This window comes from Emys orbicularis, chromosome 7, assembly GCF_028017835.1.
Source record: "Emys orbicularis isolate rEmyOrb1 chromosome 7, rEmyOrb1.hap1, whole genome shotgun sequence".
Taxonomy (NCBI): domain Eukaryota; kingdom Metazoa; phylum Chordata; order Testudines; family Emydidae; genus Emys; species Emys orbicularis.
The window spans coordinates 31588668-31660756 of record NC_088689.1 but is presented as its reverse complement, the minus strand read 5'-3'; the positions used below and the strand labels follow the sequence as shown (position 1 = coordinate 31660756).

The 72089-nt window shown below is 40.3% G+C and overlaps 2 protein-coding genes across 2 annotated transcripts in view; both read right to left on the bottom strand.

Moving 5' to 3' along the window:
* Nucleotides 1–17611, bottom strand: part of BTAF1 (B-TFIID TATA-box binding protein associated factor 1) — a 109271-nt gene extending 91660 nt beyond the window's left edge. Inside the window, exons 1-4 of the mRNA XM_065407237.1 lie at nucleotides 17307–17611; nucleotides 6036–6159; nucleotides 4953–5067; nucleotides 3983–4129 (exon numbers count right to left, since the gene is read on the bottom strand). Of these exons, the coding sequence (XP_065263309.1) occupies nucleotides 3983–4129; nucleotides 4953–5067; nucleotides 6036–6159; nucleotides 17307–17320 (400 nt within the window). The 5' untranslated portion in view covers nucleotides 17321–17611. The remainder of the gene's footprint in view (nucleotides 1–3982; nucleotides 4130–4952; nucleotides 5068–6035; nucleotides 6160–17306) is intronic.
* Nucleotides 17612–39717: 22106 nt separating this feature from the next.
* Nucleotides 39718–71203, bottom strand: LOC135881119 (uncharacterized). Its single transcript, XM_065407633.1, has 12 exons — nucleotides 71022–71203; nucleotides 70074–70150; nucleotides 53383–53458; nucleotides 51604–51735; nucleotides 50549–50672; nucleotides 48444–48500; nucleotides 48289–48351; nucleotides 47749–47824; nucleotides 46432–46533; nucleotides 43959–44879; nucleotides 42793–42903; nucleotides 39718–40468 (listed from the first exon to the last, which is right to left on the bottom strand). The coding sequence occupies exons 2-12, from the start codon at nucleotides 70100–70102 to the stop codon at nucleotides 40153–40155; spliced, it is 2007 nt and encodes a 668-aa protein (XP_065263705.1). The 5' UTR covers nucleotides 70103–70150; nucleotides 71022–71203; the 3' UTR covers nucleotides 39718–40152.
* Nucleotides 71204–72089: the final 886 nt, after the last annotated feature.

The following is a 72089-nucleotide window of genomic DNA, read 5'->3' as shown; positions in this document are numbered from 1 at the left end:
AATTCTGGTATTTCATAACTTTTGAGAGCTTGACTTCTCAGGCGTAATAATGTTCTTTTAACATATAAAATACTATGTAATGTTCATACAGCTTGAAAAGAAAGAGTGCACTTATCAGAAAATTGGTTTGTCATTTTAATTTAATATAGCACATGCTGCAAAAGATGACTTTGGACATAATCTTACCAAGATGAAAGCAGCTATAGGTTCTGGCGTAACATTCCCTGAATAGCTGAAGAATGGGATTTACATAGGAAAGGAAAGAAACTCATCACCCTGCAACTAGGAGAAAGCAGGAGATTTTAAATTTTGCCTTTATGAAGAATTCTGTAAAAACCTGCCATGACAAGTTGGGGTGGTCAGATTTCCTTTTCTTATTTTTATATAGAGCTAGCGGTTCACTTTTCAGGAGTAATATTTCCTCTGACACAATCTAATCCGATACTGCCTGCTTAGATATTTAGGGCCTGAATTTCTAAACTCAGAACAATTTTGCAGAAAGTTAGTGCACACATTTACCACTACTGTGCATGCAAATAAGTTTGTGTACACAAATATATACACTTCATTTGTTCATCCAACTGTGGTAACTCTGCATATTTATTGGGCATGCAGGTGCACACACCTGGGTGTCTACAGTTTTGAAACAGTTATACATCCTTACTTACCAAATTAGAAGACTTTATTTCATAAAGGGTATTTTGTTTACTAACAGGAATTCAAGGAGACTAAAAGGTCATTTGCTACTCCAGATAGCAAATTGCAAAAGCAGCAAAAATATTGATTTCACATTCTAATTGATTTCTGGAAGTAAACAAAAGTGCCTTTTGTATAAAGATTTAAGCTTAAGATAGAAGCAATTACTCTGTTGAGTACTACACTTAATGTACTTAATGTTAATGTAACAAGGACCAACAACATTACGTGACACCCATCAGGCAGCACCCATAAAGGAAACTTGACTCTGAGAAAATAAATTGTGTGATTTCTGGTTCTGAGGAACATTAGTATGCAGAATAACTTGTTTTGCAATTGAAATGTATTAGCTAAAGCAGTAAAAGTTTTACAACATACACACTTAAAACCAAAAATATAGATGCTATGTAACTGATAAATTCTGAGAACCTGTTAAGTAGAGACAGAAAGCAATTTACCAGAAGTTTCCAAACTTTGGTGACTAAAGTTAGGCATCTACAATCTACTATGTCATCTAACTTTAGACACCCAAAAGTTTGGAAAGTTTTACCACAATTCCTTTTGCTGGTACCAAATATTACAAGTAAGAATGTTAATAAATAAATAAATAAATGAAACCTTTATAAATCTCCTGCACCCTATTTTCTAATACTTATGTGAAACTGTAGTTAATGTAGAAGGGTCACCGTTGCCCAATGCTGATCAATAAGGTATGAACTTCAAAGCCTAATTAATACCATTTAACTAACATCACAAACTATAAAAATTCATTTTTCCTATAGATCTCACCCACGTAGAGTGCACAGGTTCATTGCCTTTCTACCAATGAGCACTCCACCCTCCCTCCATCTAATCCAGTATCTTTGCCTATCTTCCTAACACCTATTTGTGGATGTCCAGTCCTCTCAAATTCACAAAGGCCAAAGCTGAGCTCTTCATGTCCTCTAACATAGTAGTTCTCAACGCCAGCCCACCGCTTGTTCAGGGAAAGCCCCTGGCAGGCCGGGCCGGTTTGTTTACCTGCCGTGTCTGCAGGTTTGGTCAATCGCGGCTCCCACTGGCCGCAGTTCGCCGCTCCAGGCCAATGGGGGCTGCAGGAAGCAGTGCGGGCCGAGGGATGTGCTGGCCGCCCTTCCTGCAGCGGCAAACTGCGGCCAGTGGGAGCCGCGATCGGCCGAACCTGCGGACACGGCAGGTAAACAAACCGGCCTGGCCCGCCAGGGGTTTTCCCTGAACAAGTGGCGGACCGGCTTTGAGAACCACTGCTCTAACACACCCCAACTGTTTCTTTCTTTCACTGTGGACAACACCATGCTCCCAGGCATCCAGTGCGATAACCTGGATAAAAATCTTTGACTCAGCCACATCTATAGACCCGAATATTCAGGCCATGTCTAAATTTCATCCCTTCTTCCTATACAATCTCTCTAAAGTCTGACTTTTCCTCTTGTTCCACATAGCTAGGACTCTGTTTAAGCCCTCAACATTTGCATCTTTATTATCCTCCATTCTGGCATTGATTACTAAAACCTTGCTCCTCTCAAGTCCATTCAAAATGCTGCTGCCAATATCACCTTCCTGGCTCATTGCTCTGATGACATTAGTCCTCTTAGGGCATGTTTACACAGCAACTAGACACTTGCAGCTGGCCCATGCCAGCTAATTTGGGCTCATGTGGCTTGGGCTGCAGGGCTGTTTCATTGCTGTGTAGACTTCCGGGCTCAGGTTGGAGCCCAGCCTCTAGGACCCTGCAAGGTCGGAAAGCCCAGGAGTTTACACAGCAATTAAGCAGTCCTGCAAGCCCAACTTGGCTGGCACAGTGCTAGCGGTGGGTTTTTCTTTGCTGTGTAGAAATACCCTTAGAGTCCCTCCATTAGTTCTGTCCTTTGTTTTCAAAGGTAAAGACAAAAGTCTGTTTTAATGAGAAAGTATTCACAACATTGCCTTTCCCTGCCTAGCTGATCTAGTAATGTATCATGACACCAACTCCCAGCTTCACTCTGTCAACTCCCAGCTTTTTTTGTGCACCAGTCAGCTTCCTTCCTTAAGCATCATGTATTCTCATGCCATCCCTAATACTCAAGAAAAACTCGCTAATATAATGTGCAGCCACTACCCTATCCTCCTTCAAATCCCTCCTCAAGACTCACCTCTTTTATGATGCCTACCAAACCCAAGATGCAGACCATGGTCAGGCAAGTGATGAGTAGTGACTGGCCTCTTTCCCCTTACTCTTATTAACTTCCCCATTCCTCATCCTACTACTACCTCCAATTTAAAGAAAAAAGTCACATGAACCTAGCAAAGCAGAACTGTTTCTTCAATGTATTCATTTTCTCAGACGTTAAATCGCTATCTCCTAATTTGTCTGTTTTGTGCCATTTAGACTGAAGCTGTCTGGGGCAAGGATTGTCTCTTATCTGCATAACAACTAGCACAGTAGGGCCTCAATCCCAATTGGTGCCTTTGGATACTACCATAATATGTTTACTACCACCACCAGTCTCTGGATCATGAAAGTCCACGGAGCACTTGCTGGACAGCTGGCTAGTCATATGGTGCTGGCTCCTCTCAGTTATTTCCTGCTCCTATTCTTCACTAACAAAACTAAAACAGAGCTTTCCTGATATTGTTTTTCCATGTAATCAAATGCTGCGGTTGTCATAGGAATATTACATGAGAGGTCTGCAAGACCTCATTCACAAGTTCTGTTAAAATGCAGTCCACCCTATGAAAACATTTGAGAACCCCCAAACTGTGCTATCCAACATTAAGGTTGAGCTGTCCAAATCATGATTTTATAAAAAGGCAGGAAAAGCAAGTACTTACAACACATACAGGAAATGCAAAGAGATATTACAATAGATTTAGGCTAAAAATAGAAAGCCTGTACATGCACAATGTGGCTGAATTATTGTTGCTGTAGAAACCTTAGTTTTTTCTTCTCCTGTCAGTCATTTTCCCTTTGAACTCAACTGCAAAACCTTATTTCATTTTTTCCCCTGCATTTATCATAGCTCTGCTGGGACAATGACTAAAATCAATCCCACTACTTTAGTGCAGAAACTATTTTTCCAAGCAGAGCCGTGTAGTAATAATTCATTCCTCTACCCTAGAGAGAGAATTCAAACCAAAAGACAGTTATGATTTAGCAAGTTCCCCACACCTATTTCCTAGCAGTATGGAAGATCCTCGATTGTCACAACCTACAATATGGTGTGTACACACACACACACACACTGGGAAATCCATCTATATACAGATATAAATCAAACAGAACACATACCTGATTTGTCATCTTGGACCTCAAACTCTGCACCAGCAGATCCAAGAAGAGATGCTCCATGTTTTAACAGTCGACAGATATCAAATCTATCAAAACGCAGACGATCACTGGCACATGAATCGTCCATAGGATTTTCTGAATCAGATTCTAGATAGAAATTAAAAATACAACTTAAGGAAACAGTCAATACCAATGCTCTTTCATTTGAGAAGCAGGGGGAAAGGTGGGAAAGAAGGAAGAGTTTCTCAGAAAACTAAGAAATGCATGCATTTTAATTTGCGAGTTTAAAGGCCTCATGGAGGGAAGAATCTACATACCACAATCCATCTGAGTCAATAAAAATATCTGTCTAGATATGTTGCCTTGATGAAGATGCTTATGCTTGATTTTCAGATCTTACGTAGCTGTGCATTTACATGCCTACTTTGTACACAAACTGATTTGCAGGCTCACGGGACTGATAATCTGTGAGCATATCAGGATTTATGTACTTCAAACATAAATGTGGACCTACCCAAGGTCTAAAAGGTAGACCAATTATTTGCTTCCCTAATTGAAATATACAAAATCTTGCTCATTTACAGCCTAATGTGCTTTATTAGGAAGTCTATGTACCCAAATCAAAATTAGTACAGCCTATTTTCTTCACTTTTACAAAAGCACAAGCGTTTTGTGTGTACATACCTAAAAGACAGAAGGGAGAACTGACTTGTCCAATAATTTTATTTAGCATTCAGGTAACAGAACCAGGATAATACAGCAACATACACTGGGCCACCAAACATCAGTAGGATCAAATGGCTTCACTAGCTCCAAAATTAGAGACACAGTACATACAGACCTTGTTCTTAGTAGTTTTAGCCTTACAGGCCTTTTATAGAAAAATAACTGGAGATGTTCAGGAAATATCTGGGCAAAGCAACATAATAATATCACATGACTCAACTGTACATAGTTCACTTAAAAGCACCTTGTTTTGGTCTTGGAGTTGGCTTCCACTCGGGTACATTTTTCACTATTGCTTCAACAGCCTGGCCAGCAGCAATGCGAGTATCCCAATTTGTACTCCTTAAGTATATTAACACCTTTAAAGAAAGATTTGAAAATGAATTGTTATCTAAACCTTTAAATAAATTTTAATTTCATGAGTACAGCAGCCATCCAGTGCTCTGGGTGCTGTACAAGAACATTTTAAATGCAATGGGTCAAAAGGCTCCATTTAAAAGACAGCTGGGACATGGAAGAACCAGTGAATACACATTGCTTTATTATCAATAGCATTCATGCTGCTCAACAAGAAACACCATTAATAATCTGATACAACAAACTCAAACACAAAGTTTTGTGTCCTATCATTCTAATTCAACTTACTTCTTTTTAAAATCTAGACTATTTTCTCAGAGCACTCTCTTTTGGTAAAAGTGGCATAATATTCATGACTCTGGCCACTCTGATGATAGCATCAATTGTGGTATAAATACCTATTCAATAAGAACAGAGATGAGATCATTCTGTTGCCACTACTGTCTGACAAATATTACTTTTGGTGGTTCTGTTTTGTTTTTAAAGTGGATTTGGCCAGATTAAAATCTAGAAGTAATGAAAATCTCAATTTCATTTCCAGTCCTTTAAAATCATCTAGTTGCCACCCTGCTACTAATCACTTTTAATCCTGCAACACGTAGCTCAACAAAGTTTTGAACTAATGAGGCAACAGCGGGAAACTGAAAAGAGTTAAATTTCTCTTTCCAGATTACAGCACATGTTGAACAAATTAGGAATTAATCATATCTAGAATACATAGTGAAACCAGTCTGAAGTGACCGTCCCAAAGGCTGATAAATTAGCTGTTTAATGGAAGTGGTCTTCTAATTAAGAGTGAAGCAGAATAGTATTCAATATATTTAGGGGATTCTTTTAGGTGGTCTCCTAAAAACAGGAGACTGCCAAATAAGGATTCCTTGTAGTATCAAAAAAACAAATCTAGTTTTATTCTCATTTCAATTCTCTATTTGCCAAGGCTTTGATGTTACATTAAGAAACAAATGCTTACTTTAGATAAGAGATTATTCAGTTCATGGGGATGGAGTTTCACCACCTCCCCAAGTTGCTGTGCAGCTGCTTTTCTTGTTACCGGTGTGGTACCAGTGTCCAGTAAAATGAAGAGACGATCAAGCCTACACAGATGAAAAAAATGCTGAATGCTTATACTTGCAGAATTTGATTGGCTAACACCATTAACATAATCCCATCAAACCGCAAAACTGACAATTTGTGGGGAGTTGGTTGCTTGGGAACTGACAAGATATAGACCAATAGATCGGCAATTATGGTTTTTAGTAATAAAAGTTTACTCATTCTGAAAGAATTTCTAATTGAGAATAAACCAGAACATTGATCAAATCCAAAATGGAGTAAAAAATGTTTCATTACAAAAGTTACAGTTTATCCACTTCTTTTTATAAACCTGCAGAGAATTAAAAGGGAATTCACAAAGTTATAGTCATGATCAACTAGTTGCTCATCTCAGAGCAGGATGGAAATTCTCTATTTCAGGATAGAAATACCTTTGAACTTCAGTAACACTTTATATCCCAACAGTGATATGGAGAAGTGCTATTACACAAGTGCATTTGGACAAGACTCCAATAGAAATAACCCTAATATTCTACATTAAAATTTTTGCTTGAAATGCAGATTTATAATCCATTATGTCAAGTTCTGCCTTTCTTTTGGATGCCAGTTTTGTCATCATTCTCATTCTTCCCCTAGCTGAGTAGCCAGATGTGTAAGCATCAAACCAATAGAATCTTTGAGGTACTTTTGTCAAACAAAGGAGTAACAGCACAACAAGTACTGTAAAACATGAGGTCTTCTGAATAATACTTTACCTCACTGTTAGCTGAGGCATCATGATGGCAACATTTAAGGCAAAAAGATTGGACTTTGTAAGAATAAGTAGTTTCTTTATGAAACTTTCCTACAGTATTTTTTTAAGAATGGAAGTGTCTGTGATTTACTAATAAAAATTATTTCTAATTGTGGAGCACATCAATGGCTCTCTTTGCCAAGGGATGTGATAAACACTCCATCACCACTTAGAGTCTTTAAATCAAGATTATAAGCCTTTCTAAAAAGATATACTTTAGTTCATCTAGACATTGAGTATAATTCAGGAATTATTGGGTGAAAAATCAATGGTCTGTACTACAGAGGTGATATGCAGACTAGATAATAAATAGTTCCTTCTGCCCTTAAAAAAAAAAAAAAAAAAAACCCACTATGAGTAAATCACTAAAAATACTCGTCATAAATTACAATAAAATATGAAGCTCGCCTACATTAGCTTGTCAAGATGAGGATCCAAAACATCTCCAATCTTCCACATCCTCAAAAAGGATGTCATTTAACCCTATCTGTCCCTCCAGCTACCAGCCTGTAGTAAGAGGAGGCCCTGAGATATAAATCTTGGTATCAGAGGCCTGGTATGAGGCCTAAGGCCTGAACTAAAGTAATGGTCAAGACTTTGCTAACATAAAGCAAAGTTAAGCTGTGAGCCAGAGGCAGGCCCTGCTCACAGAAGCTGGCAAGGAAAGGGCTGATGCTGCAAAAAGACATACCTAAAAGGTACTGGACACCAGATATCAGAACATTCGCATACTTGTACATTCCACACACAACAAGGAACAGGCCGACCCATCCCAATGACAGGGGCAAAAGGGTAAAATGATGGATAGAGTTATTCTGATCGAACCAACATGTACAAGGTGAGAGGCGGCACCTTACTACGTAGAGGGGTTGTACCTTGCTGCGTAGAGGGGTTGCACCTCAATATGTCAGGAGTGATGTGTAACTGTTTGTATCTGTGTATAAGAATGCATCCCTGAGTGGATATCTTTGTCCAGCCACGGGGGCAGTGGAAAGTCCCGCCACTGAGCCGGGTCCTTGCCAAGAGGCACTTTCTCGTAGTATGCCCTGAGTTAGGCTAAGAAACCTACAGGGAACTGCAATTGTGTCCAAGGTCGCAATAAACATAGTCGACGTGACTTTGCATCTTACTAGACTCTGTGGTTATTGGGGGTTCTCTTCGGGTCTGCTGTGTCAGCTATTTGCACAGAGCTGGGGCAGCACACAAAGGGAACACACGCACACAGCCGAGTGATATCAACATAGGAGAAAGCAGAGCACCACACCGGTAGCATCTGACACCACCAGCCTTTCTCCAAAAACTCAAAGAATGTTTAGCCTGATCACACCACTTCCTCTTCCAGGAAAAAACAAGAATTCGTCATATCACTACACAAGAAACCACTATCATGGCCCATCCCCCAAAATTCTAAAGCCCAATTCCAATCCTGACTAGGGAGAGTCTACTGCCTCTATGTAACACCTATACCTGTACATCCAGAACTAAACCCCTGATCTCACAGCTTCAAGAACACAAGTCTTTCACTGGGAAGGTCTAAGACAGGGGTAGGCAACCCGTGCCAAAGGCGGCATGCAAGCTGATTTTCAGTGGCACTCACACTGCCTGGGTCCTGGTCACCGGTCCGGGGGGCTCTGCATTTTAATTTAATTTTAAATGAAGCTTCTTAAACATTTTAAAAACCTCATTTACTTTACATACAACAATAGTTTAGTTATATATTATAGACTTATAGAAAGAGACCTTCTAAAAACATTAAAATGTATTACTGGCAAGCGAAACCTTAAATTAGAGTGAATAAATGAAGACTCGGCACACCACTTCTGAAAGGTTGCCGACCCGTGGTCTAGGAGAATAATATTTTTTTCCAAGCTGCAAAACTTTAACAAAGGGGGAACATTCTCTCTCTTCCCCCTCCAAACCCATTATCCTCCTCCCAATTAAGTCAATGGCGCCCTCCTGGGGGAGCAGCTCCCTTGCCAGCCCCCCTTGCCCGCCCGGTGCCCGTACTCACCAGCTCCAGGAACTGGAAGCTGGCCACCCACCCTCTGCCTCCAGGCTTGTGCCAGCATTACAGCTGCAAGCCTGGGAGGGAGGAGGAATGCAGCTCAGCTGAGGAGCCAGGACAAGAGAGGGGACTCAGCTCCTTACCTGGCCTGCGGCGGCCGGCAAAACATGCTGGCAAGGGGCGGGGATGCTACCCCCCTACAGGGCAGGGCGAGGAGCCGGCCGGGGTCCCCCCCCCAGCCGATAAACTTTACGTGGCCACTCGCGCAGCCCTGCGCCGCTCTCCGCTGCCAGGGTCCGGAGCCCCGCGCCTCTAGCTCCAGTGGCTCCTTCCCTGCAGGGCGGTGGGACGTGCCGCATGTGCCCGGGGCCCTGAGGGGGGGGCGGGGCCACGGCGCAGCCAGGGCCTGCTAATTCCCCCGGCACCTGCAAAACGGCTTTTTTTTTTTTGCTCCCCCCGCCCCGCGTCCCGATATTTCCGGTCAGTGATCTGGTCACCCTACCTCAGCTACAGAGAAGCAACCTCCTATCTATAACAGCACCATAAATGTACAATAGGACTCTCCCCTAAAACAGCTCACAGTTTAAATGCACAGGTACAACGCAGAAACAAGATCACCACTTGTGATTATAGCTGAAATTCTCAACCGAACAGGAGGATATTGTGTTTTTCTCAGAAAAGAAGCCTTGAGTATGAGCAGGCAACAGAGATAAAGGGAGTGCTTGGGAACTAAACTTAAGTGTCACACAGATAGAAATAATAGCAAAGATATTTCTGAACTGCTTTGAAAAAATAGAATATTACATTCTAAAGTGAATTTTATATATATAAATATAAAAAAAAATAATGGAACTGGCCTCCCTCTACAGATATCTTAATTTTAATGTAATCACAGTCCATCTGCCAAATTCACCCACAATTTAATCATTTCCTTCATTTGACATCCCTAAGCAATTGTTTGTGCAACTGTAGTGGCTGCTACCTTCTTCCCCAAAGACATCTGCATTTCAATGGTAGAGGAACAGTCATGATCCCTTTATGTGTTTGCACTTACATTGTTTATATCACAGTAAAGCATTTAACTTTTTAAGTCAAGTCCTTGTTCACTTCCCTGAACTTGTCAGGTATCTCCATTTGTTCTGCAACCGCTGATTTAAGGCTTATTTAAAAGTATCAATAAGAAAGGAGGATGTTCAAGTGTTAATAAAATAAAGGTTTTGTACGTTCTGCTTCCCCCCCCCCCCCCCCCTAAATACATTCTGAGGAAAGAAGCCCACAATCTTTAAAGTCCTTTGTTTTTGGAACTGTATGCGTCCCCTTCTGTGCTTCTTTGTTGCTTTTTGGAGTAGATGGCAACTTAAGAAGCTTCTAAAATGGTATAATTTTAGAGAAAAGTGTAGTCACACAAGGGTATCAAGCAAAAACCAAAGGAATCCACAGGCCTCCCGCAAAAAATAAAATGCAGGATATGTGGCTCAGCACATGTAGCAAGTAATAAATATATTTTAGAGTAAGTGTTTAGCAGTTGCCTTTTAAAAACTTAAAATATTGAGGGACAAATACATCCACTATGCATGCTGCCTAGAAATAACCGATTGCAGTGCCTATATTTAATGTTACACGGCTGTTATTCATGTCTTAAAAACCACTGCTGAAATTTAGTATGCTTTTTTTCTTCCTCTAAGTTTCACCCAAATAAATTGAGCCATTTTCAAGTATAGAAGGAGTGGGGAGAAAGCATTTTTTTTTTTTTTAAACTGACTAAAAAGCAGGAAGGGGATAGAAACTTAAGTTTGGCAGGAATAGTCCTGAGGCCATAAATGTGCCTTTCATGTCCTGGTGAAAATTTGATATGGACAAGTTAAAGAGTTTTAAGAAGTCCTATTTAACATATGTACATCAGATTATATTAGATGATAAAAAACAAACGATGGTCCAATGTACCAGTGTCAGCAAAAGAAAGTTTTCACAAAATTGATGTCTGCACATTCAATGTAATCCTGAGACATGTACATGAAACTGCTTGGAATTTCATTTTTCATAGGTTGGGAGATTGTGGAATATAAATGACTATTTGTACAGAGAGAAATAGAAATGTATGGAATAAGGCAAGCCTCCTCACTTCACTGCTTACACATTGTGTCATAACAGAACATATTCTGTTGCTGTCTATCAAACAGTTTAACACAACTATGTCAGGCACAAAGTCATCAATTTTATGTAATGAAACAGGGATCATGTGTTAAAAAAAAAAAAAAGGATAACAATTAAAGACTGCTGTAATGCATAAGCACAGGCAGCCTCACTTTTTACTATTCCACTGTACAACCTTAACTTTATTTAAAATATTTGTATAACTATAACTTGTATATTGCAGACATGTATATACAAAGTGTATCCCCAAGCTAGCATGATGCTTTGCAATCAAATAAGTAGGCAAGGTCCCTGCCTCAAGAAGCTTATTTTAGGACCTGAGCCAGCTCCCATTTAAGTGACTATAATTTGTCCCCTTGCCTTAATGAGAGATGAAACAGGCCCTTACAGTCAAGTCCTGCAAAGACATACTCACAAGAAGTTTTACTGGCCTCTAAAAAGAAGTTATTGTATGGGAAAGAGCTGCAGAATTAAGCCCTAAATTTGAAAGGAAAGAAAGAGACAGACATGAAGAGAGGGACTTTTGGAGGGTGAGAAGAAGTCAAAAGTAAACAGGAAGGGATTATTACTTCAGATACACATCTCACAATGGAAAGCAGAAGGTATAAAGAGTTTAGTGTATTTCTTGTCCAACACACAAAACATCTACTGAAGAGAAATGTAAGTTACTGTAAGAAATGTAAGGCTTTGTAGTAGTGTTTTGAGGGATATATAAGAAGAGTAGTTGCCTGGCTCATAACTCTGGCAATCTGAAACCTCTTCAGCGTTAATAAGCAATGTCCAGTTCTAAAACAAATAAAGCGATTCCTTTACATGCAAAACACACTCACACACCCCCAAAATGCTACCATCTATTACAATATACAATGTAGCTGACAAAGAAAAACTGATCCTTCTTAGAACTATAAATGCAATGCAAATTTCATCATTTACATACACTTTCTATCTCAGAACGCATCTTCAGAACTAACTGAAGCATATATATGACCAATTAAGTTGCAAAAATGACACAGAAAAGCAACAAAATGGCACAATAGTCATTAGACCAGGGCTTCAAAAATGTATTAACACCTAGTAGCCAGATACCGATACAAAAGATATACCAGCAAGATCTATGGGCAACACCCTGGTGAGAATCCCAGCTCCAGCTGCTGGAATTCCTATCAGGGTTCTAGCCTTGGATCCTGTTCAGGAGTTTCATCTTTCATATCAGTCTTTGACTAAGAGGTGTCTGAGAAGTTTCACATCTCCTTGCTGCTATATTGGGGGGAGGGGGTGAAGGGAGGTACTTCCACTGCTCTATCCTTTTACCAACTGCCTGAGGCTAGTGCCATGCAGTAGTGTTCTTCCACAACTTTAGCAGTCTCCGTTAGTAAGATTTTAGTACTAGAGTGCCTGCCTATACTGCTGTTTAACGTTCCCAAGCAGCAACAGTAGTAGAGTGGAACTGACAAGACTCAGGTCAGTTTCATTGTTATTTTAAAGCTTGGGGTATTGATGAAACTAATAAGAATCACATCAATATAACTTTCACCAATACTCACAGGCTCTTAAATGGCAATCAACCTGACCCCAGTCTGTCAATTCCACTCTACTACTGTTGCTGCTTGGGAAAGTGAAGAGCAGCAGCAATGAAACGACATGCAGACTTGGAAAGTCAGCAGTGCATACATTCACTGTTTGGAAGGTTCTCTGCAACCACACAGGCTAAAAAAAAAAAAAAAAAAAAATTGTAAAGTAAATTTATGTTCTGCCAGAACTGATAATCCCATCAACACAATGTTTCTACAAGCATATGGATTTTTCAGGCCTTTACTGGAGGTTTTGGGTTACCTTGAGAGGGACAGATAGAGATAGATTGTTAATGATATATTAAGTTTGAAATTTTAGATGTTTATGAGCTCACAACAAGGTTACCTATTCTTAGGAACTCTTATATGACACAGCCTCACACCTTATAAAGGCTTGCCAGGACCAGCATATGAACCATTCTCAGGGACTTTACTATCAGGATCCTTCGTAACTATTCAGAATATGGGTCCTGCACTATGGTCCCAATTTGGGGGGGTGCAACTGAAGGAAGCTATACTGAAAACCCAGAAACTGGTGTCTTATTTACTGACCAGGTATAGCACAGACAGCAGCAGCTTATGCTTCTCCACGCTTGCTTATTAAAGTGCTTCATATTTTCCCCAGTGAGGTAAGAAAGTATTTCAAATGAACACAACTAGAAAGCTAATCAATTTCATGAAGTGAGTTAAAGGTAGGGGCAGGTATTATACCTGTAACAAAGTCATTCTGCTACTTTCTTTGATTTTACTATCACATTTTCCTATTTTAAAGATGTTGCTTCTCCCCTCCCAGTGTAGTGCAGATTTCCCCATTATTCTGGGGGGTAATTGACTGACTAAGCAGAAGAAACAATGATATATAAAGTGTTTTTGAATATACAAAAGAAAATGAAAAATAGGTTCCCTCTAAACTCTTTTAATTATAGTGGCTCTTTCGTGGGATTTTTTGTGAAAATAGCTTAATTTAACTTTTTAGTTAAATATCTTAATTAACTTTTTAGCTGGCAGTGTCCCCTTTCAATCTTGATGCCAACACATACTTTAGACATTGCTGAAATCCAGCAACAATTCTGAATAGTGTCCTTTTTGCAGTGATAGTGGTTTGTGATGTGCAAATGTTCACTAGGCAACCTATAATCACGAAGAGCACCAAAACCATCATCACATCATAATGAGTGTCACTATAACAGGGGCCAGATTTGAGCAAATGACTTTAAGGTGAAAGGGTTTGCTATATCCCATTATTAGTCCCCATCTTGAGCCACCTAATTCCACAAGTTCATAATTCCTTTCTCAAGCAGGGGTTCCTACCATGCTCACATTTGTGTACAAGCCTAATGAGAGAGAAGAGGATGAACAAATTTCTTGCCATCGCACTGGTTGTTTCTACCAAGAAACAATTCTATTACCCAGATACATTGCCCTGTACAGCTAATAGGGAAGGAGAAGTTGGAGAGAAGAGAATTCCCATCAAATTATCCCTGTTCAAGGCTTATTCTTGGAGATTGGAGAAGGGGGCACTGTAGCAATATGTGTCTGTCTCCTGAGAGGAAGGCTACCCTGCCTAAACACCCATTTGTATTTATTCTTGGGGATGACATCCATTGGGTAGCCCCTACTTGTCTGTGTATTATTGCAGGAGATATGGCACAATCTGTGTTTTACTATCTAGCAAGGCCTTTTGTTATGGGGCTTCTGCTACTTTGTTTTAAATAAACAAATAAATAAATAAACCAAGACAATGAAATAGCCAGCAGACTCTAAAAATAAGATTCTGCCACAAGCAAAATTTTTAGAAGACAGTAGAGAGTCTGGTGACACACACCACCCCTCATCCACTAGCATGGACTAATATCCCCAAAGCCGTTTCCTTTATTCCATAAGTGCTAGCCATGTTTTAATTTATTTTATGTTTTTTTAACAAAGCAAATGCATCTTAGCTATAGCAGCATTATAAGACCCTATTCTGGTTTTGACAAAAAATGTTTACAGATTCTCAGATTTTCACCATCTGTCCAGAGTTTAGTTCTGACAAGCCAAGATTTTAGGAAGGTTTTTCCATTCAACCACCATTCAAAGCTAATCTTCACATGTATGGCAAGGTACTTGACAATCTTTTGTTTTTGAGGTATAGGAAAATATAAAAGCAGATCAGCTGCAAACACAGGAATAGGATTTCATTTGTGAAATAAGGTTCTAAGACTAAGTTAGCCAGAAACTTCCCTAAGGCTAATATCGTGTATTATCCTAGTCAGCTAGACTTGTTTCTCCCGCCCCCTCTATTTATAGTTAAAATTGAACATTAATCTTGATTCTTTAATACATATGTAAAAACATACTTTTAACCACAACTATCCACAGGGAGAGTTCAGATCTCCAAGATAAATGAAGCTTGTAAAGACCATAACACTAAGCAACCAAACCTAATTTAATCAACACCAACGATTTATATATTCATGCAAGTTTGAAAGGAAAGCATGCTGAAACTTCTGGGTTCAGAAGTGAGAACTCTTGGAAACATGGTTTTCTATTGTCAGGTGTAATACAGACTGCTACAATGCTCCTGTTCTTATATTTAACTTCAAGGAAAGGTCACTTGTCAGAACAAGAGTTACTGTATATGATCTGTGTTGTGTGATGTTTCTGCTGTATCTATTGTAAGAATCTGCTGAGGCCAAACTTATACAGTATCACTTTTGCATGTAGACTGAAACATTGGAGACAACAGGGACAGCCAAACCGTTACAAGTGTTTCAAAATATGCAGTTCCTTTACACTACTTGGCTCTTGAAGTGATTCCTTACTAACTTTCCTGGGACTGTCTCTCACAAATATTCCACTAATTTCTGTGGAATTAATGTCTTTTTACAGCATACAATGGATAAAACTTTGTATGGTATTGTTCAACTAGTCACAGTTTTGGAAATACACCTCTACCCCAATATAACACGATCCGATATAAAACGAATTTGGATATAACGCAGTAAAGCAGCGCTCGGGGGAGGGGGGGCGGTGCTGCGCACTCCGGCGGATCAAAGCAAGTTCGATATAACGCGGTTTCACCTATAACCCAGTAAGATTTTTTGGCTCCCGAGGACAGCATTATATCGGGGTAGAGGTGTAACTGCCTAGCTTTCCATTGGAACAAGTGTGTCTCACAAATGAAACTACATGACATATTATATATATATATAAATCTGTTCTAAGTTAACACTGAAATTACAAAATATGCCTTGTCTACACAGGGAACACATTCGACTAGAAGCATTTGAAGTTTGGAACAGAAGCAAATCCTCATTGTAGACAAGGCTTTAAAATATGTATCAACTGTTCAGCTAATTCTTAATATTCCAGTGATCTGCAACATTGCAAATAAAGTAATTAGAGAATTTTTGAGTAACAGAAGAATTTACAGTGACTGCCCCAAAAATAAAGGGATTATAACATTGCTGTGTTGGAAATGACATTTAGCATCTAATGGCAGAATTTAACTGCAGAAAGGTTGGTTGTTAAAATAATCTCCTAGTGCTTTAAATTCATATGGCCAATTTAGGACAAAAACCCAATACAAAACCATTGTTTTGAAGGGAACAGTAGAGAACATAATCAAAAAAATTGTCATGAGACACTGTCAACCTCAAAGCTTCTCATGTCAAATCAATTGGCCTCACTGGTGTTATCCATATTACAGGCTTGAATTCATGTTTCACAACAGCTTTCAGTGATGAATGAAATTCACATATTCTAATAGATCAGATGATGTATTGACAAAGATATGAACCTCCCTCGCTACCTACTTAATGTACATCTTTGGATTAGGATCCACTTTTGTTACAGAAGTTTTAAAATGTAGAGGGGTACCACCTATGCAGATTATCCCCAAATCTCATCACCACTGTCACAACATCTAGGTAATGGTTAGATGGGGCAGGGGGGAGCACCCCATTGTGAAGTTTTTCCTATGTTCAAAGGATGATTGAGATTTATAGTCAATTTTATAATATACAAATATTTTATTAAAAGTTGTATCCTTAAACACTAGCACACCCTGATTCACGCATGTTTAAATTGATACCACCCAGGAGCTAGAGAGCCAGGATTCCCTAATCCTTCTCTGTGTGTAAGTCTATGATTTTATTATTAGCATACTAGGAGGCAGACAAAGCAAAGTGGTTCCTGTCACCTCCGGAGGCCAGCATCATCGCTGCCAGTACACTGGTGGGCTACTTTGATGTGGCAGGATTCCACCAACCTTCGGCATGAACATTTAAGGGTGGCATGTACATCCTTTGACAGGGTGTATAAGATGTTGGATGGGGAAAAAACCCTTATCGCAGGAAGGAGGGATCGGGGTTCATACACTCTTTCATGAGCTACGGGCTTCTGTCTGCCCCTGGGGCTGCAGTTACCCCAGCCGATGGGCATGCAGTGGACTGAGCCCGCGCTCAGGGCCATGTAGCAGCACCAGAAGCACACACGGGAGGCCGCAAGTGGCGCATGCTGATGGGCCGGGATAATACCCCGGTGGGGCCTCAAGAGGTTAATGAGGCTATTAGGAAGCGGGAGCGAGTCACCTCTTCAGCCCCACACAGCAGAGGCTGCCTTGGGGGCTCTGGCCCATGGGCTGCCGCCCACTTCCCCCACCCCCTCCGGGCTTATACCGACCTGGAGACCGCCATAGCCAGAGGGAGTCTGGGCCCGGTTGGATGAGAGCAGCGGGGTGGCAGGCGGGGGCCGCCGTTGCTCTCCCAGGAAGGAGGATGTAGGGGCCTGGCCTAGGCCTCTCAGGCTCCACACTCCGACCTCGGCCCCAGCGGATAAAGATAGGGAGCGGCTGAGCGCGTTGATGGCCGGCGGAGTCCCACTAGCCCCCGGGGGTGGTGGCAGTACGGGTGGTGGCAGTGGAACGGCCTCAAAGCATCGGTTAAAGCTTCTATTCGCCCATCGCTGGGGAGAAGCCCAACGCCTGGTTTTATAGGAGCAGCCATCTTGTATTTATTCCCTTCCTCCATGATAGCCGCTTCCTCATTGGCAAAAGCACCGAGCCGCAGCCAATGGGAACAGTGCTTCTAAGAGTGGAGAGGGAGGGAGCGTAGAGTTGGGGGATGGGGCTGAGCAGACTCTATCATGGAACTTGCCGCGCCTGCCGGGGGAGGGGGAGAGAGAGAGGGGGGCGGGCCGTACCATTTACACAGCTGTAGAGGGAAGCCTACTCAACGGATCGTATCCGCTGTCGGGGGGAAGAGGAAATCCCCAAAATGTGTCAGGCCGTTTACATCTACCCCATAACTTCAACCGCAGCGTTCTCCGTGGGGCTAGAGCGGGAGAGATCACTCCCCCCTTCGCCTGCAGTGGCATCAGCCTTCGTCCCCACAACTTCTGCTTGCAAACCACTGCCTATAGCGCACGCTGAGCGGCAGGAGCGTGGTAGGCCCACCGGGACTACAACTCCTAGCATGCACTGCGCCCGCCTGAGTTGGTGGGCCGCGTGCGCACGGCGCCGTCACGGCCCCCTGCTGAGGGAGGGCGGGTGCGTGGCGCCGCTGCTAGACAGGAGTGTGTGGCCCGGACTCTCTGAGGTGCGCGCAGGTTCGCTTCTGCCTGCCCGCCCTCTGAGGGCGGTTGCTGAGCTAGTGGGCCCTAGCGCTGGGGCATATTTCAGCAACCGCCTCCCACTCGTGCCCTGGCACGAGGACCCCTCCTGTCACCAGCACGCTACCTACTGCCCGCCCTTCAGTGGCTGAGCGGGGTCAGGGGAGGTAAAACCTTCCCACCTTCGACATTTAGAGGGCAGCTGGTGGCTACAGGAAAATCAAACAGTTTATAGAAATACATCCAGCTAGTAGTAAGACACTGATGTACGCTCACCCCACCTCCCACATACAGGTGGGTATTACACTGAAAAATAGAGGCTGGGATACAATAACAAGACCCGGTGGATTTACTTACAATTATTTATTAACCTGCAACAGTTCCCAAAATAGCCAGGCCACGACTGAGTTTCCATATCTGTAGCTCATTCCACTCCCTTTGTAAAGAGGAATTACCTTATAAATGCCAGAGATAAAATCAGAGCTGTATTTGATATTCAGCTGAACTAAATTGCATTTTTCTTCCATGTAACACAGCCTCACACCCTCCCCCCAACTTTCTTTTAGCAAATTAAGTAAGGTGTGAAGCAGAACCAGTTTTAAAGGCTACTATGACTCCGCCCAACAATCTGTTCCACCAATCATAGCTCTTTTTTTTTGCCTGTTATAATTTATTTGTCTTAATATCTGTGGTAGATTACTAAACCTTTCCTCAGGTGCCCACTATCAGTCTCACATAAGGTTTGCTAATTTCCAAGATCACCACCCACAACCTCTTTTCTAAAGAGAGATACAACATTTACTACCTTCAATCCTTTGGTATAGGATATGATTTAAATAATAGAGTGCATATTTTTCTAGCAGCTCAGTCACTTTGGCCCAGGTCCTCAAAGGTATTTAAGCACCTAACTACAATTGAACTCTATGGGAATTAGGCGCATGAATAGCATTGTGGATCATCTGGGCCTTTATTCCTAGATTCCATCAGGACAAGACTGTCAGAATACCATCCTGTCCTGGTGACTTAGTGCTCTCAATTTATCAGTTGTTCTGGCACCTCCTCTATTGCTATCACAATCTCTGATGATACTTTATTAACTGAAAAGACTTGGTCTGAGATAGGTATCTGCAGTGTAGACTGATACAAATAAATCATGTAGCATTTCTGCCATGTCCTGATCCTCCTCAATTACTCTCTGATAGTCCAGTAGACCAACCCATTTTCTCACAGGCTTTCTATTCTGACATACATAAAGAAATCTTGTTATTCATGTTTATTGTCAGATTGTAAGCTCTTCAATTACCACATAGCATTCCTAATTTTTATTTTATATTTTATTTGCTGTAGGTTATGCTCCCATCTATTACTTCACTAAAGATGGATTTCCATTTTCTGAAGAATATCTGTTTAGTTTAAGTAACCTTTAGTTATGGCTATTTAACCAAATGTTTTTCTAGTCTTTTTGCTTTCTTTGTTTAGAGGTACATTTATCTTCTATCACTCAGCTGGGCTACATGCTGAATCTATAGCCAAGACTACACCAAAAAGTTAAGATGACCCAGCTGTGTTGCTCAGGGGTGTGAAAGCTGACCTAACCTCCAGTTTAGGTAGTGCTAGGTTGATGGAAGAATTCTGTCGACCTAGCTACTCCCTCTCGGGGAGATGGAATAACTACAGCAACAGGAGAACCCCGGTACTGCTGTAGTGTTGTAAGTGTACACATAGCCTAAGAATTTTAATTGCCTCATTTTTGACTTAAGGGACTTTTTGAATAGTTTCATAATTTTTTTGAAATGCCCTTTTTAAAAGTACAGTGTCAAAGTGCTAGTTTCTGGTGCATTCCATCCCTTGAGGATATGGAACTCATATTGTGGTCACTGTCATTTAGTAGCTTATCTATGGTTACTTCTAGAACAGACTTCAATGTGTTACTTATGACTAGATCAAGAATAGCCTCTCTTCTTGTATGCTGTAAAATCAGCTGTTTCAAGAAGTAATGTTTTAAAGTGTTGAGAAATTGCTTCACTAAATCATGTCTGATTGGGATGTTTGATCAGTTTATGTGCAGTAAATGAAATTATTCATTATTGATATTTCATTAGATATAGTTGCCTCTGATCTCCCTCTGCATTGTGCATTCAACAGGCTTTTCCTGATTAGGAGACTGGTAGTGTAACCATACTTGTAGAGTTCTATTGTTTGGGATTTTACTGCATGATCCTTGCCAGTCAGAAATTTTATCTCATTAGATTGTATGAAATCTTTTAGGAATAACGCTGCTCCCCCACTTCTATTGCCTCATCAGTCCAATTTGGGATTATAATAATATATTCCATCATGTTTTAATGTATGCCTGTTATGTCAAGGTTCTCTTCCATTGCCAAGCATTCTAGTTCACCTGTTTTTCTATTTAAACTTCTTGTATTACTATACAGGTATTCTAGGTTTAATTTTTGGCCATAAGCCTGTTTTTATTAAATCTCTTAATATGTTATTTTTCCAGAATTTACCTCCTTGATCTCCACCTTTTTCCCTTCCAGCTCAGCTCTAATTTCTGTCCTATTATTTACCGGATGCAGAAAAACCTTTTTTGTTGTTGTTGACATCCCTAGCACATGTCTTTGTATGATTCAGGTACTCTTCCATTGTGTCAGGCTTTTACTCCAGCTCCTAATTGAAATAATATCCCCAAACGTGTGCAGAGTTCTGTGCCAGAAGTCTGGTTCATCTCTTGTGTATAGGTGTTCACTTCTCAAAAAAGTTTCCCATTGCCTACTAAATTTAAACCCATCCCCTTTATATTTCTCTTCCTGATCCATAACTAGGGCTCTTAGAGGGTTTAATACATAATTAATAATTAATTAATAAAGGTGCCATTGGTAGTTTCTCCACTGTTTATGTGTCAGCAAGGGTACTAAATTATATTTACGTTAATCAAGCATGATTTTTATGAACTCCAAACTTTTATGAGCCTGACAGTATCAGCCCACATGGATTAAGCACAAGATCATGGAACTTTATTACAACTGGTTTGGAGTTTTGTAATTAATTGTTTTTCATCAAAAATGTCTACTTGTCAAAACCAAAACTGTTCATGCAACAGGGTCAAGTTCAATAAATTCCCCAACTCAAAAAAATGTTGAGAAAAAAAGTTTAGAAATTGTCAACATGAAAAATTCTGGTTTTCCAGTTAGAAATGACTTTTTGATTAGAAAATAAAGTTAATTAGACTGAAAAAAGATTTATAAAAAAGAAAAAGGTCAAAATAAAAGAAACTTCTAAATGATCAAAACAAAATGTTTTAATTGATCTGAAACAAAAAAATGTTGGGTTGGGATTTTTTTTTTGGTTCACGAATATTTTCAAGTTTTCTACTTTTTGTCCCAATTTGAGATGGGGAAAAATTTTGAATTCTTTAAATATTTGCAGGATAGGAACACTGTTTTCCACTCACCTCTAAACTGTATCTGAGAGTTCAGTTTGGAGTGGATGGCATGTTTGAAATGAGGGAACTCCCCATATGAAAACAAATTAATCAGTTTAATATTGTGCATATAGGGAGAAGCATGGGGAAGAAGAATTCCCCTCACCTTTTTCAGTGTTTACCAGAGCTATGTAAGAGGCAAAAATGAGCAGAGAGAAATGGAGATAGTGAGGCCTGTTTGTTGCTATAAGAGTGCAGATGCACCAGATGGTTCTGTGGAAAAATGACATGAAGATAACTTGTACATAAATAAGTTATACTATATGGGCCACATTTCTACTGAGTTAAGTATTTGATTATTTAAGCTCAAGCGTCCATAAGGTTATATTTTTCTTTGTTTCACTTTAATAGTCAAATTGCTCTTTCTCTAATGAACCAATGCAAGTGGGACATTAGTCGGTGCAGTAAAAAGACTTTGATGTATGTAATTCCCATGTGCACGAACTAAATATGCATAGCATAAATAGAAAAGTACCTCTATCATCAGGGAGATAAGGATGAGGAAACACACTGAAATGCTGAATAGACGGTGCCAGAGGGTTCACATCTAATCCAAAAGCTGTTGATATATAAAAATAGAAAAGAAGGCTAATCTGTAACCATCATGAAGGTTCTATCATGGTTACTAAGTCTGCAATTAGATACTAACATGTTAAAACGATTATATTTAATTATAAAAATCAATTGATATTTCTCTTCAAAGCTGTATACAATAAGACTGTTCCTAACAATATGTTTTAGACTTGTTAAAAACTCTAATATATAGGTTTTGAAAATCAGAATTCAGCTTACCATCAAGCACTAAATAAATGTTTGTTTACATGATATATACACTAGAAAGCAGTATTATTCCTGTTTGTATCTGTGATTCAAAAAAGGAAAAATCAAATGCAGAATTCACAATTCAGTGCCAATTTCCACCTCGTTTTTCTCTTTCCCTTTCTATTCTATTCTGTATATGTTCTTATATTGCCCTCATAACTGTAGTATTTAAGTACTTTCCAGAAGTACATTAAGTGTTGTGACTAACCTCTGTCATATGTAGTTTGTAGTCTCTCATCTTCTCCCCATGGGAAAAATTAAATGTGCAGTGTCGTGTTTTTGTAGGTTTTTTTTAAAGTGTAGACGCTGCTATGTTTTTATGTTAGAGAAGACAGGTTTAAGAAGCATGCCTTGCAATTAGACCAAAAAGTGGTGAAGTTTGTGATAGTGCTTAATTCCTTAGTTTCCTTTACAATCATAGAATCAGGGTTAGAAGAGACCGCAACGGTCATCTAGTCCAGTGGTCTGCAAAGTGGGGTGTGCACACCCCAGGGGGTGCGCAAGAGGATCCTTCAGGGTGCACGGCAGGAGGAGCGCCGCCGGAGCAGCGCCGCTTTTTCCCCCCCCCTCCCTTGGCAGTTCAGCCAGGAGTCCGAGTGGCTTTTTTTTTTTTCCCTCCCTCGGCAGTTCGGCCGGGAGTCCGAGTCGCTTTTTTTTTTTTTTCCCCATCCTCTGCAGTTTTTTTGCTTCGACAGTTCGTCCGGAAGCAGGGAGTGCGTGCTCAAAAATTTTTTACTGATGGGGTGCGCGATCAAAAAAGTTTGGAGACCACTGATCTAGTCTAACCCCCTGCCAAGATGCAGGATTTGTTGTATCCGGCAATGCAAGATATTTAAGTGCCAGATATGCTAAACATTCATATTCCCTTTCATGCTTTGGCCGCCATTCCAGAAGACATGCTCTTGGTGAGGACGTGCACCACCACCACAACGAGTAAAGTGTAGGCATGTACAAGTGATTTAGTTACTGCGGTGGCTGTATAGCGATGTAAGCTAGGTCAACTTAATTTTGTAATGTAGACATGGCCTTAATATTGCTCAAGGCTAAATAATTAAGCCTTGCATTGCATCCCCCACCAAGCAGGGTGGGGTGACAACTCCTCTTTGTCTGAATGGGCTAGCACTGGGACGCATTACCTCATGGTACCTAATTTCTACTCCAAGACCTTAAAGCATATGTTGAATATAAATACAATATTCCTTAAATATTATTTGTTCGTGCATCTCACAGTGATTTTGAACTTTGACAAGTTACGAGCTTTGTGTAGATAACTTGCATGTTAGTCTTTACAGATAAATATCCTATAAGATGTGCTTGGTGTAGTGAGTTTGTCAGGTCTGAAGTGAAAGATGTTTGCAAAGAACAGGGGACCCTTTGCCAAGGGGTTGCTATATCACACAATTCTAATTCACAGCAATTAAAATGGATGTCTTTTTATTTTACAACATACTAATATTATGTAATTACTAGGGCTGTCGATTAATCACAGTTAACAAACGCAATTAACTCAATAAAATTAATCGTGATTAAAAAAATTAATCACACTGTTAAACAATAGAATACCAATTGAAATGTATTAAATATTTTTGGATGTTTTTCTACATTTACAAATACATTGATTTCTATCAAAACACAGAATACAAAGTGTACAGTGCTCACTTTATATTATTATTTTTGATTACAAATATTTGCACTGTAAAAATGATAAACAAAAGAAATAGTATTTTTCTATTCACCTCACACAAATACTGTAGTGCAATCTCTTTGTCATGAAAGTGCAACTTACAAATGTAGATTTATTTATTTTTTGTTACATAACTGCACTCAAAAAAGAAAACAAAACTTCAGAGCCTACAAGTCCATTCAGTCCTACTTCTTGTTCAGGCAATCGCTAAGACAAACAAGTTTGTTTACATTTATGGCAGATACTGCTGCCTGCTTCTTATTTACAATGTCACCTGAAAGTGAGAACAGGCGTTCGCATGTCACTTTTGTATCCGGCGATGCAAGATATTTAAGTGCCAGATATCCTAAACATTCATATGCCCTTTCGTGCTTCGGCCGCCATTCCAGAAGACATGCTTCCATGCTGATGATGCTCGTTAAAAAAATAGTGCATTAATTAAATTTGTGACTGAACTCCTTGGGGGAGAATTGTATGTCTCCTGTTCTGTTTTACCCGCATTCTGCCATATATTTCATCTTATAGGAGACTCGGATGATGACCCAGCACATACCCATTTTAACAACACTTTCACAGCAGATTTGACAAAATGCAAAGAAGGTACCAATGTGAGATTTCTGAAAATAGCTACAGCACTCAACCCAAGGTTTAAAAATCTGCAATGCCATCCAAAATCTGAGGTGCCATCCAAAATCTGGAACATGCTTTCAGAAGTCTTAAAAGAGAAACACTCAGATGCGGAAACTATAGAACCCGAACCACCAAAAAAGAAAATCAGCCTTCTGCTAGTGGCATGACTCAGAAAATGAACATGCGTCGGTCTGCTCTGCTGTGGATCGTTATCGAGTAGAACCCGTCATCAGCATGGACGCATGTCCTCTGGAATGGTGGTTGAAGCATGAAGGGACATATGAATCTTCAGCGCATCTGGCACGTAAATATCTTGCAATGCCAGCTACAACAGTGCCACGTGAACACCTGTTCTCACTTTCAGGTGACATTGTAAACAAGAAGCAGGCAGCATTATCTCCTGCAAATTGTAACCAAACTTGTTTGTCTGAGCAATTGGCTGAAGTAGGACTGAATGGGCTTGTAGGCTCTAAAATTTTACATTGTTTTATTTTTGAATGCAGCTTTTTTTGTACATAATTTTACATTCGTAAATTCAACTTTCATGATAAAGAATTTCCACTACAATACTTGTAATGGGGGAGTTGAAAAATACTATTTCTTTTGTTCTTTTACAGTGCAAATATTTGTAATAAAAAAATAAATTTGGATTCTGTGTTGTAACTGAAATCAATATATTTGAAAATGTAGAAAACATCCAAAAATATTTAAATAAATGATATTCTATTATTGTTTAACAGTGTAATTAAGTGTGATTAATTTTTTTAATCGCTTGACAGCCCTAGTAGTTACATAGAAATGATAGATTGTAATTGACATGGTTACTTAAATCCGGTACTGTATTACGATTACACAGATGTTCCATTATTCTTTCCCCAAGTATAATAATTGTAACATATTGGAAGTTTGAGTAATTTCAACATAGCATTTAGTAAAATAGCACCAAATGGGATGGAAACAAAGATAAGTGAAGCTTTAAGGATACTGAGTTTGTTTCACACTAGCAGCACCTTCAGTCATCGAAAGGTGCCAAAGGGGAGTGGAGGCCACTGTTCCTTTTTTATATATAATATATATAATAATACCCTTTGTGTGTGTATATATATAAGGTTGATAAGGGAGGATAGGGAAGTGGTCCCAACAGGCACTACTTTCTAGAAGATGCTGGAGTTATGCTTATCCCAAGTGCATGGATCCATATGGACTGTTCTTGATGGAGAACTCTTGTTTCTCTTGTCATACTCTAAAATCTTCAAGAATTAAATCTTGATTCTCTCCACTACCTCCCATGGTTATTACACAGTTTACAAAGGCTTTTAATAATTCACATATAACTACTCAGCAAGTCCTAAGCAAAGACTAATAAGCTTGTGCTCTCCCATGATAGAAACCCTGTAGTGAGAACATGGTTAGGCCTGTGGTTAAAGGAAATGATCATCTTGTTTGATTGGCAGTGACACTGGAGTGGCAAGATAGTTGGCCTGCTCAATGTGGAGTGGAGGATAGAGAGAATAAGTGGGGGACAACCAGCTAGGATCCTTGAGAGTTCCTCTGGGGGGTACGGAATGATGAAGTGCACATCTGCACTGAATATTGTGGATTTGGATCCTGAGTTAGGAACAAATGATTTACCGGTACCTCATTCCAGAATCCCTTAGGGCAGGTGACTGAGGTCTTCTCAGTTACATAGAGGAGTATCTGAATGGGAGTTAGAGGTGTCACTATATCCAAATATTAAGCCTGGAGTTGAATAACTGAGTGTCTAATGGGCAACCTCTTACAGGGTTAGTGTGATATGGCTTTTGAGTCATTTATTAAAATTCAAGTAAATTGCACATTTTTTGGTTACAAATTCATTTCTACAAAATAAATATGTTCTAAACTATATTCTAACAGTACAAAACAATTTGCAGGCATAGGAATTTATAGTGGAGATTCGTTTTTCCAATATTTTTCTCTACAAATAATAGGTCTATTTTTATAATTCAAGAGATTCTGTAGGCTGAGCTCATTGCACACACTGGGGATTCCTTGCATCACCCTATGCCCCCCCCCCAAAAGCTCCGAGTGGGCCACCTTCCCATCCCCCTTTATTTTAGGAATTCCTTGCAATCTCCTTTACCCCCCTCCCTTGTGCCAAGGGCTCTGAGTGTGTCCCATTTCCCCCTCTGGCTCATACCAGGGACTCTGTTTCCCTACTTCCCCCATAGCCTGGTCCCTCATTCTCCCCTCCTTGCTAGGGGCTGCATGCACCCGGTTCCCCTTGTGGGGAACTGTACTTTCCCCACAAGAGGCTCCGGCAATAGAACCCCATTCCCTTCCTCTGCTCCATGCCAGGGCTCTGTGTATCCCCACCATTCCTCCCTCCCCCGTACCAGGCTCCCTCCATCCTCCACCCCTGTGTGCCATCCCACCTACCTTTCTCCCTTCAACTTATTTCTCAGACAGAAAAAAATAAATAAGACTATGTAAACTGTATTGGGACCATTGGCAGAGCTGAGATAGGTGATATTGTTATGCTGGAAGATGTTAATGGCTGCCATCAATGGTTTCTTTGATCTAGAGTCAATTATGGAGCAGGTTGAAGCTGCTGGGTCTGCTAACCAGAAGCAAGGGGCTCCATGTGTCCCCCATTTTCCCCTTCTGGTTTTTCAATTTTCACCCAAACCCCAAGCTTCTTAGGATTCTGCCTGGAACATTCCCTGAAATGTTGGAATTGATCACATGTAGCATTCAAAAGTTATAATATTACATCCAAACAGACAGAGAATTGTCATCAAATTGAGTATAGGACCTTGCTTCACTCAGCCAATAATTTACATTCCCTATAAACCTTAACAGCTGAATTAATCTTAGATTAGTTAATTCACCACTAACTATCATTTTATATATATATATATTTCCAAAGCTAATACTTAAAAAGTATGTGAAAGGGGATCATTACCTATTTCATTTACAAATCATAGAATCGTAGAAAAGTAGGGCTGGAAGGGACCTAGAGAGGTCATCGAGTCTAGCCTCCTGCACATATCTAGACCATCCCTGACAGGTGTTTGTCTAACCTGTTATTAAAAAGCTCCAATGATATGGATCAATTTATTATCAATACCAATATATTAATGTTAGTATTAAAATACTTAATAATAATTTATATTTTCCTCTTGCTTTTCCACACTGATGTTGGGCAACTTATTTGAAATAATTCAAATGAATATAGAGATACTAACCAGAAATAACTTTAAACATTATATGGATGCCTCTGAGAGAATATTGTCTTATCAGCCAGAAACACATCATCATATTTTGTAAGTGTGATCATCATGTCTTCTTCTGTAACACATACAACACAGTTAATTCTAGCCAGATCAAGCTGTGATATGTTTTGCCATATGTATCTTGATTTATCTGATTTGAGACTAATAACAAGAACCAAGATTTTCTTGTGATTATTTTGTTCCCTGATACCAGTTATATCTCTTAAAATATTAAAAAACAACAATGACAACTCCCAACTATGTAATCTATGCCTAGTGAGTGGAGTCTGTCCAGACTGGCACATGATAATGTGGCAGAGAAAGTGAAAAACCTGGGGGTGAAATCCTGGCCCCACTGAAGTCAGTGGCAAAACTTCTATTGACTATGGTAGGACCATACTTTCACCCCTAATCCTGATGTCTATACCCAAGTGAAACACCCATTGAAATCACTGGGAGCATGACCCCATATATGAGTACAGGATTGACCTCAACCCAGAAGTGCTGAAACTTCATGTTGTGTCCCAAGGTATTAGGGATTCTTAAATCAAAACACAGACTTCATAGTGAGATAAACTGAGGCTATGTCTACACTACAGCAGCGACAGTGGCGCAGCTGCACCAGTTCAGCTGTGCTGCTGTATCACTTCTGGTGAAGACGCTCTAATACCTCCTGCCTCCTCTAGAAGCTCTCCCATTGACAGCGCTGTCCACATCAGCGCTTAGGTCGATATAACTTACATTGCTCAGGGGTGTGGATTATTCACATAAATTGTACTGAAGTAATTTGTAGTGTAGACGTAGCCTAATCTGCAGTGCACAGGAATTCACTAGAGCTGATTGAAACTTTGAACAAAGAGGTATTTTTATTGAAAATTTGTCTTTTTTTCAAAATTGGAAATTTTCTTGAAAATCATTTTGGTTTTTTTGTATTTTTTTAAACTAACCTGGAAAATGAAAGTTGATTTTTTGCTTTATAATTCCCACCTCCCTCTTTTCAGTGGGAACAGGAAAGGGGAAGGAAAAGACAACAAAAAACTGAAACATGAAACATTTCAAAATAAACATTTTTTACTTTTGAAAAATGTTGGTACACATTTTCACAAAAAAATTTTGAATAATGAAAAAAATCATTCTTGTTTTAAACTTGCAAAAAGAAAATTACTTCACAACGTTTCTCACTTTTGACCAGTTGTGGTATTCACACAGCACTGATTTCAGTGGGCTTTGGATCAGGCCCATAAATCCTAAAATCTGGTCCCAACATGCATTAGGTTCAAGGTAAATTATGAGGTGGATTCTCTGGAGTCCTGTTTGGTTTTTGAAATTTGGGTCAGGAATCTGGAGGGAATATCTTCAGGATATTGCACTACATGTAGACTAAATTTAAAGATTAAACGGAGGCTATTCTTATTTTTAATCTCCACATTACTTTGTTGTTGTTGGAGGGGTAGAAGTCAGAATTGCTCCTGTATTCTTTTGATAACCAGTCTTTGCATCAACATGGTATTTAAATACAAAGCCACAGTCAGGGATTTATGAGGCCCGTGACATATTACATTGAGTCTCTGCCTCCAGCCTGTAACCTCTTCTCTCCTTCTACACCCATCTGTCTTACACATTAACACTCCTTACACACATACACACAACTTTTTCATGCTCTTTGTCTCCTTTCACACATTCTCTCTTTCTACTTCAATTCCCCCCCCTTTTCCTTTATCACTTTCTGTTCATGTTACTTCCTTCCCTTTGTCCCTCCATTTCTGTTTCTCACTTCAGAAGAAAGGGGAAGAACAAATGTTAAGAACATAAGAACGGCCATACTGGGTCAGACCAAAGGTCCATCTAGCCCAGTATCCTGTCTTCTGACAGTGGCCAGTGCCAGGTGCCCTAGAGGGAATGAACAGAACAGGTAATCATCAAGTGATCCATTCCCTGTCACCCATTCCCAGCTTCTGGAAAACAGGCTAGGGACATTAGCCCATCCTGGCTAATAGCCATTTTTTGAACCCCATTATAGTCTTGGCCTTCACAACATCCTCTGGCAAAGAGTTCCACAGGTTGACTGTGCCTTTGTGTGAAGAAATACTTCCTTTTGTTTATTTTAAACCTGCTGCCTATTAATTTCATTTGACCCCTAGTTCTTGTATTATGAGGAGTAAATAACACTTCCTTATTTACTTTCTCCGCAACAGTCATGATTTTGTAGACCTCTGTCATATCCCCCCTTGGTCATCTCTTTTCCAATCTGAAAAGTACCTACATGTACCACAACCAACGGCTCCTCCCCAGCACTACACATAAGTCTCTCTAGATGTCTCGAGAGATCCGCAACCTTTGCACCAGGCAGGCACGTCACCATGCGGTTCTCCCAGTCATTGCAAACCCAGCTATTTATGTTTCTAATGATGGATCGCTCCTCTGGTCACTTAGAAGCGGGCTCTTTAAAGCCCTGGTCTTCCTAAGTAGCCCCACCCTTTGGTTAAGGGTTGATGGGTGCTAAAGAACTTAGGGATCAAAGCCTGGTTAAGAAGCTCTCAGCCTTGCCTAGCAGGCCACTAGGCTCAGCACAGGGTCCCCCAAACAAACAGACCAGATGGTATATTTCAGTCAAGCAGCAAGCACACCACACACACCACACACAACAAACTTACCCCAAGGGTCACGTAATCGCTCCTCCTTCACCTGAAGAACTCCCTCGCAAAACTTGGAGCTTGTATCAAGGTGGCCTTCTCCCATGGTTCTCTTTGTGTCTTGTGGGTCTTCTCTAACAGTCCAGAGGAAGGAGAGGTGGCCTGTAGGTTTGCCTCAGGCTGCCTTGTGCCAGGATGTCCATGTATTAGCCCTCAGAGCAAGTAGCAGTCTATTTGGACAGGAACCTCTGAGAAGAGGCACACAGTGGGGGCTGGTGCTGCATACAAGAGCTTGTCTGTTAGCCACTGCCTCTGTCTGTATGTACTGCAGGCATCTTAAACAAACTGCTGTTCACTCTGGTGAGAAGTGGTAGGTCCCCCTGATGAACCCAGGCCTGGGACAACATTCCTAGCTGCCCCTATCCCCTTTCCCAGTGATAAAATGACCAATAAAAAGTAAAGTCTTAATTTTTAGAAGTGGCTAGTGATTTTGGGTGCTTCAATTTCTTCTTGTCCAACTTGAGACATCTTAAAGGGGCCTGATTTTTCAGAGGCTGGGTGTTCAGCACTTCTGAAAATCAGGCCCCTTTAGGGTGCCTCAAATCACTAGTTAGTTTTGAAAATGTATGTTGAATCTGCAATTTGCTAGTAAATTTGTTCTAGATGCTAATAGGGACAAAAAGGATCCTAAATGGGACTGGGGCTTTTGGGTACAAATAATAAAAAATAATAGAAAGGAAAAGTGATATGTAACTGCACAGTTTAATAGTTACTCTATTATTTTGGTTGCAAATAAGTTGCCTTAAATTAGAACAGTAAACAGGTCTGCGACTCGTGAAGTTGTAATTCATTTGTATTTTCCTATGAATGTTACATAACCTCTAAAGCAATTAATTGGGGGGGGGGAGAGAATCTGGTGGTTTTTAATAGAAGTTCAGTTAAAATTATATCGTGTACTCTTGGGAAGATGTATGATCTAGTGGTTGCAGCTGGGACCTGGGAGTCAGGAACGCTGTCACTAATTTGCTGTGAGACCTTGAGGAAATACATTTAATTTCTCATTCTCTATTTGCAAAATGGGTATAAATATTACTTTTCTACCTCCCAGAGATGCTGCAAGGCTTAATTAAATAATGTTAGTAAAGCAGTGTGAGGCCTGTGACGCTGTATGGAATCTGGGGGACGCTTTAGGATATTATGAATACCAATATTGTAAAATGGCAATGAGTTATGCCAGATATGCCATGTAAGGTATCTGCAAAAATGTTATAATTTTCCAGGTATGATAATCTCGTTTAAGTGTTTGTATCACCTTTTTACTACAGTAATTCCTTGCTTAATATTGTAGTTATGTTCCTGAAAAATGCTACTTTAAGCAAAACAGTGTTGAGCAAATCCAATTTCCCCACAAGAATTAATGTAAATAGGGGGAGTTGGTGGAGCCAGAGGGTGGGATATTTCCCAGGGAATGTCTTACTGCTAAACGATGAACTAGCACTTGGCTGAGCCCTCAAGGGTTAACACATTGTTGTTAATGTAGCCTCACACTCTATAAGGTAGCACGAATGGAGGGAGGAGACACAGCATGGCAGAGCGAGACAGAGATACACACCGGGTGCGTGAGAGAGAGACACGGGCATTGCCCTTTTAAGTACGCTGATCCCACTCTAAGTACACTGCCTTTTTAAGTAGATCAGCAAGTTGAGACAGCAGCTGCTGCCAGCAAGCTCCCTCCATCCTGCGCCCTGTCTTGTCCCTCTCCACCCCCTGCTCTGTGGAGATGGGGCACAGGAGTGGGGGGGGCAGGAGCAGGGGGAGGGGGACACCCTGACATTAGCACCCCTCTTCCCCGCCCCCCCCCCTGCACAGCAAGCAGGAGGCTCCAGGGAGCAACTCCAAGGCAGAGGGCAGGAGCAGCACAAGGCAGTGGGGGGAGGGACAGCTGAACTGCCTGGCAGTTGATAGCCTGCTGGGAGGCTGCCGCACAGGGAACTTAGGGGAGCTGATGTGGGGGGGGGAGGGGGGCTGCCAGTCCACCCTGGTTCCAAGCCCCCACCAGCTAGCTCCAACGGCCTGCTCTTTCTGCAAGCAGTGGACAAAGCAGGCGGCTGCCAAACAATGTTATAAGGGAGCAATGCGCAACTTTAAAGAAGCATGTTCTCTAATTGATCAGCGACGAAACAATGTTAACCGGGACGACATTAAGTGAGGAGTAACTGAATAAATTATGTATGGTATGTCTGTAGTTCCAAACTTGTGCTGTGCATCTGGGTGACGCCTCCAGACAGATTGGTATTAGCACTGCCTAGCCTGCTTGACGGCCCATCCAGGGACATCAGCTATACAATTGACCCATTGAGAGAAGGCCAGGGATACCCTTATGACTCAGCAAGGTGGAAGTTTCTATTTAATTTCAGAATATTAAAAATGATGCAGAAGAAGTTTATCACAAACTAATCAAAATCTTTGTCATGTTTCTATCATGTAGAAAGGGCCAATAAGATGTTTTTATCAAACTCCACCATGAGAGTAATGGTGACGTATTGAATACACATGAGGAAAAAGAGAACATTCAATATTTTAAAAAATGAACTGAGTCAATGAATTAAGTCTCTTTTCTGTTGTGTTAGGTGAAAACAATCCTTTCTTACAGTCGCAATGCAGGCTATAGCTGTAATCTGTTTTGTAGGATATCCAGCAGGCCTAACATTACAAGGCTACAAAGCAATTTGTGGAAAGCATTTGTTATTAGGAAGTTACATTGTATACTACCAGTGTGATTGTTGAGCAATTATCAAAAATAAATAAGCACAATTTAACAGGTTTCCTTTGGAGTAAGACATTTAGGTAGTTTAAAAAAAATCCTTTATACAAATTTAAATTTTATTTTTACTTAGAGACATTAGCTTTCCAGTTAAAAGTGGGTCTTACAGCCAACAGATTGCCCTTGAGTAGAGGAAACCCCAGTTGGTGCAGACCCATCCCTCCTGCACCTGGTATAGGGAGACTTGCCAGGAGGACTGTCAGCACAATACAAGAGAAATCTTTAGGCTGCTCAAAAATATGCACTGGAACAGCCTAGTTGAAGATCAAAGGTCGCAAAGATAGCCAAAAGCAACCTTTGTTTCCCTCCCCTTCCTATCTTGTGCTGAGCACAGTTCAGCCAGTCTGGAGAATCTGGCCCATAGTTAAATATCCAAGGAGAAAACCTGGCCCCACTGAATCAATAGCAAAATTCCTATTGACTTAAATGAGGACAAGATTTCTAGAGCCCTGCATGGATATAAAATTTGGATCCGCATCCATCTGCAATCCACAAAAATGGTCTGTGGATATAAAGTAGATCTCCATGGATTTGCAGGGATCTAAAGATTTCACCCCGTTTTGTCCCTTTTGCAAATATTTGCTGCATTTAAATTACTCATAATATTGTTTTTTCACAGCTCCAGCAATTTGTCAGTGTTTGCAACAGCACTGTGAATGACAACAAAGTCAAGCCAGAAAAGTTTGAAGTCATACTTTTATGTGACATATTATACCCCATTAGCAACCTCCAGGATGTCTGCATCACTACATCTTTCCAGGAAATTTCATACTCAGCATACTCAGATTTCAAACCAGTGGTGTTCCCCAAGATGTGTTGCAGTATACTGCAGATATTTCTAGTAGTGTTGAGAATTTGCATGAAATAGGCCAGGACCATGTAACATTTTCAAAAGTTATGGAGGAAATAGGAGAGAACCTGACATTTATTTTGACAGTTGCATTGATCTACAGTATGAAGATAAGTATTTTAATTAATTTGATTTCATATGCTACCATCTGGCTAACTTAGAATACTACAGATGCTAATGTGCAGTGATGATTCAGCTGCAGAAACATTTCAAGACAAGTCAATAACTGTTTTAATGAATTGTGTGGGCTTAAGTTTGTATAATTCTATTCTGAACAGGAAGTTTTTTAAAGAAACTAAATTCTGGGGGAAAAAAATATGAGAACACCCAAGCACATTTCAAAGCCAGTGTGTGGTAAATGCCTTATCTAGTAATTTTGCTTCAACCATAACTGCAAAAGCAAAATATGTTATGTCAAATTGAAAACAACTGGCTCTTGGAAAACTGTACCTAGAGGTGAGTATTGATCTCTAGAGTACTCTACCTTTGAATCTGGGCATAGGGGCTGTATTTCCCTATTCAAATTATGATCTCATTTTGTATCTAACGGTGTACTCCAAAGCACTTCCTCCTCTATGTCCCACAATGTTGCTCTTTACTCCTTTTTTACGTATAGCAAGTATCTAAACATTGCAAAAACAAAGCTAAGACATTTATATTTGCAATACTAATGCCAGGGCCGGCTCTAGGTTTTTTGCAGCCCCAAGCAAAAAAATTTTTGGCGCCCCCCACTTTTTTTTGGCTTTTACACATGTTTGCACTTTGCAATGTTTTTTGTTTTGTTTTGACTTATTAAAATAAAAAATAAAATGAAAACAGAGAGTTTGTAGTTAGTGAAATAAAAAAATTCCCTCCTAGTGTACTCGTTTAATTTTAACAAAATCACAATTACAAACAATTTAGGTTCAACTATACACTGTACGGAAAAACATTAGTGTCTTCCATTGCCCCCAGTTTCTCATAAATTAAAAGAATTTATATGAACTGAATTTTTCTGGTTTTTATACTTGCGTGGTCTTTTAATAATTCAGTGAAATCTAAATTTTTTGCAATGGTACTTTCAATTGAAATTAATGCGAGTCCTGACAAACGATTTTGAGACATGGTGCACCTCAAATAATTTTTTAGTAATTTCAGTTTTGAGAAATTGCGCTCACCAGAAGCCACTGATACTGGTAATGTCGACTTTTTAAAAATCGTTTTTCTATTTCTTTTTGCCGTTTCTCTCTTTGTTGCCGGTAGGCAGCACCGGAAAGTCATTTTTGTTTTTGTCCCGGCATTTTAGTCCTATAACCACTCGCACCGACGCGACACAGAAATTGGCGCGAATGGTGCCGATAGGGCAGCACAGTACACACAAGTAATTGTGATTCCTGATTTAATTAATCAATAACCATTAATGTTTACACATTTACGCACGTTCATATTATGAGTGACCATGTCACGATGTGACATGATATTTTTCACGTCACGCTCCTATCGCACTACTGGAGATTTTTTTGATCTTCATGGTTTTTTTTAAATTTTTTTATATACATTGGTGGATTTTTCCAGAAAAAAAAGATGGCCAGAATGCCGCCCCTGGAAATGTGCCACCCCTAACATGTGCTTGCTTTGCTGGTGCCTAGAGCTGGTCCTGACTAATGCCTCTCTCTTCCCTCTCTCTGCTGGAAGATATCAGTAAGTTCTTTAGAAAACTTGAATGTAAGAAACCTGTAGCCTGAGTTGCACCTCTCCCTCATCCCTGATAAAGGGATCTGAATGCTGATGCTTAGACTAAGCCCTTGTTAAAATGATTTAATAGAAAAGAGCACCCAACTGAAGGAAAATTTGCTTCATTAATATGCACACCCTTTCTCAAAATTACTTCATCTTTGAGATACTTGTTACTGAATAAGGCTGTATTATTCTCGTTATCACAAATTTAATGGAAAACAAAAGTTAACTGTTGTAAAGTATGAGAAATTTCAGCTTTGTACAATAAGCAAAAATTGGCAAATTGAGAGATAATCCTGACAGAGGGGAATGTTATTGACCAATCACTATCACTGAGGTGGAGAGTGCAGGAGAAAAGTGGAATTAGGGATGATTTGGAGCCAGCTGCCCTGCTGTTGGGCTCTCTCAGGTAAGTCTGTAAGGGACCTGGGAAGCAGGGAAAAAACCCAGAGGATCTTAGGAAAAAGAAGATATAACTCTTCACCCTTCACTTACTCATGAAGTGTCAGGACCTCTTTCTCCTGAACTTGGTCATTTGCTTTGCATCTCTCTGCTTTCAGTGGTCTAGTGCTTGATTTTCAAAAGAACTCAACACCCATAATTGGGCCCAGCTTTTGAAAAGCAGTTCCCATTCAGAATTTAGATTCTGTGTTGTGCTTTTCCTGGGATATTGTTCTACAAGGCTAGAAACCTGGAAGAAGTCCAGTCCATCTTGAAAGTGATCTTTTACCAACACAGACACATGGAGGATCAGGGCTATTCCAGATTTTCAACATTGGAGAACAATATCCCAACAAAACCACAATTTAGAATCAGTTGGACTGACTGAAAAAAAAAACATCATTTGATGTGACAGGCATGTGGAGAACATTTCCCAGATTTGACAGATAATCCAGTTAGTTGTCAGTGTAGAAGTGTTAAAAGTAGAGTTGGTAGGGAATTTTTTCAATTAAACTTTTTTTGGGGGTCAAAAACCGACTATTTGTCAAAATTGAAACAGTTTTGACAAATCTCTGGACTTGAAAAAGCATTGAAAAAAGATGTTGAACAAAAACATTGACATTTTCTCAGTGACAAATTTCAATTCTGCAGTTTAAAATGACTTTTTGTTTAGAAATATAAGCTAATTAGACTGAAAAAAGTTTAAAAATGTTGAAATTGAAACATGTTTCAAAATTAATCAAAACTAAATGTTTTGATTGACCCAAAGTGAAATTTTGTTATGTTTTCCATTTGAGATTTTTACTTTTTGTCCCGATTCAGAATGGGACAAATTTTCAACTGTCAAAAATATTTGAGGGATGGGAAAACCATTTCCCACCCAGCTCTAGTTAAAAAAGTCATTGTCAAGCTATGCTACACTGCTACGTCAGAAACACAGGAGCATAAAACCAGAGAATGTTCATCTGCAGCAGAATAATCTCAAGTGCTAAACCATTTTTCTACAGTAGTTCCAGGATGTTTGAGCAGATTTTGCAGAAATCTGTAATGCTTTTGAATTTATACAAAAGTTAGCCTTAGATCAGAGGTGGGCCAACTACGGCCCCCAGGCCACATCCGGCCCACGGGACCCACCTGCCCTGCCCCTGAGCTCCTGCCCCGGGAGGCTAGCCCCCGGCCCCTCCCCTGCTGTTCCCCCTCCCCCGCAGCCTCAGCTCACCCCGCCGCCGGTGCAATGCTCTGGGCGGCGGGGCTGCAAGCTCCTGGGGCAGAGCAGCTGCAGAGCAGGGGCCTGACCTGGTGCTTTGTGCTGTGTGGTGGTGTGGCAGGCTCCAGGCGGGTGGCGCGGCTGCCAGTCCTGGTGCTCTGGGTGGCGCCGCCAGCCACCGATGCTCAAGGCGGGATAAGGGGGAAGGGAGTGGGGGGGTTGGATAAAGGGCAGGGGAGTTCAGGGTGGTGGTCAGGGGGCGGGCGTGTGGATAGGGGTCAGGGCTGTCAGAGGGCGGGGAACAGGGGGGTTGAATGGGGGTAGGGTTCCCCAGCGGGCAGTCAGGAAGGAGAGGGGGGGTTGGATGGGGCGGCAGGCAGAGGTTCCGGGGGCAATCAGGGGACAGGGAGAAGGGGTGGTTGGATGGGGCAGGGGTCCCGGGGGGGCAGTCAGGCATGAGAGGAGGGGTTGGATGGGGTGGCGGGAGGCAGTCGGGGGGAGGGGTTCTGGGAGTGGTCAGGTGACAGGGAGGAAGGGGGGGTTGGATGGGGCAGGAGGCTGTCAGGGGGCAAGAAGCAGGAGGGGTCGGATGGGGGTGGGGGCCGAGCCATGCCACGCCTGACTGTTTGGGGAGGCACAGCCTCTCCTAACCGGCCCTCCATACAATTTCAGAAACCCAATGAGGCACTCAGGCCAAAAAGTTTGCCCGCCCTGCCTTAGATTCTTGGAATTTTCATAATAAAGTTCCAGGTTAGTGGGAACTGCTAGATGCTTTGCACTTTTGAAAATCTGAACACTTGTTTAGGTACCTCACTATGGATTTAGGAAGCTCTTATTTTAAAAAAATGTTGACCTGGAAGTGCTGGGCAAGAGCACTGCCGTTTGAGAACCTTCCTTTGCACTAAACTGCATGGTGTGTATATAAGTGCTGTAGCCGTGGGTTTACAGCTATTCCACCTTTAAAGCACTTTTCTCCCTTAATACTGGCTTTTAATGGCAGGATTATAAGCACTGAATATTTACTAGAACTAGAAGGCTGGTGACAGGAGTTAATCAGTCACTCTCTGCTGCATTACTCTCTGGAGAGCTGCCAGCAGACCAAATAAGATGGTGATCCAGAGTAGGCGGCTCTGGCACACACATGGATGAACCTAGGATTACCTTTACCTGCAGATTCTAGATACTGCTCTCCTGTGTTGCTGAGGAAAGCCAGTGGAAAGTGTAGTAGAATTGGAGACTGGAGGTAGATTGGACTGACATGTAAAAGTGTGCACATACACCTCCACCCCAAGGGACCTGGTCAGCTAGAACAGGGATGCTGGTGATATGCGTGAGATCACTCTACTACATTGCTGGCAGAAGCTAGTGGAAGATAATGATAATATGCACCTGGCACTGGACTGACAAATGCATCACCTGTGGGAGCAGGAAGGAATGTAGATTAGTACAGGAGCCTCAGGCTGCCTAAGAGCAAGTTCAACAAGTTCTTATTACTGAAAATCCAATTAATTTGAAGTTCTCAGCAATTCATGAGCGAAAATTCTCGCACGGAAAGCTTTGTGGTGTGGAGAAGAGTGATCCTAGGCCTGCTCTCTTGGATGGACGTACAGAACACTGGAGCTAGAATGCAGTGCTGCAGCAGTCCAGCAGAGTAGACTGAATTCAACAGTGGAAGAAAGAGAGGAGGAAAAAGCCCAAACTGCGTTCACTGTGGCCAAATGAACCCATCAGATACATAAATCATGCCCAGATCATTGTATGCCTATGCATGAGAAATGCCTACTAAAATTAATAGGAGATACATGCCACTACTAAAAAAATAGGTTTCTAAAATTATAATTAAAATAATTTGCAAAAGTTTTCATTATGACATTGTGACTCCGTTTTTTGTTAGCAGTTAGCAATAAGAAATCCAAGGTACCACCAAACAATTCAATCAAGTTGACATTACTTTCTGCTTTATTAATTTTCATAGTAGGTTTTCTATAATTTCAAATGCTAGTCTAGTTTATGGTGCAGTTTTTTAGCTTTTATTACAAGTTTTGCATCCTGAAATTATTTGCATTTAAAGAAAGTTAAACAAAAACACAACCACTATCAGTCAGCTGTTTGCTTTAGGATATAGGGTTCCAATTTCACTAGAAACAAGGACTATTTTAATTTCACATGTGTTGAGGATTTGTCTCCAAATATACTTAACACACACTATTTCATAAATGTAAAGAACCACACATCAGTAGAAACTAGTCTTACAGTAGAGACAAGTTCTCTTAACATTGAAACTTGAATTTTCTAATTTGTAAAAAAAATTGGTCCACATACAAAGTAAAATGGGTATATACAGGTTTAATCAGAGCAAATGCTTTCTTTTTATTCAGTTCCAGTTGTAGCGCTCTCTTGGAGGTAAATCATAATGTGTTCTCTCTTCCTCTTCAGGTCTGTAATCTAGTGGCAAACCATAATTGTAATCAACTGTTACAATGGGTAATCTTTTGCCTTGCTCCATATCTCTTGTAAATTCACCTTGAAAAGGTTTCCTTTCATAATCAGTTGAATCATCTTCCTGGTGTATGGATGAGGACAGATGCATTGTGCGTGAAGAATATGGCGCAAATCTGTTTTTTCCCCCTCTGTTAAATTCATCTGAAGGACGTGTTCTCCTATTATCTTCAGGACAGCTAGGCCGATTACTATAATAAAACCAAATATTAACCATACAATTCTTAGATATACAATATTTCATTAATGATAATTGGCTCGCATTAAACTCTAAAATGGTGTACCTTCAAAAAGAAATTATAGGTAAGTAATTTACCCTTTAGTATACTGGAAATGGAAAAGGTCATCCAGCTCCAAATTCTTTCCTTTTTATGCTTCATCTTAATACTACATTGCAACTTCATTACTCTCCTCAATACCCTTCTTTGTTCTTAGAGACAAATTTACCTAGGTATTGCTAACTTATTTGTATTTGTAATATTTGCCTTCTTTTGAATTAAGTTGACTACCCTTTCTGTAAGGTAGTTCTACCAGGAGTTCCCTATTTATTAATAATTTCTTCACTTTTGGATCATGTTTCTAGTTTTTAAGACCCTAAATAATGTGAAAAAAAAATCAACATCAACGTTATCTTTCCTTTGGAATACATAATAGTAGCACTCTACTGCATGTTCTCTATTGCAATAATATTGTTCCTATGATATGGTGACTTAGGATCTAATAAGTACCATATATGCCATATGGTAAAGGGTGTAATCACACACCCACACCCTTACCATATATACATACAATTGTTTTGTATTCCATCTCTCTGGTCACAACAAATTTGTAATGGTGAGAATGATTAACCACTGGAACAATTTACCAACGGGTGTGATGGATTTTCTATCACTGACAACTTTTAAATCAAGATTGGATGTTTTTCTAAAAGATATGGTCTAGGAATTATTTTGGGGGAGTTCTATTGCCTGTAAGGGCATCAGACTAGATGATCACAATGCTCCCTTTTGGCTTTAAAATCTATGAATTTAGCATATATACCATATCTTGGCTCTTTGCTCCCAGCGTAAGTTATAGTATTTCATATTTACCTTCTTTGTACTGCATTTGCCACCTGCTGATCCAATTACCTACATCAGAGGTTCTCAAACTGTGTCATAGCATGGACTACATTTTTAAACAGAGAAACTGCCTTGTGAAACACCTCCCTCATATTCACATAGAACACAGCCCCCTCCGTCCTATTTGTGATTACATCATCCCAATTGTTCACATAGAAACGTAACAGCCAAAATGAATTCAGTGTAACTTTTGCAGCATTTAATGCAATGTAGCAGCTAGAAACAAAGAGGATGACCAGCACTCCAACAACCACATTTAGGAACCACTGATCTAACCAATCCAAGTATTTTTGTATCTGGTTTCACTGTCCCTCATAATTTGCTCATTTTCAGGTTCAATATCACCTGCAGATTTTGAGAATTCTGGTTCTAATCCTGTAAAATACTTATGCAAGTGAGTAATTCCATCAACTGGTGTTAATGTTAGTTAGAGGATTAGAACTCAGCAAATTATGAGGGAATATGAAACCAGATTCACAAGATTTGGATTATTTAGGTCAGTCATGTCCTAACTGTGGTCCTTGGAATGCAGGTGTTCTCTGATTCTAACTAGCTAGTTTGCAGGTTTGGGACTTTGGTGTCAATATTACACATTCAAATCACGTACACAAATTAAAAAGGGTCTTCTATCAGATTCTAAATAACTTTCATGGTCTGGTCCAACTCCCAGAAAGTCAATGGAAAGACTCCTACTGATTCTTCTGGTGTTTGGATTGGACCCTCAGTGCCGATGATTTGAGCTGTGCGCTACATGACAGCAGGATGGAAGAACTTCAAAGAAGAATATATCCCAAGTTTTTATTTTGCTTTAAGAATGAGTTCACCATGTAGGGACTGTTAAATAATTTCTAGTTAAAAAATATGATTGCATTAATGAGCATCAGTGTTATGAAACAAACATAATTTGCTGCACATTAAACTCAGGATTTTGTTTTTTGCCAATTAATTTGATGCCTGTAATAAAAAAAAAAAAACCAGACATCTGGCATAAGACTATATATGTATAAAATATGCTTTTGTTCCTTTACAATGGAATGATTTGTGAAAACCATGCTACCAGGAATAAGGATTTTCCAGTGATAGTCAGAGTACGTACTTCAAAATCCTGATTTTCAGACCCATGTGCAACTTTATTGTCTCTGGTATCTAAAATTCTGCTAACAAGTACCATGTATTATAATGTCTCATCCATTATCAGATATAATTATACACATGCATGAATTTCATAATACATTTCCATTATAAATTGCTTATATTGCAGTTTAGCGAGAACAAATATCTAGTTTGACAACAGCACATCCAATTTACATTTCTATGGTCATGATGGCAGAGGGATGGTAATGTGTAGAGGGGTACGTAGATTGATATGCAATATATGAACGCTGGATATTTACCTGTAACTTCTACTGAAATCATCATTATCAGATCCGTAATCTCTGTGACGTGAAGGAGAAGAAGAAAAGTGAGGTTCTGGTAAATTTTCATGGGAGGAAAATGACCGATTTCTGAAAGAAACAAAAGAATTACACACTAGTCTTTCTTAACATGTAAAATAATTCACTAATTCTAGTGAAAGTTCTTTTAGATTTTTTTTTAAAAAAGTAACCAAAACTAGTTAGCATGGAAGGAATGTCTTAGTTATATAAGTGAGAGTATGATTATTATTTTAGTAATATCAAAATTATAAAGTCTCAGAAGAATGATCTAATATCCCTAATTGTTTAAATTGTGTAAATCAAAAGTGAAGGATAGAAATAAGTCTTTAAAATTTATTTAAGTATTTGGGAGTGCTATAATTTAACAGTGTAAAGAATATTACTGCAAATTTTATGTCAAAGGTTTTACTTTTGAACCCAGCGGTCCGGAAGGGGGCCCAGGGCCCAGCTTTCCCCCCCCCCCCCTCGTCGGCCCTGTTTAGCCGGTCTGCCCTTGCTGGGGGGGCCTGAAAAAAATCCAGGCCTGGCTCCCCCCCCCTCGTTGGCCCTGTTTAGCCAGTCCACCCTTGCTGGGGGGCCCGAAAATTTTTTTTCACCGGGGCCCGAACCCGCTCTCGGCGGCCCTGTTAACAAGGTGAGTATTTGTTTTAGAGAGTCATCAAGGATTTACAGTTCTTAAATGAGAGGTTCGCTAGCAGACATTACTTATGAAATAAGCAACTGAAATCCAACATTTCCTCACTGCTTTCCTGATTACCTCAACTTGGTTAAAGGGATTAACATAATATCATATTACCTTCAATCCTGAGGACTGATTTTCAGATGCAAAACCTCTTCACTATAAAATGAAGTGAGATGAAGCATTTTGTCTCAAGTTGATTCTGAGCAGTTACTGGAAATGTGCTTTAATTTAATTCAGCTCTCTAATTTAAGAAAGTACAGAAATACTCTGGAGATGACAGTTTCCCAACCTTAGGGCCTGATTCTGCAAACCCTTACATGAGTAAAAGGAGGGAAAAAATCTAACTAATTGCTCATTATCCTAAAAATGTCATATAATAATATGCTGAGGAACAACACTTGCTACTCCCTAAATCTGATGTAACAGCAAAACAATACTTCACCTGTCTGAACACCATTCACGTGGCAAGTCGTCATGGTCATGAAAAGGTTGCAGTCTTTGTCCATGCCCCTTATTAACAAAATCAAAATCTTTCAACTGTGTCTGTTCCTGTAAGTCATCATAAGCTTGATTGTCATGAAAAGGTCTGCGCCTTTGTCCAGGACCCCTATTATCAAAATCTTTCAATTGCATCTCTGTTTGTAAATCATTGTGAGGCTGATGGTCATGAAAAGGTCTCAGCCTATGCCCACGGCCCCTATTAACAAATTCAAAATCTCCCAACTGCATCTGTGGTTGTAAGTCATCATGCGTTTGGTAGTCGTGAAAAGGTCTCAGCCTTTGCCCGGGCCCCTTGTTGATGAAATCTAAATCCTTCAACTGCATCTGTGCCTGAAATTCATCATGAGACTGGTGGTCATGGAAAAGCCTTCGCCTCTGCCCACGACCTCTGTTAACAAAGTCAAAATCTTCCAGCTGCATGTCATCCTGTAAGTCACTGTGAGATGGGTGATCAGGAAAGGGTCTCTGCCTTTGTCCACGGCCTCTATTAACATACTCAAAGTCTCTTGACTGCATGTCTCCCTGTAAGTCATCATGAAACTGGTGGCCATGAAAAGGTCTCAGTCTTTGTCCAGGCCCTTTGTTACTGAAATCGAGATCTTTCAGCTGCATGTCTTCTTGATAGTCATCATAAAACTGGTGGTCAGGAAAAGGTCTTCGCCTTTGTCCGGGTCCCCTGTTGTAGTCCCAATCTCTCATTTGCATTGGCGCTTGTAAATCATCCTGAGATTGGTGGTCATGAAATGGTCTTCGTCTTTGTCCAGGTCCCTTGTTAATGAAATCAAAATCTCTCAACTGTATCTGTCCTTGTAAATCATTGTGAGAGTGGTCATCATCATAAATTCTTAATCTTTTCCCCGGCCTGTGAAGAAAATTAATATTTTTAAACAGCTTATTTGCATTTATGTTATAAATATTTCAAGTTAGCCATCCAAACAAAGTAGCATTTTTTAAACTACTCAGGATTGAGAATGAAGGACATTATCACTCAAATATATAAAGGTACTAATATATTAACAGTCTAAACATAGTATATATTATATGTATTCTATAACCGTGTCCAGTGGCGTAGCCAGGTTCTAAGTGCAGGGGGAGCAAACATAAAAAAGGCGCCCCCCCTTGGCTCCTCCTCTGGCCACGCCCCCCCATGGCTCCTCCTCCGGCCGCTCCGCGCCCCCCCTTGGCTGGCTCCTCCAGCTGCGCCGCGCTGCGCCCCCCCCCCCCCGGCTCCTCCGGCCACGCTGCGCCCCCCCTCGGAGGGGCTCGGTCGGGGGGAGGCCGGGCACGGGGAAGGGGTGGCTGGCCGGCGCTACTCGCTTCTCCCGGGAGCTGGGGGGAGCGGAGCAGTGGGGCAGGCAGCAGCTGGTGAGATCCCCTCTCCCTGGCAGCTTCCTGCTTCCCTCGGCCCGGGCAGCCCAGCATTTTTTTCAAAAGCGGCGCCTGCCCGCCAGCTGCGGAGCGCTCAGCCGCCAAGTCCTGATGTTGGGGCCGCGCTGAGCATGGGGCACGATGGCCGAGGAGCCGGCCCCTTCACTCCTCCAGCCGCGCCTGCTGCCTCCCCCCAATGGCTCCTCCGGAGTCTGGCTGTGCTGCCTGCCCCCCCCCTTGCCTGCAGGAGCCCAGCGCCGGCCCGGCAGGCGCCGCTTTTGAAAAATGTGCTGAGGGGAAGCGGCTGCTTCCCCTGAACCCCCCTAGCTACGCTCCTGACCGTGTCTCTTTCACCAACAGAAGCTGATCCAATAAAAGATATTACTTCACCTCAACCACCTTGTCTTTCTAATAATATTATAAAACATATTATATTGTCAAGACCAGGGGTTCTCAAACTAGGGGTCATGACCGTGAGGTTATTACATGGGAGGTCACAAGCTGCCAGCCTCCACCCCCCAAACCCTGTTTCGCCTCCAGCATTTATAATAGTGTTAAATGTAAAAAAGTGTTTTTAATTTATAAGGGGGGGGGGTCGCACTCAGAGGCTTGCTGTGTGAAAGGGGTCACCAATACAAAAGTTTGAGAACTACTGGTCAAGACTGTGAAAACCACTATAATTCCATATCACCTTTTTAAGAGACAAGCAAACCCAAAATAACCCCACAGAAAACTAACACCACAAACTACTGTACTAGAATGTTATCAAGGAACAGGAGATACAATACATGTCTCTTCCAAAACCAAAGGATAAAAACTTTTACCGCATAAAAATTGCCCCAGTGAATCCAAAGTACTTGGAACGGAAGACATCCTGTCCTAATATTCCCTTGCTTCATCTTTTTATCACAACCTTAATTTAATTTAATTTAAAACAGGTATACTGAATTATTAGTACTGAAAATAGAACAGAATACCAATGTAACTATTCCAATAGTTATCTTTCACATTACATTTTTTAAAAATGTCATATTTTTGCCAATTACCCAGGAAAATCTTCATTTGGGAACCTATCTACAGGTCCTTCCATCACATTTGGTGGGGGTATAATATCTTCATCAGGATCCCATACATCCATTCCAAGATTACTAGGGAAAATAAAAGCATTTAATATAAAATTTCCTTTATTAAAAATACCGTTGAAAGAAAGTATGTACATTTTTTTCCAGTTGTGGAAATAAATTGACATTATGGGAGTGCTGGAAAGCTAGGGAATCATAGAAGTGTAGGACTGGAAGGGACCTCAAGACAGGACCTCAAGTCCAGTCCCCTTCGCTCAAGACAGGACTATGTGTACATTTGGGAGAATTTCAGTTTATTTTTTTCTGAAGAGGCTGATAGAAAAAGGCAAAGAAAATACTTCACTGACATATGACTCGTTGACAGTTGGGGTGAAGCCCCGTGGTTATTTGCAAAATTGTCCCTCAACTACTTCACCCCTTCCCATATGAAAGTATACATGATAGTGATTAGTACAGAAAAGTTTCCCTATTTACATTCTCATAATACAGGAACAAGGGACATTTAGTGAAACTGAATGGCCAAAAAAATTTAATTAAAAAAACAACAGAGCTTACAACTTCACTGCTACAATGATATCATAAAGGCAAAAGAGTTTTGTAGAATAGATGGATTAGAATGACATCTACAGTTACATTAGATTGGATTTTTTTAAAAAATAAGGAATATAAACCCTCATGCTTCAAGACATAAGTCTGCTACAGGGGCTAGGAAGAATCTTCCCTTCTGGGCCCAGTCTGCTACAGGGTCTGTTGCATCTTCCTCTGAAATATCTGGTATTGGCCACTGATAGAAACAAGACAGCAGGCTAGATAGACCACAGGTCTGATCTGGAATGGCAATCCCCTATGCAGCATATCCGGAAAGGTTAATAGATCCAGACTCTGGCAGGCTAAGAGGAGAGAGTGAATTCCAGAGTTAAGGGGCCCTCACTAATAATTTTTTGCCAGCTGCTCCCTACCATTCATAACTCTGCTGAACGCACCTAAGGAAGTAGGACACAACAACAGAAGAATTTAATTAAAAAAATCAACTTTAAAAGAAAACCCTTTGCATGATGTACATTTATAAGACTTTATAATATAAAACCTAAGGGGAAAATTACACTTCATACCATTCATAACAGAAGTCTTCAAAGATAAGCACTCTTTGTGTAAAGTGTAATAAGAGAGGTCAATATGTGCTTAATAGGACAAGAGACATTTTAAATATGACCCAAGCATTGAAAATGCAAGGAACTGCACTTGACAACTTCAATTATGTAATTTAAAGCCTTTGCCTACCTTCTCATTGGCTGAGTTCTGAGATCTGTTAGATATACAAGACCATCCATACGATGACCTCTAGCATCACCAAAAGCTGAAGAAAATTGTAAAAAGATTAGTGTGTGCAGTTAAACATGCTTGGAACACAGCTGCATATAATGTGGTCAATCGGGGCTCCATGTAAACCGTGGCATAATAAAACCGTGGCATGTAAAACTTGAAATAAGTTCACTATTGATTCCTGTGACTCAATTTTAAATTGCAGCAGACTGCACAAACATTTTTGCAGCAAACTGTTTTCCAACTGTAACTATTGCAGTTGCTACTTATGATTGCACCAATACACAAAAACCTTCAAAACCAATAATGGGGTTGGAGGAAGGGAACTGTCCTCTTGATGTGGTTCAGATCTGATGGTGCCCAAATACTGCCAGGCATGGAAGCAGCAGCAGGAAGGATTTATCTGTGGGAACCTGTGCAGGAGTTACGTATGAGGTAGCTGTCACAGAAGCACTGTAGACACAGAGCCCCATGTTTTGTTCAAGTTCTAGGAAATACCTTGAATTGCTGTCTCTGGATCCCAACCTTCAACATCAATAAGGTATCTGACAAAAAACATGGCTGAATTATTATAAAGGTATAGATTATGACTGATATAAACATACTATTCTAATGAAAAAAATTATGTGAATTTTCATGTAATACTTGCCTACATATAAGGTAGCCAGTTCTATTAATTCCATTGGTACAATGAACGCCAATGAGTTTATCTATTACAAAGGAAAAAAATGTGAAAAAACAAAAATACCATAAAATAATTAGTGCAAAACAGAAAGAAGCCATTTATTGTTTACACTAAAGCAGTTTCAGTGAGCATGTTTGCTGTTTGCAAAATTATTATTATTAAGCCTGTACACACCAGGATATACATCCAGAATTTATGTTCTTCCTGCTGGATTTGTAGCAGCAGTTAACTCAATGCTTCCCACTTCCCAACCTCTTGGAACCTAAACTAGTCCAGGCAGGGCACAGAAAAAAGAAGGGGGAAACTGGTGATAAGAAAAGCTGCCTGACTAGATAACCATCAACCGCACTGTGATAAGGAAACTGAATCAAGTAACTGGAACAAAACATGACTGACTTTGAGGGCAAATTTAAACCAAACTTACTTTCACAAGGAGTTCACTTACAGATTCTCCTGAACCCTTCCAAAAGCAAAAACACTGAAGTCAGCCTGGCAGCCTACTGGTAATGAAATGCACTACTAGAGGGATCCAAGCACAGGCGTCTAAATTTGGTCCATTACTCCTGGGATGGCAGATGCCTGAGGCATTGTGGAGGCAATGCATTTAGCTTCTTGCTTTGTATTGCCATCTCCAGTCAACTCAGGAGTGGCACTTACAGACTTTGGAGACAGCTGTGTCTCTTCATCCAGTTGTAAACTAGGAAGTTGGGGTTCTGACCAACATTCAGAACAAAACATTCCGACCCAAAGGGTCCCTGAAGGAATGCCTTTGTCACATCCAAATCATTAGATTATGCAGGAAGGAAACTCCCTACACTTCAGCTCATAAGCCAAAAACAGCAACCAAGGAGCCAGAACATTAACTACTGGGATAAGAAAAAACCATCTCATAATACCATTCTTCTTTTCCAACACTTCAAATTTGGGCCCTGGTTTCTGAGATTTACGTCCACCTGCAAACTGGCTATCCACAACAGAACCATACATCTTATCTGAGGTAGAGCAGTGCAACTTTGGCAATGGAAATTTTCTGACACAAACCATTACAGAGCTATCACAGTAAGAAACCAGGACTTGGTCAACAGAGCAGTCTCCTGAATCAGGCACACAGCTGAATGACTCTCAGCTGCCAGTAAAGATTTGTTCCAGAAGATGCTGAACTGAGTTGTGCAAGAGCCTCCAATACTAAGGGAAAGATAAAAAGAGCTACACATGTAGGTTGTAGCAGGATGTGTGCAACGAGTTCTTCCATGCATAGAGCTGTCACACCAGCCTGGGGAGAACTGTGTAACAGCTCTGCACAAACACTATGTAAACTCCCAACCACCTCTATAACTGTATCATGTTCTTAAAGAATTACTATCTTCATGAGAGCAAAGGAGTATCCAGCTGCCATCAAAATATCTTGACATGATGCCCCGTAGCTACTGAACTTTATAACCGATTAACTAAATGACATCTTCATGCTCTTGAGCTATCTCCTTGACTCCTAATTCAGAGAACTGAAGGTCACACTACTAAGTGGTTCTGCTATGAAGTAGAGGGTGGAGATCAGACAGGAGGCTATCACATTACATGCCTTCAACAGGGTAAGGCTACCTCACGGATCACAATGAAAGAAGAAAAAGTATGATCAGAAAATCCCTGACTGTGTCCAATTACAAAAACACAGAAAGCGTTATGAAAAGTATTACTTATTATACACAGAACTATGCCAGTGGCTCCCAAGCTGTGGTCTGTGAACCAGCAGTGATCCATGAAGTGCCTGCTGGTCACATGGGCTAGCTCTCCTTGTTCTCAGCTGGCACATCACATTAAATACAGCTAAAAATATGACACTATTAGGAAGGCAGTCCATGTAATAAATGCTGTAGCTAACATGAGCATTTTGGAGTGGCAAAAGGGATAGGAGATAGTCCACGAGATTATGAAGTTACGAAACTGGATCACACTATGAAAAAGTTTGAGAAACCTGACCTGTAGAAGTGAACATCTATTGTGATTAATAAATCATACATTTAAGATTTAAGTAACATTTTGGTCTTTTATAGCATTAAAGATGCTGTTAATTACCATTTCCTGCATTTTCCCAAAGGAACTTTCTGACCCATTTTTTGAATTGTAGAATAGTAGCATTATCGGGGACTTCAAGTCCAACAGTATACAGTTTCTTATACTGCACACTTTTAGGTAAATCCTAGCAACAAGGAGAAAAAAATAGCAACAATCATTAGTCATTAAAATCTTGTACCACCATAAAACTTACAAACAATATATAAAAAACCCCAGATGTAAGTCACTGGTTCAAATCTGTATCAGTAGTGATTGAAAATGATCATTTTGTAGTTATATTAGAAAAGCTGTACTCACAAAAACTGCCATAGCAAATAGCCCTTTTGTTGGGAAGAGTCAATCTCAAGCAAAGAGATCTAGGTTTGCAATGGAGACGGAACTACCCCTTTCAATACCTCCTGGTCACAGTAGATGCACACTGGTTGGACTGATGAGGGAAGCTTGTACTGCCATCCAAATCCTCTTCATGAAGAGTATCAAGCTTCACCTCCTCTCCCTTACTTATTTTATCCCATTATAGTGTATATTCAAGGGTCTACATTTAGTAACACATGCTTCTATTTACTCTTGCACAGAGCACATTAAATGGATACTCCCAATTACAATGTAAAGAATTTTTTTTTTCAATCAGTGTAGAGTTAACCTGTGGAATCTATTCATAAATCATAACAGTGAAAGAAATATTATATTTTTAAAAAGATTTAGATATAGCATCTGTCTTCAGGGCAGGGGCCATGTCTTCCTGTCTGTTTGTGCAATGCCTAGCATAGTAGTCTTGATCAGAGAATCTGGGAACTACAGTACTATATATAAATATAATGATTAAATGCTAGTAAAGTTCCTGAATCAAGCCATAAGTGAATGCTAGCTGAGGTTAAGATGATATTTCCTTCATGATACAATTCTGCATAAATTTCTGCTGGAAACAGGATACCAGATTAGATGGTTCACTTGTCTTTTCCAACATGACAATTTCTAGACTGGGATTAAATAACACAAGATAAAAGGTAGCAGTAATTGTGCATTTAATTCTGCTATTACTTATTTACTATTACCTTAACTTCATAATACCGTGTGGTATATGTTAAATCAATAATTAATCCAAGTTCCACATTTAGGGCTTTCATTGCAGCAATCAGGTCTTTGGGTGTAAATTTCTGGGTTGGAGTAAGTCTCTGGTTAATTGCCTGTGATGAAAAAGGAAAATGAAGATTGCGTTTTACAAATTCCAATAAAAATAGAAACATCTGCCTCATAAAATGAATCAGGAACAAGAGGAAACATAGGCATTCAATGTATTGTGTGGATTCAAAAACTACATTGAGATGGAACTGATGACCCAAAATAAGTTCATGATTTTATTATATGATATTATGACAACAGATAAGACTGTGGCAGAAGCTCCAGCGCAATAAGCACTAATTTCATATCAAGAAAAAAGTCCTACACAATGAATGAATATAACAATTTAAAGTAATTCCTTGAACACAGACAAATCTAACATTGATGTCAATAAGCAAAACAAAATATAAAAATCTTACCCACTGCTAAAAATCCCAAACAACCAGTCTATTCTACATAAAAACTAGGGAGCTCTGATAGAACAGCTTACTGGCTCACCTCTCTTCCCACAAATGATGGGGATACTTATTTTTCCCTGCCTGTTTGTTTTCTTCTCTGTCACTCGTGTTACTGGATGCTACATAAATTTATAATTTAGCATTAAGATAATTTTTTCCCTGTATATTTGAAGCAAAGTCTTATCAGGATTGAAGTGAGTGTAAGAAGAATGTAGACAGCAGCAAAAAATTCTCTAATGAGCATCAGGGCCAGGCAAAGTATCAGGGAGCCTAAACAGCTCCATGACGGCTTCCAGTCTCTGCTTTGACCAACATAAACTCAGCAAAACAGAATCTGGCCAACCATGTGAAACAAATTAAGATGGAACTTTCATATAAGATGGTGCCTACATACCATTAAAGAGCATTTGAGCAAAACATTTCTTTAAAATACACTTCTTTTGTCCATTTCTGTGCAATTTACAGGAACAGGATACGGAGACATACATTTATAGCCACCATTTCAAAAGTGGTCCAGTGACCACTACCCTTTAATGGGTGATCATCATGTATGTGAAATTAATTTCTGGTTTATGTCAAGTGGACAGTTATCCACATCACAAAAATCACCACCACAAGTAGGATTCTTGTTACAGCAGTTTCAGAAGATGCAAAAGCCTGGGCTCAAAACTGAACCAACACACTCCGGAAGCACTAAATTCTGTAATTTTAAATGAATGGTGCAGATTAGCTGGTGAAAAAGTCATGATGTATAAGAGCAGGGCCGGCTTCAGGCATCAGCTGAGCAAGCAGGTGCTTGGGGCGGCCAAGGGGAAGGGGCGGCACGTCGGGCTCTTCGGCGGTAATTTGGCGGCAGGTCCCTCGGTCCCTCTCGGAGGGAAGGACCTGCCACCGAAGTGCCGCCGAAGAAGAAAGCGGCGCGGTGGAGCTACAGCCGATCGCGGCTTTTTTTTTCTCCCCCCCTCATCGCTTGGGGCGGCAAAAAACCTGGAGCCGGCCCTGTATAAGAGATAAGTAAACGTACTCAGTAACACCAAGTACCAGTCTACACCTAGAAAAGCGAACATCTTTAGTTTATGGAAAGCTCATTGGAAAAGGACTGAATGTGCTAAATACTAATTTTAATAGAAAAATAATTTCTGTAATTTTTCACATTGAATCTGTTCTGCAGTTTGCATGAATGTGAATGCTATTTTCCATAAGTCTTCACACAGCAATTGGTACAGACTGACTGTAACAGCATTTTATACATACCCCTTTTAAAGGCACTTTGAAAGCAATGAATCTCGTTCCTGGTATAGGCTGTCCAACTGGTGTCAAAGTCCGCCATCTTTTATAAAAAAAAATATATATTTGTATATTTTTCTGAATACTTAAAGGATAAAATACTTTTAAAACTATACTAATTTGATACAAGACACCTGAAGTTTCATATAAAACAGCTACTTCTGTAATAAAGTTTCTTCTTCTTTTGAGTAAGCTTTCCTCAACAAATGCACAAAAAAATACTGTTCTTTTTGGTCTCGAGATAAATTTCAAGCTACATTAAATGTCTTATAAAGATCAGTCTCTGCTGCTGCCATATCACTCCAAACAGAAAGATGTAAATAGCATCCTGGTCTCCCTGATGGATCATACAGCTACTTGCTTGACATGTCAAGGGCCAGATTTCCAAAAAAAAATTCAGAACCAAGCAGCAGTCCTAGTTGGGCATCTAAGTGAAGTGATCAGGTTTTCTAAGTGCTTATCTGGCTACTTTAATTAAGGTGCCTAAACAGAAACTGAACTCTTTTGAAAATCTGCCTTATTTCACCAGAAGGAGATATTTCGATTTAAATAAATCCAAAATAAATACTATTGTCTAGCATGACTACTGAAACATTTCTTTTGTTTTGTTTCAAAATTACACATTTGAATAACGTTAATAAATTACTATTGGGGGTGGGGAGGGGGAATTCATAGATTCCAGAGCCAGAAGGGACCACTGTCATCATCTAGTCCAGCGGTTCTCAAACTGTGGGTTGTGACCCCAAAGTGGGTCGTGACCCAATTTTAATGGGGTCACCAGGGCCAGCATTAGACTTCCTGGGATCCAGGGCTGAGGCTGAAGACTGAGCTCCACCCCCACCTGGGGCAATGGGGCTTGAGCTGCAGCCCCCTCTCCGCCCACCTGGAGTGGCAGGACTTGGCCTGAGGCCCTTTCCCTCCACCCCTCCCCCCCAAACAGGGCAGCAGGGCTTGGGCTCTGACGCCCCCCGTTCCCCCCCCCCCCCCCCGTTCATGTAGTAACTTTATTGTCAGAAGGAGGGTCCCGGTGCAATGAAGTTTGAGAACCCCTGATCTCGTCTGATCTCCTGTATAACACAGGACACATAACTTCCCCAATTTAATTCCTAGACTATATCTTTTAGAAAAACATCCAATCTTGATGTAAAAGTTGCCAATGACAAAGAATCCACCATGACCCTTCGTAATAGGGAAAGGTGCCTATGATGCTGGAAGAACATAAGTAGAGTATTATTTAGGTGAGTCAGAATATAGAATTAGCATTTTTCAGAGCACAAAGATTCTTCCATTATTCAGCACAGCTACACAAATTATATGGAGAGACTGCTGGCCCTCCATAACTAAGTCTGCAACCAGGTTTCCATTATAAGACCAATCTTCACCGATCTTCTAACAAAGCACAAGAAAAATATTTTCTAGTGATAGTTTTTGTGATCACTGTTAGTATAGAATGGGGTTTTGTCCATAAATTTTAAGTAATTAAATGAAATGGTTCTGAAGTTACAAGTTAAAAATTAGTCCTTTGCACATTAAAAAAAAAAATCTTCAAAATGGAATGGTTACAGTTAAAAATTTGTATATAGCTGTAAAACCACACTTGTACTGAGATGAGCTGAATTAGGACGATGAAATTTGGGAGGGAAAGAGCCTGTAGGTGGAAGGAGTGTCTAATAGTGTTTTGGTGAAAATATTTTAATTTGGGTGAGTTATAAGCCTTTGAAAATCAACCATTGTGCATGCACTGTTAGCATGTTGCCAAAATGCTGTGTACTGCATATGCACCTGGGTCTCAGTGATTTATAAATTCAACTGTATCCCCTGAACCCATCAAGGAGTAATTCTAAATGATTCTAATGTGGAAGCTCATGATAGGTTACATGTTTGTTAAAACTTACACAGGAAGTTTGGGGCAGGAAACAGAATATATTTATCTAAGGTAGCAAATCTACTAAACCACAGATCTCTGTATCTGATGCTTACTGATCTGTAGAATAATAGGGCCACTCACATTTATCTAGCTTTGTCAATTGTTTTAAAATCTACAAAGGAAAAGTCAGATATAAGTGTAGTCTGTTTTACAGAAAGGTAAATAGGCACAAAATTCTGTGGGATGGACTTTGGGCCAGCAGAGGAAAGAAAAAGCTTGTCCTCTTTAAGGATTGTTGCACTGTGCCCCCCTGGGCTTGAGGACAGGAGATAGAGGGGCTCTGTGGCTAACTGTTTGGGCAGCAGCATATAAGTTTACTGGCTCCCATATACTCAAGGGAAGATTTGTAAGCCCTTCCCCATGCCCAAAGGTGATATTATACACTAGGAAGAAAAACTGACTGATTTGCCTGAATGGCACTGTAGTGGGATTGGCTAGGCCATTGCCTGTAAGCCTGGATCTATTGTGTGAAATCAGGCAAGTGAGTTATTTTTCTCTCACAATCTGTAACATGGTACGCTCTCTGCAAGGAGCTTTGTGAGCTACAGATGAAAATACACTATATAACTTCAAAGCATTTTTAATGTTTAGGGCATAGGGAAGTTCAAGGACCGGGCTGGAAGGCAAGGTTCATCTAATGCAATATACATGGGCCTAGCAATTAGACACAGATGACAAACCTGGTTCTAATATTAATTTTCCATGTGACCTTGATCAATGGAGGGCTTGTCTCAATTAAGGAAACTTGCTAATTATACTGGTGTAAACTTCCCTTATCTAGACAAATCCTTAATCTTTCTGAGCAATAATTTTACAATCTGTAAAATGGGTGTAGTAATAGTTACCTACTTCCTAAAAGTGTTACAAAGCTAACTTAAATGTGTGTAAAGTGCTAAGAGTAAAGTATTAAAGATATACTGTCACTTTATTCTTATTATTTAACATTTACATTGCAGTAGCACTTAAAGGAGGTTGGGGCTCCATTGTGCTACTTAAAAATGTGGTCAGTTTCTAAGGGTACGTCTACACTTACTTCCTGGTTCGGCGGCAGGCAATCGATCTTCTGGGATCGATTTATCACGTCTTGTCTAGACGCGATAAATCGATCCCGGAAGTGCTCGCCGTCGACGCCAGTACTCCAGCTCGGCGAGAGGAGTACACGGCATCGATGGGGGACCCTGCCTGCCGCATCTGGACCCGCAGTAAGTTCGGACTAAGGTACTTCGAATTCAGCTACGTTATTAACGTAGCTGAATTTGCGTACCTTAGTCCGAAGTGGGGGGTTAGTGTGGACCAGGCCTAAAATGCAATCAGTTTCAAAATGAGTTAAGTTTCAGTTACAAAACATGACCCTGGGTATTCCCTGCTAATTTTTACTGGTCTAATATTATTTTCCTATTTTAAAAAATGTTTTTCTCCCCCTGTTGCTGTACTGAATATTCACACAAACAAAAGAAGAAACAAACTATCCACAATGTGCATTTGACAGCACTATCTCAAATCCCAAAATAAGTCGTTACTTTTTATTGTAGTTTTTAAGTTGATGGTGTCCGCTAAAGTTTTGTAGTGGCAGAGCTCAGATCAGAACAAAGGAGATCAGCCTTGCAACACTGTATTCATTACTTTAATTCATGTGGTCTCCAGGGCGTCACAATCACACTGGAAACTTCGGAAAGTGATTGTAAGGTTTAAACTTTTAAAGTCCAGCAAATTACTGTAAAGTGCTTCACAGTGCTTCCAATATTCAAAGCCAGTAGAGATGGAGCAGAAAAAAGGCCAAACTCTACTGTTCACGTACACCCTAATGTCCTAGATAACAGATCGAGCACAGAAACTTAAAACATAGTTTTTGTGTGTGAAAATGCTTTCAATTATCACAACTTCAAAACTACGGAACCAATTTCCTTCAAACTCAGTTTGCTCCTTATATCTCATTAACAGCCACAAAACAAAGCAATCTTGAAGGAAATTGATCCAGGCTCTATGTATGTGCAAAACCTCTGCTCAGAAAGGTTTTAGGGAAAGTATATATTTTACACATAAAGAACTAATAAATATCTGAATGAATTCTACTGAAACTTTCCAAAACACTCCCTTCTTGGTAAAGATCAAGTACAGAAAAATTTCCAGTCCCCAATTAATTGGTTTGAGTAAGTTATAAGCAACTTAAGTAGGGGGTTTAAAGAAAGTTGCATTTCAACCTTAAATATAGTCATTGCTACCATAATAAAATGGCCAAAAAAAAAAAATCACCTAGATTCTACCGAACAGTTCTAATAAATGTGCCTTATATGATGCAATAAAAAGTTGATAAGTATCTGGCTAGTATAATTTATTTTGGAAAAGGAGGAGAAAAAAAGACAGACACCAAAATTCAAATTATGCCAAGTATGTGATCACAGAAGTCACAAAAATCTGGTTGTCATCATAAATTTGGAAACAACAAAAGACAATATCCTTTGTAGGCAGTCACAGGGGTAGGGCTTTTTTTTCCCTTTTTTTTTTAAACTTTGAGTACAGTAAGCATTTCAGAGGTAAAGACTAGTAAACAACAAAACATTTGTAGGGAGTTAAAATGTGATTTGTATTTCTTTTCACGTTTTAATGTAACCAACACTGACCTCAGCATGAGAAAAATTGGATTTCTTCGGCTACGAATTTTCATTTTGTTCATAAAGGCCATTGTTTATCTGAACAACAGGAATGAGCTGGCTAAAGCCATTTATATAGTGCAAATAAGGATGCTGAAAAAAGAGGGGACTTGTACGTTAAAAGAGTATATTGATTAGTGTTCTGAAAGGCCAAAATATATTTTTAAATAGTTTGAAAATTGGAGAGTTTGTTTGTGGAATTGGACACACAAAAGTTGTTAGATGCGCAACAGTATTTATTTTTAACTGGACTAATTGCCTAACCTACAGCAATTATTTTCATAGAAGCATTCTACTGCATGCTCACCTATGCACTTATTGAAAATTTTAACCTCAGCTTCCTGCTGCACTGAATTTACCAGTTAGTTACAGAGATCTGTTTATTGACAACTTGGGTGACCAGATAGAAAGTGTGAAAAATTGGGACAGGAGATGGGGGAGTGGGGGGTAACAGGAACCTACATAAGAAAAAGCCCCAAATATCGGGACTATAAAATCGGGACATCTGGTCACCCTATTGACAACAGTAGATTTAATCTGTATTTTTAATTAATCAAGAGCAAATATTGGACTGTTGCATCACTAAATGGATCAGACAGGAACTGCTGTCTGACTACAAGGGAGAATGTTATTTACACATAAATATATTAATAAGTAAATTTAAAAAGGTAGTTTAATGAGATTTTGGTCACTGATGTTCAAGAACTTGCTGCTGGACTCCCCTGTACATGATAGTGTCCTATTTATTGCTACCTCTGCACACATTTCTAAAGCACCCAAAGTAATAACCAAGAAGGGCTGAATATGAGCACTTCTGTGGTCACCTATGTGAAAAAGGGGACAATGAGGGACATACTTTACCCTACCTATTCATGTTGAGATGGCATTAGAGTGCAAAAATTAAAAACAAACAATAAAAACCCCAGATCCCTCTGTCTACTGGAAATGGGGTGAACATGGGAAGGAAAAACTATGAAAACCCAAGATTCAGGCTCCTAGACACTACAGTAATATAAACAGTACTAATAAATAGAATGACAAGGCAATTTCTCTGAGACACCAGTACTGACATATAGTTCATATACAGCAGTTTATTATAAGGTTCAAAACAGCTTCAGCTTCCTCCAAGTCCACATTTGTCAAGTAATCCTTCTTTCAATTATTTTGGAAAACCAAACTACATTAAACAAGTTACATATGTAATATATAACTATTATATAAGTTCACTGGCACAATAGGTCAGTTGTGGTCTATCAACCTAACAACCATCCCTTAAGCATTTTCATTAAAAATTGTTGTTACAGCATAAGCAGTGGGCTCTAACCTGAAATGGTCCAAACCCACATTTTGTATTTTTGAAGTTATTTATATAGATATACATAAGGACTTACACCTTCAACATTAGATGTGTGTGTGTGTGTGTGCACACACTGATTCACTGAAATCCAGTTTTGCTAGATAACAGCACCTAAACCATGCCGTGAACGTAATCCAGTTGCATTTACTATTTCCACAGCATTCGAAAGAGCTTAAGTAGTGCATGACATACAACATGATTCCATATCAGAACAGATGCAGAGTGGTAACGTTTTTAGTGTGTTTGTGAAAAATGTGTTTAGATTAAAAATAAAGTTATCTTGCAGTCCAAGCTTTTAGAAGGTAATACACTGTTTATCCTTCTAGTTCAATATATTCTCATAAGGGATTAAAATGCATTTTAAAAGCTTTAACTTTTAAATCTCTGTGTAACGGGGCACACATTTTTAAGGGTAGGGGGAAAAGAAAATACCATTGCCAAACAGCCATTGTTTCCATTCTTCTTACCCAGCTTCAAAATTGTCGCAAAATTCAACAACCGAGGTAGAAAAATCTATTCAGCTGCCCTATTGCAATATGACTGATGAAAATGAAAAGTTTGATATTTTACTTCTAAGTTAAAAAAATGTAAAAAATTACTTGCTTTGGGCAAACGGAATTTTGGAAAATTGTTTAGTTTGCAGTTAAATTCTTACTCAAAGCATTCTTTACTGAACCTACTTCTGCCACCTTCAAAACAGTAGGGAGTTAATCTACAAAAATATGTTTTAGCCTTGTGCAGATGTGTTACAATATTGAAAAGTTTTGCAAAACAGGCACAGAAAAGGTGTGTGCCAATTTAATACAGGTACTGTGGAAAAGCTCAGTGTCTCTGAATCCAGATTTTCTCATTAAAAAAGTGTAAAAGCTATGTTGGTAAAGTAAATTGCATAGAATTCTGGGGATTTAAAATTGAAAAATGTGAAGTGTTTATTTGGTGGGGTGAACAAGTCAATTAGCAGCACTGAATCTGACCCCAGGGTGGTACCAAAAAGGTAATATATTGAAGGTAAGGCTTCTAGTTCTTAAGCCACCTGGGGACAGAGTATCTTCCACACCACAAGATGTAGCTCCATGACATGACAGCTACTTGGATTCTTTGAGGCTTTCGGTCAGTATCTCAACTGTTTAGATTCTTTAAGCCCATGATTTTCTGAGTTAAAGTTTAAATGAATCTTCCTCCTTGAAGGGAAAAACCTACTGCTAGCACAGGATTTTTCCTGCTTTGCACAGAAGAATGGTTTAAATAAATACATGGAAACAGATTTAGTGTGTCCTGTTTTAAAAACAGGTTGTCCACTATTTCCTAATTCACCCTCTCATGAATGAAGCAATGGAGTGTGAGTAGGGGTATTTCTCAATGAAAACCACTTAACTTCACCCTCATTTTATCGTTTATTTTACAATGTATGACTGACACTTCACAAGAAGTAAAACACATTAGCTGGCCTCAGGAGCTCATCTTCTAAGTTAGAGGTAACATAACAAGAGTTATTACAACAGATGATGGGGACAGGAAGAACAATAATTCAAAACAGGCATGTTATGTAGGTCTCATTAGCTCCAAGGATTTTCTCCTTATATTTGTTATTTTATCATCATTTGGGAGAATAGGATCAAGAGTACATGGAAGTAGAGCAAGGGTAGTCCTAACAGGAAAAAGTTTTGAGATAGAAATTCAAGGAGGTTAAAAATACTGGGACTGATCAGCTTAGAAAAGAGAAAACTAAGGGGGGATATGAAAAAGGTCAGTAAAATCATGATTGGTGTGCAGAAAGTGAATAGGGAAGTATTATTTTCCCCTTCACATAACACAGAAACTACAGTAGAACTTCAAAGATACAAACACCAGAGTTACAGACTGACTGGTCAACTGGACACCATGTGAAACCGGAAGTAATCAGGCAGCAGTGGAGACCAAAACCAAACAAACCAGGAAATACTGTACTGTGCCTGTATTGCATCTTAAAGGTAGGCACATCTGGGCTGCCTGTCCCCGCCCCCACCCCCTAATCGCCACACAGGGCGCAGCTGGCAGGAGCAGCTCTGGGGTTTGCGCTGCTTTCCTGTAAGCCATGGACGAAGTCCTCTCCCCTGCCCTCCTAGAGGGACAAGCTTGCATGCTCAGTCTGAGCCTAGGAAAGAAACTTACTGAGCTCCTGCTGGAACCTGCCTGGGAGTGTTTGTTGCTGGAGCCCAAGCTCCAGCTCCTGCTTGCACACTGTGCTCTGGAGGAGCAGCTCGTTTTTAAAAGGCCACAGCCTGCACCCCATGCCCACAGTTCCACAGTGTGCCTCACTCATCACCCTTGCAGCCAGGGGGCTAGAATCAGCTGCCTGTCCCCACCCCATTGCACGGGGTAGCCCCTTAAAGGTAGGAAGTGAAGAACCTGAAGTTTGCAGGCTGAGATGTGAGCCCCCGCTCCGAGCAGTCTGCCCTGAGGAGCATCCATAATGTCTTGTTCAGAGTTACGATCAACCTCCATTCCCGAGGTGTCCATAACTCTGAGATTCTACTGTATGAAATTAATAGGCAGCGGGTTTAAAACAAACGTTAAAAAAAAAAAAATCTTTACACAACGCATGGTCAACCTGTGGAACTTGTCGCCATGGGATATCATGAATGCCATGGGATAAAAAACGAACTAGATATGTTCACGGAGGATAGGTCCATCAATGGCTATTAGCCAAGATGGTCAGAGATGTAACCAGATGCATCGCTAAAATCTCTGACTGCCAGAAGCTGGGACTGGACGGCAGAGGATAGATTATTAGATAATTGCCCTTTTCTGTTCTTTCCCTCTGAAGCATCTGGCATTGGCGACTGTTTGAAGACAGGACACTGGGCTAGATGGACCATTGCAAATTTTCTACACCCCCTTCTCTCAATTAAGCATGTGAAAAACTCTCCATTCTAGTTCTCAGTTCTCCCAAGGAAACTCACGAAAACCAATGTTTCAATATTCCGAAATTTCTAAAAAGGTATAAAATAAGCAGAAGGAAGACAACAACCTTTCAGATACTCTTTATCTATCAGAAGAAACAAAGGGTACAATTCTCCCTTTACAGGTTACACTACTCGTAAAGGTATGGGGCACACCGAAGAAGGAAAAGATAAAAGATCCGTAGAGAACAACAGAGGGTTAGGATGAAATAAAGCATAAAATGGTGCAAAGCTATGAAGGAAAGAAATCTGAACTTGTTCTGGAATACAAGAAGAATCCAATGAAGGAACAGGGGATGGAGAAGGAGGAAAAGAAGATGTGGTTAGAGCTATCAAAGAGGGAGCTTTTAATAGTAGAGTTTTGGATAAATGGGGAGAGTTACACAGAGAAATGGTAGTTACAATAGTGGAGACATGAATAAATATTTTAATAATAGGGTGGAGGAAAAATTGCCTCAGCAGAAGTTTGTGAGCCTAGATGTAGGGCAGAAGGTGTTAGAAGTCAAAGATGACATCAAGACTAGAGACAGGGTGACAGGAAAATGGTGGTTTTGTCAACAATAATGGAAACAAAGGCTTGAGTGAAAAAGCTAATTTTTGGAGAAACTGAGCTGGAAACAGCTGACAATCCAAGAGGAGTTATCAGAAAAATCCAGCAATGCTTGACTGGAGAAATAATGAAAGGTTAGGGGCACAGAAGTATATCTAGAAATCATCAGCATAGAAGTGACAGCTGAATCTATGTGATTGATTGAGAACATGTAGAAAGAAGCTATGGAGGCAGATGATAAAAGAATCAAGGAATGGAACCATAGGGCGTCAAAGGAATACTGGAGAAGTCCCAAAGTAATACTCAGGAGATAAGAGGAAGAACCAAAAGTGTTAAGGAAATTCAGGAACAAGTGTGAAAGGAGCAGCTTACTATCAAATAGGAGATAGTCCACGTACAATTAATTAAAATACAGTCTCATAGCACATGTAATTTTCCAACCTCTGGAAGGAAGAGCATATATACTGATCTGCTGTCAGCATCTTAAAAAGATGTGTGTGTGAGGAGTACAAGTCAAATGTCACCTTTAAATTTGCATCAGAATGGCTACACAGCTTTGAAAGCCTCTCATGGCCCCACTGTCTAAATTCAAATTTCCTGGGTTTTATAGTGCCCACAAGTTTATTGTTCTAACAAGAAAGCATTTAAGATTATACACTTGTGCACACCTAAATCAATAAGTGACATATTGCACATACACAGTACTTTTTCAGTCATTATCTTTATTTCTCTAATTTTTCAGACTTGCAAACATTCCATATGACTATATACATAAAGATTTGATGTCTTAAAAATAAAGCCATTTGAGTTATGCAAATATTTAAATAGAAGTCTTAAACTTTTTTCTACGCGTGGAAATGTTTTGTGCCCATCCCCTTCCCCAAATGCACTACCACCTCAAAGCACATAGAATTTTACCTGCTTTTCTAAACAAAAGGGAAGCGTCTCACTTTTGAGATGAGAACAAGCATAAAAACGTCAAGCTCAGACTAATTTTTTCCAAAAAAGTTATTTGGGTCTGAAAACAGGGGCTTCAAATAAAAATAGCTTCTTAACTATATTATTGTTATAATAGTACTCTAGCTAGCTACTTTAGAAAAGGTATATGAATAGTATTCTTAAGTCTGGTTTATGTGAAAACCTATCCCCCTTTCATTCTTTTAAAATTAATGTTTGTATATTTAAAGAGTTTCAGAGATCTGCCACAAGAGATGGAAACTCTCTTAAAAACAAAGTAAGAAAGCTCCCATCACATTTAGTTACGTGTATCCTGGTAACAAGTATAAGGAAACAAGGCTGACCTGGGGGTCAAATGGCTATGTATTTAATAGTGAACCAATGGCAGTGGTCCCTTGTACCAGGATGGCGAAAAGGAAACTTAGGGAAGAGCTCTTGTTTGAGCAATCACATCTGAGTGATTGAAGATCAGTGACAAGCGCTAAATGTAAGAGTCTAATCTGATGTGGGTACTTGAGGGAGCAATTCTAGAAAGAGATGGATACAGAAAGATGAGTTTACCCTATGTTAATAAGGTGACGATGAATAAATTATGTTACTGATCCTGAACATTTTCAGTTAGGCTCTGAGACAGATGTTTGACAGCAAGGAAATTACTTCTACAAACCATGTTACGAATGTTGTTTTGGACAGAAGACTTGCAGACCACTCTTATAAATACAAGTTATATTTGACAAGAATGGCTTACTGCTTTGATTTTTAACAGACTGGATATTTTTATATTAAGAGACTAGATATCCTTAAAGTAGAACCACTAACTATCATCCACCTGAATTGTCATAAAATAGAGGTCAAACAGAGGTGCAAATATTAGCAATATTTGTCATTATGTCTGTTCAATGCAACATTGGTAACACCAAAACAGTAAATCAGTTTAATAATAAAGGTAGCAGTTGTTTTCACCTATGTGAAGAGTCAATCTAAATGATAACATAAAAAATACACGTTGGGAATCACTGTTATCCAGTGAATGAATTCAGTTTTTTGGCTGCTGCAGTAGATCCCACTGTGTATCAGTTCTTGGGAAAACCTTAGTTGTATCTTCTCAAGAGGAAAGTAAAATTATATTAGAACAAGTTGCAGATAAAATATGCAATTAGTTACCTTCATTGTACTTATTTTGTATATTTCACACTCAATTTAGACATACACTTCTGTTTTTATTTTCAAGCACAAGATTTACTTGCCCACCTTTTCCATAGGTAACTGGGGAAGTAGAATGTTAGGTGACTAATTTACAGGAGTAAAATGACAGAACTGTTGAATTGTACAATTGGATTTCTCAGTATCAGAAGCAATTTGAAAGCATAAAGCCTTTGGTCTTTGGCTTGGCAGTCTTCACTGGCATTATTAAGCAATAACGCATAGGATAATTGATAGCTCAATGGGCTATTTCCAAGATTGTTTGTGATACAGCAGTGACAACAGATTTAGAGCACAGCAGGAGCGAACTATGGGATGCCTGCACTGCCTCTGCTCTATCTGTTCTATATATAAATAGAACATTCCCATTTCCAACACTATTATTCTGGTGTCTTTAATGGACACTAGACTTATTTCTTAAAGTAAAAAAGCAACACATTTCTCTAGTACAGTAAAAGACGTACATCTTTTAAAAGTTACACTGGGGAGAAAAGTAACTTGAAAGATGACTATCTGAAGCTAAATGTAACAATTCAGAGGTTTCCAAAACTTGCAGTCCTTTGCGAATATGCATGATTAGAGGGTGATTTCCAGAGTTTAGTACTTACCTTAGCGCCCCCCCCCACCCCAAAAAACAGAATTCCAAACCAGATACTATACACATGCCAAATAACTAAATGTATAGAAACAGAGACTGAAACACTGCAAATTGCATAAGTTCATCTCCAGAATAGTATACTTGAGCTGTGTGCTGCAGCTCAGGATCTGGGCCTAAGTGCTTTACAGAAATGTACAATTCTCACACAGATACCATAGATTTCTAACAGAGATCTCATGCGACTTGGTTTGCCCTATTTCCCCCTGTGTTTAAAGTGTGATTCTGCTCTGAGGGCAGACTTCAAAAGGCTTTCTGGGGTCACACATTGTCTCACTGACTTCCAGAGCAAATTTGCTCAGTTTATCTCTAAAACAATGTTCTATTTTAGACTGCTAGCCCTGTGAACAACTTTGAATCCAAACTTTGAACTTTTCTTCTCATGCAGCCTCACAAATAAGTGTTCAGTAGGCCAAATTAGGCCCTCAGTGACACCTGTCCAAACCTGATGGTCTTAAAATCAAAGGCTGACATGTGTAGTCCCATTACCTTTAATTAAGGTTGGAACTAAGCAAACAATTCTGTTTATGGTGCACAAGAATAAGCAGAATTCAGCTTACTCTCACTTAACTGTATTAGTTCCAAAGTGTTAACTGAAGTAAAAAGCAATAAAGATACATTTTTATCATTTAATACAACATATGTAACTCTGAACAGGAGGACCAGATAGAGCTCATGACTGTGGTGCCATTTTTAGTCACTTTTCAGAGCAGAACAGAACTGCAATGGAAATGGTATTCACTGTCTTTAATTTGGATTCTGGTGCATACATAAATATAATTTTCATTGTTAGTGTCCTGGCAGCTCTGGAAATAGTTTAAGTAACTTGAACTCCCTCTGCTGGTTGGTTCAGCAAAACACTGCATACACACCTTACATAAGGAGATTTTTAAAAAATGTATCTGCAAGTCTTAAAAAAAAAAAAAAAGTTCAACCACCAAGTTTTAAATAATTAAGGTTGATCAAACATGGATATATGTGGCAGTATTCTTTTAAACAGCCACCAATAAGAGAAGAATTTTATTCCCTAATAAAATAATAATACCAAAGACATGGTCCTCTAATTTTGTCACCGCATTTCTAATACATCACTGAATTACAAAGCTTTATAAACAACTTTTTACTTTTTAAAATGTCTAATTAAACAATACTGTTTTATTTGTTGAAATCAGGTACCGATGGATTAATAATAATATAAAGACCTCTTAAAGTAATCAGCCATTCAGGTTAAATGTAATTTCAGAAAAATCTAAAAATAAGGGTTTGTTTACACTTACAACGCTGCACCAGTGCAGCTGCGCCACCGAAGCACTTAGTGAAGACACTACCTACACCTCCCTGAGAGGCTGTAGCTATGCTGATGGGATAAGCCCTCCTGGCAACATATAGCTGTCTACATTGGGAGTTACGTCGGTATAACTACATCGCTCAAGGGTGTTGATCGCTCTGGGGTGCGGAATTTCCACACCCCTGAGCGACATAGTTATACCAACATAAATTAGTAATGCAGACCAAGCCTAAGATGCTGCTACCTTTCAATATAGTAGGTTCTTCAGGTGACTTTGTATAAGAAATAAAATACAATTAGTTAAGTTACAGATATGTTGACAGAACACTCTAGAATCTGATCTTAGAGGGACAATATCAAATTAAAAATATATAACAAACTTCTATCTAAATTTTTTTAAAGCTATTATTGTTGCAATTAAAACTGAATATTAAAAATGAAAAATTACGATGAAAAACTGGGAGATAAAGTGGTACTCTTGACAGCGCTCTATGTACTGCAAGGCCTGGACTACCCAGTTTTTGTGCCGGTATAATTATTTCAGCTTAAGGGTACGATTTTTTAAATCAAAATAGTTATACAAGTACAACCCCATATTGTGAATGTAGTTTTACCAGTATAAAGGTGCCTTATATCCATATAGCTTATTCCCCTTCCTGTACAGGAATAAGCTGTACCAGTAGAAGCTCCTTTATACGGGTATAACTGGATCCACACAATGGGGTTTGTATTGTTTTAATTATACCAGTATAAAGTGGTACAACTTATATGCGTGTAGACAAGCATTAAGTTTCACGGTTTCCTCTGTATGTAGTCTCTCCTGTTTGCACAGGACTCTCTCACAGCAACAAGGGATGGGAACAAATAAAAATGGGGAGGTGATTCAGGGCTAATTGTAGTACCTAAAAACTACTTTGAGTTTGTTTTAAACTAGATTTTAAATTGATGGTATTGCTTTGAGTTGCATAGTTTCTAACCTGCTTGAACTTGTCCTGTTTCAAATTTTCTGGTCATAAACTGAGTAAAGAAACTGAATGCTGAATGGTTCAGAGCAATTTGCCCAGAAAGTTTTCAGCGATTTAGTTAACATATTTTATTTTCACACAAGCAATTTCTTACCAGAAAAAAAATAACCAGAAAATTCATATTAAGAATGTGCACAAAAAGAAATAGAAAATAAGACCAGACACATTTTTAAACAATTAGATAAAAATCAGTTCCTTTTTCACGTATCTGCAGGAGAAACTGTTAGCAATGCCACTAAAACCCAAATGTACCAGGGAACTGCATTCCTTACACTACTTTATATTACTGATTCTATCAACCATACCAAGAAAATAAGTACCTCAATTTTGATCTTGGCAGGTCAAAAGCCTTTTGGGCCATGTTTCAAATATACTTCTAATTTTAAGTAAACACATATATACTGTTAAAGGCTGTTTCACTAGAAATATATTTAAATGTTTACATAAGATTAAAAATAAGGTTGTTTAAGAACTTGTAATGTCTTCATCATTGACAAAAACCATGAAATTGAAAGAGAAAATCTTTAAAAACACAGCTGCATAGTTTAGAAAAGTACAAAATAAATTGAGGAATTAGATTAAATTTTTAAACTTAATCTCCTAAATTTTATTAGCTGATGACTCTCCTACAGGATAGAGTTTATTTCTCAATTTGGGAATGTATACAGGTGTTAGTTTCTAGAAACTAGGATAACTTTCATAATTAAAAAAGGAATGCCTGTAGCCTATGTGTCTAGGTCAGAGCTGCTTCACTTCCTTCAAATTCAGGGGATGAAGGAAGGGACAATTCGTTACTGAACACGTTCTCAGTTCTGTAATATTAATAACCTAAGCCATGAAGAAAATGAACAAGACACTAATTCTTTTAACGGCACCTTAAAGACTAACAGATTTATTTGGGCATAAGCTTTTGCGGGTAAAAAACCCACTTCTTCGGATGCATTCTTTTAAGTTTCCTTCCTTTCTGTTTGATAAACCTAAGACCTTTAAAATAAAAATAAGTAAAACTTTTAATCTAACTTCATTTAAAACTTTGGATATAGTATGAAGGGAAGTGGAAGAACAAATTAAGTTAAAACTATTAAATACTTTTTAAATAATAAAAAGCTACTGATATTTTAACAAGTTTTAATTCCTGACCACAGCCTGCTATGACCAAACTCACCTAAAATTCTTTGAAGTTACTTAAAAAAAATTATATTTATTTTTGTTGTCCTGGATTGGTTTTATAATATCAACATAAGAGATCTTTTTAGCAGGGAACGGAAATCAGGACTCCTATGTACTGTTTTTGACTTTTTCATTCATTCAAAGGCTTTGGTAAAGCTACTTAACCCTCAATGTAAAATGGGGATAATACCCACCTTTCTAAAACACTCAGAGATCTTCTGATGAAAAGCATAAGCCTCACTGACTACTCCATATTACTAGCCCTTAAGTTTGTGTGCACCCAACTAAGTCTGTTGGTGAACTGCCAGTAGCACAAAGGCTACATTTGTTATAAAAAAAATGGAGCAGATCGCAGCCACTGTCATTTTTAATATGAAGCACAGCCAGTGGTCCCAGCATGCCAGATCACTAGGATGCGGATAGAATGCTGCATCCTGGGACTTATTGTCTGAGACATCACCAGTAAACATTCTGATAGTTCACTTGAAAAGTACAAGTAGGAAAAAAAATGGGCTTTTGCACTTGCATCTATGAGAATGTCCCTTGTGCACATGCATGCAAGCATCTGCCCGCCCCTCCCCCCGCCCCATCTCCTCCCCAGCTCTTGGTGGTATTGTAAACATCTGAGAAGTTGAAAGGATGGACTACTGTCCCTTCCCTCCCCCCCAGTTGTGAGGACGCAATTCAGGGGGAAGGAGGCTAGGAAGAGGAGCTTGATGAAGGAGAAGCGTTCACAGACAGGCTGGGATATTATACTCACCTGGGGGATGGTGGGCTGTGTCTTCCCTGTCTTGGAGCAGATACCTACCTTAACTGGCTGTAGGTGGCAGAGAGGAGATGCTGTAGCGAGAGAGTGCATGGGGCAGTCAGAGCCCCCTCCCTGCAGGCGGGGCTGGGCCCGCTCCTGCCTCTCTCAGTGTGAGGGATACTTACCCATCGGGGATAGTATTCTTCTTTACCATGCTGAAAGCGGGAGCAGGCAGAGCAGGAGGCAACGGTGAAAGTGGGCACTGCAGCAAAGGAGAGAGAACCGCGCAGTTAACACGGTGCCAATCTCTTTCTCCATTACGATGGTCCATCTCACAGGGCTGACCCTAAATGCAAGCACAGCAAGCAGCCACTTCGGCTCCACATTTGATGCCATCAAGTTCTGCAGCTTGCAGGCTGGCCCATTTTCCTCTGCTGCAGTAGGACAGAAGGGGGAAGACAGCAGGTCACCCTCCGCCCCCCATTTCCCCCAAAATCTGAACCAGAGAGAAGAGGCAACAGATTTCTCCCTCAATTCGACTCTAGCAGCAGGGCTGAAGGGGTCAGAAAGATCTTACTGGCAGATCTTTCCTCCTCCTGTACCAGATCTGCCCTCCCCTCGCACTCTCTGGGCCTCATTTCTGCTCCCAACGAGGGAAGGGAAGATCAGCCCCGCAGCAAGGGAAGAAGATTCACCTGCCCAGCGCTAACCTAGCTGGGCCCGATCCTGCCAGGTGCTCAGCACGCCTCAGCTCCCGCTGATCTAGCGACCCCAGAGCGGCCCGAAAGACAGCCCGGGGCCGCCGCTCCAAAGAAGACGCTTTCAGCTGGCGCGAGGCCCCAACCCCAAAGACGGCGCCCACCATCCCCTCTGGCCCCGGGAGCCCCAGCCCTGCGGCCGGCTCCCAGAGAAGGGAGAAGACGAGGCGAGCTGCGCCCAGATTCCGGGGGCTGCCGGATGCCGGCGAGGCAGAAGGATCAGGGATGGGGCCGGAGCTCGGAGGGAGGCGCGGGGACAGGCCGGGCCTGCGGTCAGGTCTCCTTAGTGAGAGAGGCAGGGCTGGGACCGTGAAGGGGGTGCGGTCGGGTCCCGGCGAGGCAGGGTGGGGGGCTGGGGCTGCAGGTCGCCCGTACCCTGAACGGATTTTCCTTGAAGAGAAAAGCTGTAGTAGCGAAACAGACGACACAGAACCTTCCCGAAAGGCTCCGCACTGCGCAGGCTCAGCAACCGGCCAGCTACTGTTTCACACTGCGCGTGCTCATCAGTTGCCGATCGGGTCACGAATATCCTAGTTCGCTTGCTCAACAACAAGCGGCAGGTAGGGGCTAGTGAGGCACAGAGTTATCTGTGCGCATGGCCAGCAAATAACTGGGGAAGCGGAAAGGTGTCAGTGCGCATGCTTAGAACCAGGATTGACGGGAGGAGGAAAATGTATCAATGCGCATGCTCAGTATCGGCTGGCCTAATTAACTTCAATTGGTGAAAGCCGGGATCCTCTGTCTTGGGGGCGCAGCTCTCACAGATGGTCCGCATCTTCCCCATGGCCCGCCCCTTATCTTTCCCTCAGGAGGACTACAGTTCCCGGCATGCAGTGCGGCATCTGCGTCTGATAGGCCTCATCCCTCTCTGGCCGCGGGCGCAGCGGACCGTTAGGTCTGGGGCAGAAGCTTAGTTGTGCACCCCCGCGCCGAGGCGTGGGTACCGGGGGTGGAGGACTGCAGTTCCTGCGCCGTGAGGTGGGGGGGTTGTGCAAGTCCATAGTGTACTAGGGGATGCCCTTAGTCTCACCGCTGGGAGTCTTCTATACGTGCATTTCTCTAACTTCATTGCACCACGATCCCCTTCTGACAACAAAAATTACTACATGACCCCAGGACGGGGACTGAGCTCGCTCAAGGCCTGCTGCCTCAGGGTGGAAAGCCTGAGCCGGAGCCCCGGGCGGTTAGGAGGGGCAAAGCTGAAACCCAAGGGCTTCAGCCCCAGATAGGGGGCCTGTAACCTGAGCGGTGCTGCCCAGGACTGAAGCGCTTGGGCTTTGGCAGTTGGGCTCAGGCTTCAGCTTTGGCCCTTGGCAGTGGGGCTTGGGCTTTGGCCCCAGCAAGTCTAAGCCAGCCCTATTGACCCCCAATAAAACTGGGTCATGACCCACTTTGTGGTCCTGATCCACAGTTTGAGAACTGAGGTTGCACACTGAAGTGTGA

What these genes read in the sequence shown, in the direction of transcription:
- LOC135881119 (XM_065407633.1), bottom strand. Translation starts at nt 70,102, where the DNA reads ATGGTAAAGAAGAATACTATCCCCGATGG. An exon ending in TTGGGAAAATGCAGGAAATG is followed by an intron (nt 48,501 to 50,548) that starts GTAATTAACAGC and finishes CCTTTGTAATAG; the next exon opens with ATAAACTCATTGGCGTTCAT. An exon ending in TCCAGAGACAGCAATTCAAG is followed by an intron (nt 47,825 to 48,288) that starts GTATTTCCTAGA and finishes AATTTTCTTCAG; the next exon opens with CTTTTGGTGATGCTAGAGGT.